At 43.2% G+C, this 72,089-nt stretch overlaps 3 protein-coding genes across 5 annotated transcripts; 2 read left to right on the top strand and 1 right to left on the bottom strand.

Annotated features, from left to right (window-relative positions):
• Positions 1–12,627: 12,627 nt before the first annotated feature.
• LOC130402303 (CTTNBP2 N-terminal-like protein) lies at positions 12,628–26,910 on the top strand. Of its 2 annotated transcripts, none has more exons than XM_056606455.1 (7): positions 12,628–12,765; positions 16,060–16,167; positions 20,894–21,124; positions 21,673–21,780; positions 22,201–22,389; positions 23,215–23,385; positions 24,209–26,910. In XM_056606455.1, the coding sequence occupies exons 1-7, from the start codon at positions 12,727–12,729 to the stop codon at positions 25,145–25,147; spliced, it is 1,785 nt and encodes a 594-aa protein (XP_056462430.1). In that variant the 5' UTR covers positions 12,628–12,726; the 3' UTR covers positions 25,148–26,910. The 2 variants fall into 2 exon arrangements, with proteins under 2 accessions (XP_056462430.1, XP_056462429.1); XM_056606454.1 differs by having other exon boundaries at positions 22,159–22,389.
• A 3,596-nt stretch (positions 26,911–30,506) lies between these two features.
• On the top strand, positions 30,507–42,994 carry LOC130401654 (protein Wnt-2b-like). 2 transcript variants are annotated; one of them, XM_056605565.1, is made up of 5 exons: positions 30,507–31,273; positions 33,657–33,877; positions 35,667–35,944; positions 37,651–37,915; positions 39,547–42,993. In XM_056605565.1, exons 1-5 carry the CDS (start codon positions 31,107–31,109, stop codon positions 39,768–39,770), a joined length of 1,155 nt encoding a protein of 384 aa, XP_056461540.1. In that variant the 5' UTR covers positions 30,507–31,106; the 3' UTR covers positions 39,771–42,993. The 2 variants fall into 2 exon arrangements, with proteins under 2 accessions (XP_056461540.1, XP_056461541.1); XM_056605566.1 differs by lacking the exon at positions 30,507–31,273 and adding an exon at positions 31,284–31,858 and having other exon boundaries at positions 39,547–42,994.
• st7l (suppression of tumorigenicity 7 like) lies at positions 41,545–63,822 on the bottom strand. Its single transcript, XM_056605567.1, has 15 exons — positions 63,627–63,822; positions 63,125–63,207; positions 62,702–62,861; positions 62,088–62,142; positions 61,446–61,561; positions 61,006–61,084; positions 60,671–60,759; positions 60,411–60,511; positions 59,679–59,793; positions 59,511–59,583; positions 59,290–59,392; positions 52,121–52,271; positions 46,722–46,814; positions 46,324–46,463; positions 41,545–44,563 (listed from the first exon to the last, which is right to left on the bottom strand). Exons 1-15 carry the CDS (start codon positions 63,793–63,795, stop codon positions 44,468–44,470), a joined length of 1,623 nt encoding a protein of 540 aa, XP_056461542.1. The 5' UTR covers positions 63,796–63,822; the 3' UTR covers positions 41,545–44,467.
• Between the last annotated feature and the right edge of the window lie 8,267 nt (positions 63,823–72,089).

The raw sequence follows: 72,089 nt of genomic DNA, 5'->3' as shown, positions 1-72,089 counted from the left end.
TCATTTGATTTAAAGTCTACCTCTCCACTGACTGGCCCCTGGCTGTGGCTGGCATCTACATGGGTCAAAGCCAAACGGTCACCAACACTGCTGGTTCTGATTGATTGACCTCCAGCCTGGGAACAAGTCAATGAAGAAACAACACTGAAGGCCATGCTTCAGCTTCCCACAGTTATTCATAGGAGCTTGTTTCCCATTTCCTCCAAGCCTTTTTCAGATGCTGCTGCTGCCCCTGCCATGTAGCCCTGTATTGCCAATTGATCATTTTAATGTAATAAGCTGTAAGTTAGGGTAATTTCCCTATAGCCACCATTAGAGGAAATAGTTCCAACTCTGTGCACGCTTCAAAACTTGGCCATCTGTAAATATGGGAAGCCCTAAAAGGTGTACAAAGTTTCAAAAGTTATTTACAAAGTAGTTTGCTTTTGGTATAAACTGAATGCTACCAAGCGGTTGCGGTCTCTCTATCCATCATCCATCCATCTATTGACAAATTATTCAACAGTTCACCCATCCGTTTATCCATCTATCTTTTCATCCATCATTTTATTTTGCCATCCCCCAGCCTCTGGTTTCAGCAGATTGCATTATTTTGTTGATAACTGTGTTGCAACTAACACAGTTTGGCTTTGTTTCTGCATTGAATTAAATCTGTCTACAAACAAAAAAAAAAAAATCCATCGGCCTCATGGAGAATATTAAGATCTGATTTCAATCCCTATATGAAACGAGTGGTTCCAGTTCATCAATTGGTTATCCACTTGCAAAATGTGTAATATCTATTGGGAGTCTATTGAGCGACTCACTCAGAGATAAAGGAGATGGTTCCCCGGCATTAAGTTGTCAGTCTGCGCATCCCCATTTACCAAAAGATTTAAAGGCAGCAAAGGATGAAAACAGATGAGCAACAGTTAACTCTTATTGTTCTAAAAGCAAAGCACATCTTTTGCCACCCGCGATCAAGCAGCCAAGACAGGGGCAGATCTAGAGATAGAAGACAGAGAAAGCCTGGGTGCAGAGGAGCCACAAAGAGGTCAAGGATCTGCCGGTAAAAGACAGCATTGTAAGAGCAGAGATACAGACTTCTCCTAAAAGGTGTCTGTTACAGAAGATGAACTCCTGCAGGAGCAGTAGGGTAAACAGCGTGTAAACCACAGTGAGGACTATGTAAACACACAGAGATATAGACCAGGGGCCCTATAGCTCGGCAGCAGCACATGATGGAAAAAATGTATTATTTTTTCAAAGTGGTTGTCTGAGAGAGATATACAGTACACTGTACACACATGCACACACACACACACATACACACACAAAACATTGCGTGTAGAATTGTCTTGAATCTTCTGTCCCACTCACAAAAGATGACAGTTGATCCGTGAAACGTACTTACTTTCAGACTGGCCCAATCAGCAAATCAAGCAGAAAAGCGGACGAGGAACACGGTTGAATACAGCCTTGAAGAGACCTGACCAAGGTTGCTTTTCCTTCTGTGGTATTATATTAATAAAGCTCTGAGTAACCAAAAATCCCAAACAATTAGCAGCGGTAATAATCATTGTCCAATACCACAAAAATAACATTGGCCCATAGGCTCTACACATCAAAAAGTAAAAAAAAAAGTTTTTTCAGAGGTAGATTGCAGAATATTTTTTTTTAACTGGAGCCATTTCACTTGTTCAAGTATGAGACTGTTTACATTTTTTAAAACAAAGAAACATTTAAAATAGAGAAAACCTAACGCAATTTCTTTAAAGTAGCTTCATTGAAGTGCATTCGACATAAACACTGTGACGGTTAAACTGTATTCTCCCCCTTCACCTCACTAAAACCTGTCCCATTTATCCAATGTCTTGGATCTTGCGGAAGCACGGAAAGCCTCCTTCCCCACAGCAATTTCCAGTAGCTCATTCTAAAGGGACCCCAGGGTGCTTTCAGTCAATTGTGCAGTTATAATTCTTTCATCATATTCTTCAACTGCCTCTGGGTCTTCTGCCAGTCAGACATGCCCCTATAATCTGCCAGAGGGGGCCTCAGGGGAGTGCGACCTTTGACCACCCGCCCAGGCCACTGGACGACTCCATCACTGGATTATGAGAAGACTCTTGCCCTAACGGATCAACAGGGCGCACACACAGTGCCGTATCTCCGGGGAACATGATAGCTCTAAAAGGTGCCTTAACAATAAAACACCAACAGCGAGTCAGTGTACCAGACCAGATTGTGGTGGTTGGTTGTTCTGGAATTCTGTGTTGGCCAATATTCTACAGTTGGGTGTGGTTACGTTGGTGCAGTGGACAAACACCTGAAAACCTAGCAACACAGTAAATAAATCTGTAGCAAGGTCCATGCTACACGCGACCTAAGTGTCTGCCACACTCCACCTGGGTGACTTTTATTGGACTCCCACAAACAAGGACGCAGGATTGTGTTGTGTTGGAAAACCGGTTTATTGTAAGGTTTGCAGACAATGATGCATGACCTAGTGCTCCATGTTGCCACACAGGAGGTCTCCTTGAGTGTGGGGATGGCTGTATTGACATTTGAACGTTGATTGCTCAATGTACAGTCAAAGTAACAACATGTTCTGGTGCATTTATGTTTGAAGTCTAGGAAATGTAGAATACGAAATGCTGTATTATCTGCAAAGCATGCGTTGATTCAGTGGAATCATATCATAATCATATGGTGTAAAACAATGTATATTGTAGTAAATAAAACTCAATGATGTCAGCATAAAAATAAAATGCTTTTCAAAGCACCTATTTTTTTTTTTTTTGCGTTTATCATACTTCATTGAGAGTGGTCGTTGAGAACTATACAATAGTTAAGAACTGTTATGATAGTTTAAGACATTATATATCTGCATTATAAATGTCTTAACAATTGTACATTTTCAAAGGCCAGAGGGCGTGGAGATTGATCATGGTGTAATTCAAATTAGACTGGATATTGAGAATGATTTGTTATTGTTTACAGATTTAGCCTCACATTATGCAGGTCTGCATTCTACACACGCAGGCATACACACGCAACTCTGTCGCCCCACACACTCCTAATGGATGAACACACACCTCTCTCACAGATTACTATCTCACACCCTCCTCTCACACGCGCACACATTTCTCTCTGTCACACACTCACACACACACTCCTCTCACACACACTTCTCACATACTTCTCTTTCCCTCACACATGTGTCTCTCTCACGCACTCCATCCCTCTCCCTCACACACACTTCTCTCAAACACATTCCTCTGTTTTGCATGTACGCACACACACACACACACACACACACACACACACACACACACACACACACACACACACACACACACACACACACACACACACACACACACACACACACACATACTTCTCTCGCAAAGATAAACAAGAATACCTGAGTGCACTGCACAGCAAACCCAACATAACCTAAATACAATGTCAGAGACAATAGCAACTGATTTGATTTGGCCAGTGTTTGGATCGGAAGTAGAGTCCATGGTGTTCATGAACAGCAGTGCCAAGTATTATTTTATCAATAACCTACGTAATGTTCATTGATGAGAATATAGTGCATTACCGATATTTGCTGAACTTAAAAATTATTAAAATTGCCAGGATATTCTCTTTGGAGAGTAAACCGACTATAGACTTAAAAATAAAGATGTAGCCCATTACTATTCAATCAGGTATTATGTATTTGGCTTACTCTGACTTTCATGACAGTATTCACACTCCCGTAGACATACTCAAAGATTCATCCTATTCCTATTTTTGATTTGTTGTCCTGAAGAAGTCTTGTGATGTGAGACCAACGGGGTAATTGTATTTCCTCCCTAAATCGGCTAGTATGTTCCCCACCTTGCAGCGGTTTTTAAAGTCGGTCATTTGACAGTCGAAAGATGTGAGCTGCTTTCCTCAGATGGGATGTTTTGAAGAATTCAGCGTCTTGTAGTGTGAGCTTGGCATAAAAAAAACATGCTTATCCTCAAAAACATTAATAGCATGGACATGTTCAACAAACTGACTTCCCCTGGGCGACACAAATAATCTCCATTCCTCTAAAGCATTGGTTCTCAAACTTCTTCTACTAGTGTACCCATAAGATACTTTTCCAGCTGAATACTCTCTACACCAGCACAAAACACATAAATAACAAAAAATAACAGAAAAATAAATTGAACATAAATATTGTCTGTGTGTTCTGTTTGACAGTGTCAACATGAATATTTAAAGTGTGCAAATACAATTTAGTGAGAAACATGGGCCTGTTCTTCATGCAACTGTTCGCTAATTTCTCCCCACAAGAGAAGCACGACGCCGGCACAGGGTGAGAGCCTGTAGAGGTGAATCCCATTCCAATATATTATTCCTAAAATGTTGGTGTTTCTGGATGCGCATTCTCTTTCACGGATTCTCCTTTCTCCTTGTTTTCGGATTCACATTTCAACCACTTGTTCACTTTCTAAATGTTCTATGGTCTAGCTCTCAGGATTGAATCGATCGCTATTTTTTTCTTCTTTTTACCCCCTGCACTCCAGTACCCCTGGGGGTACGCGCACCCGCGTTGGAGAACCACTGCTGTAAAGAATCTGTTCATGTCTATACAAACAACAAGACCGGTGCTCAGCAATTGAGCCAAAGAGTGACACTTATCTTACTGGATCAATCAAGTTGCGAAATCACCAACAGGAATTATTGATCGTGCCAATACCTTTGATGGCAAGAAACCCAGTGATAAGCGACTGCTATTTGTTGCTTATTTTAAGGATGTTGTTCGTTTTTTTTAATAAAAATAACTTTTATAGCTCTGCATCTCATTGTCAATATATGAAGGGCCAATTTGTCTCAAACATTCATGAAAGTGATTAGTGTGGTGATGTTTTGGAATAAGATTCAAAATGTTCTTCAAGAAGGCTGCATACACTGAAGTGTCATTGACTGGTACCTGTGCACATATCCCGGATACCTTGTTTATTGTAAAATCACATCTGATACCCAGAGGTATTTGTAATGTTTCAACAACTCCCATTTTTCCTCTTTTCTATTGTATGAGGAAATCTGAGAAAGGATTGGGAACACTGTGAAAAAAAACCCAACTACACTTCTGCCTGATTCTTCAGGAGGCAACAATTTTAAACTTTATCTTAAAGAATCAATCTGAACTCACTTACAAGACCCTCCAAGCTTTCAATAAAACAAAAAAAGATATTGTTATCAACACCAGTACACTGTAATTGTGCTATTATAGAAGAACCCATTTATTTTGACTGATCATTTTACATAAACTACTCAAGTAGAGTTTCCTGTGTAACTTGTAAACATACAGGTTGGACTTCATGTCTAACATGTAAACCTACAGGTTGAATATTCCAAGCTCTTATCCTGAAACATGAGTTATAAAATGTATTTTATTAATTTTCATGAATTCTCGATTGCATAAAGGCTACTTAAGAGTGACCACATAAAATGTGCTGTTCAGGTGAAATTTTAATTTCAAAATATTCTAATATAAGCAACATATTAAGAAAAAGGGGAAAAACCCTAACCCCAACTGTAATATATATGGTCCACTTGGTTGATTGACATACTAAATGTATTGTTATTGTTAATACTAGTTTGTGTGTGGTTCAGTAACCACCATTTGCATCTGTTTGTATCTTTCAATTACAAGATTCAAGTTTTGATATGTTACGCTGCTATGTTATATAAATAGATGATATAGATATGTATAAAACATTAAATCAGGTAGAATCAGGGAAATCTTTTTGATAAACAAGTTATTTTATACAGTTGTAGGCACTCTAGCCCCTTATTGGAATTGAAATACCACACACACACACACACACACACACACACACACACACACACACACACACACACACACACACACACACACACACACACACACACACACACACACACACACACACACACACACACTTACATACATGACAAGGCTTTGAGGCTTTGAAGATATTCAGGATGATGTCCAGGTAAATATTGCGAATTCAATTCAATTGGAGGAACAACATTAAATAATGAAGTCGATTTGGGATATGATTCATTATGTTGTGCCTTCAAACCTGCCGGAAAATATTGAATCACAAAATAAAATAGTGATCGAGAGGGAGAGAGAGATAGAGAGAGAGAGAGAGAGAGAGAGAGAGAGAGAGAGAGAGAGAGAGAGAGAGAGAGAGAGAGAGAGAGAGAGAGAGAGAGAGAGAGAGAGAGAGAGAGAGAGAGAGAGGGAGAGAGAGAGAGAGAGAGAGAGAGAGAGAGAGAGAGAGAATATATGCGCCATCAAGATTAAGGGTGAAGGAAGAAATGAGGGAATAGGAATAAGCTTTAATATTGGAGCAAATGGAGTGGAAGGGAGGGAGAGAGGAAGAAAGAGAGGGAGATAGAAGGCAAGGTGGTGAACTACGTCCGATTAGTTGTGGTTCAGTAACAATAGCGCTTTGACCAGAAAGATGTGATGGTCTGGAGATACGATGGCATTTAAGTGATATTTTCATCAATCTTAAATTATTGAAAAGCACAGGGTGTCCAGGACTTCAATCTGCCAATAAAGTTGAACAAAGACATACAATTTCGATGCAAGGCTTTGGCAACAATATCAGCTATTTTCTATCAAGGTGTAAAACATAGTTTTGGCTATTCGGAAATCTATGAATTACAATCTACAACATCAAAGCCAATTAAGAATATATTGGATAAATCAAGAATAAAAAGAAAAAAACAAACAAACATTAATTTACCCTCACATGAAAACAATTGCTGTATTTATCTTAACTGTCTCATAGCAAAGTTGTTCACCCCTCACATTTCCCCATTGTAGCATATTTTCAGAATGACTTGATGATATCATTACATCCAATTTTCTTTGGCTATTCTTATACCTCATTTATAAAAGGCTCTGTCACTAACCTTATTCTGGGGCTTTAATTTCCAACTCAATTAGATTAGACTAAAGTATGACTGAGTACCTAACGTTTTTTGGGGAGGAAGATTTCAGATTTATTTGTCCAATTTCCTCTCCAGTGGGTAATCGTGGTAAATGTCTGGTCTCACTAAGTGTGCATTGTCCACAGAATTACTATAAAATGTTCCTATTTAGACTGATTTTTTGTTACACCCCTTGCTTCAATTTACGTTTTACTCTGAATCAGATGAAGCGCAATAAACAAAAGACCACCTTGCCATTATCAAAAGTATAATATTAAACAACTTTTTCTCCTCAATGTTTACATTAGAGAGTTTGCAATTTCCATTGAGCTCCCTACGATGCCTGAAAAGGCTGCACTCTCTAGTTATCTTCACCACCACAGTATGTAATTTTGTCCTATTTTCCTTGAATGAAAGGCTCCCTCGACCAAAGCACACCCAGAGCAAGTGAGGCTAACAAACAAACAATCTTCTTCAGCTGGTTTGAGTACTCCTTTGAATCAATCTGTCTGCTGGACGATAATGACAACATTTGTGGTATAAACACAACTTTATATGAGCGGTCGCAGTCTTCCTCTCAAGCTGAAGCAGACTTTATAGATTTATGGCCATTGATCCAGATGACCAGCTCAAAGTTAATTGTTATTTTCTAAGACTTGTTGGTGAAACCTAAACACCAGTTTTTCCAATTAACTGTATCTGTGCCTGAGTGCACAATGATCAATTTCTTTGGCAAAATGTACATTTTCCCAGTTTCTTAAAATTACTGCCTTCTAGTGTTTGGCCTATTCTATTTGACCATGAGCAAACCTAAAGAGAGAACGTTACTAGTTCCTTGAATTAGGGCTGAGTTCTGGTATCGGCCACTAGGAAAAGGAACAGAAAACCCTGCAAGAAAAATATAATAAATATGGTGGATAGGGCGAGATGGTGGTTGGGTTGGGGTGACAGGAGTACCTCTGCAGGGCTGAATCCATAACGCCACTATCTCAAGCTGAGAGAAAAGCACCAGCCCTTTTAACTGAGCCACCAGCAGAATCACACTCTGCCAAGCATGTCCACTGGGATACGCCCACCTGCTCAACCTCCTATTCAACCCAGGAAAGTAAATTACCCACAGCCCGAATATGGGAAAAGGTGCAAATTAATGCATTTATCTGGCATTTAATTTGCAAAGAAAGGTTTGAATTGAAAAAAAAATGAAAAATAAAAAAAGGGGCTTTTATTCAGACAATTACTCTGTGCTATGCAATGTGAATGAAATGCTGCTGAATATTCATGGCTCAGGTTTCAACCAGGGGAAACTGGAGCCATAATTATATTATTCATGGGAGAACTGGGTTCGTTCGACACAGTGTGGAGAGAATGTATTGATACTGTACTAATGTATTTTAACTGGGAAAACTGTTGTGCTTTTAATTGGCCCAAAAAATAAAAATTAACATTCACACCACATATCTTTGAGCGAGGCAGAAACGTGAAATTTGACTTGTTGAAGAGCAATTATAAGATTAAATTATCATTCATATCGTAATTTTGTTTTTCTGTTGCTTTTTCAACCTGGATGTCTGCCTGGGCATGACGGCTTTAATCCGACTGCTGATATGCAGATGCTGGCTGGGTAGCACATCATTGTTTACTGAAACAACGCTTTTCACACAACATGTATCACAATATGTAACACTAAGGCGCAGCTTGACACAATGCAACTGACTATTATTATGGTCCCCTTTTATTTGTGTTGGTCTTATTGATGATTGTGGCATGTTAGTTTGTTTCAAAACACGCTACCCATTTGTTGCAAGATTGATTAGTAATTTGGTTTGGATAATGACAAACCAGTCTATATGTCTACAAGAACAAAATTAACACAATTAAATCATGATCACTTATAGGCAAAGTCTGTTTTGTGCCAGTCTGTGTGTTGGTCTGTGATTCATATTTAGGCTATAATTAAACGGCAACACAATAAACGCAACTACTGCTTTTCATGGTTTTCTGAAGGAGTACCATTTATATATTTGATCATGTTAGAAATATATAAAAATAAAATGCATTGTAACGTAATAATATTTCAATATATAACAAATGTAGCATTTATGATCAATTATTAATGTTATTTTGGACATTAAATAAATATTCTCTGGAAGAAGGATATTCTAGATAGCTATTTGCTATTTTAGATGGCGATTGACAAAGACTTTAGCCATCAGCCAATTCCCTGGCTAACATTGCTGCATCGCTCTGTCTGGCTCCCCCCCATGCCACTAGCTTACCAAACCAGCCTCCCTTTCCCACACTGTGCTGAAGCCAAACCTGTTAAGACCGGGTCCACACCGAAACAATTGTCCTCCAGAGTTATATTTATAAATCGCAAAAACACAAAAAATATCCAAATTGATTGAGGCGGTTTATTCGTCTCATTGAACAGGAGGAATTCACTAGGTCAGCGTGCTGGAGAAGGACAAATACTCAGTTGGAGTTCAAATGTCACCTCTGCGGCCGACAAATCCTATCAAAACAGCTCGGACACTGTCTCCGTTTTCTCCACGCTCCTTTAGACCTGTGATTTGTCATTGGCTCCATTTTGTCTGTAAAATCGACGGGTCAAGTCCAAGTTCGCCGTCGTTTGTCTTCGCTTGTCATCTCATCGGTCTATGACAGCGGTTATATACGATTACTTGCATCCTTGCCGGCGTAACTCACGGAAGAGCAGATTCAACTGAAGATCACATTCAGCCTCACCAACAATATAATCCAACTCCGGTTCAACGCTTCAGGACTTCAACGCCGTTGAGGACACCCAAAACAGGCCTAAACCAAAAGCACCAAACCATTTCCCTTTCTTCAAACAGAAAGGTGGTGGTCTGGATTAAATCCCACTCAGCAAATTCAACCTGTCGATTTGTGATAGCAAATGAGCGCCATGGTTACGGACATAACGGCTCCTCCTTTGGGGACACTCTTGTGATTGTGAACGGTTCATCTGTGCCATTCCAAGGTCGGACATTTTATTTTTCTAATTTGCATTTCACACGACCAATGGCGAAACCAATCAATGTCCTTCCTATGAGGAAACTCCTTCACGGCTCCAACACTACTCACCGTTTGTGATGAGAGCAACAGTGGCAGCAGAAAATGGGGGGGGGGGGGGGAAATGGGGGGTATGTGTCTGTGTGTGTGTGTGTTTGTGTGTGTGTGTGTGTGTGTGTGTGTGTGTGTGTGTGTGTGTGTGTGTGTGTGTGTGTGTGTGTGTGTGCCTGTGTGTGTAAGCAGGCAGACTCACAGACTGACTCGTGGGAGGTTTTCATCCCCCCCAAGCCCCCTACCCTGTGTGCGGGGACTCGGCTCTGGAAAGCGACACATATGGAGCAATAGATGAATAAGTAAAAGTCCACCGAAATGATCTGCATGGGAAGCAGAGGCAACAGATGCTGATAGCTGCCTCAGATTAGGTCCTAGATCAGCATCGGCTCTCCCCCCGAAACCCAGGGATGCTATATTCACCAACTGCTTTTGCATGCACTCCTTATTGCATGTAAGTGTGTGTGTACGTGTTTTTGTGTGTCTCTGTGTGGTTGTGTGTGTGTGTGTGTGTGTGTGTGTGTGTGTGTGTGTGTGTGTGTGTGTGTGTGTGTGTGTGTGTGTGTGTGTGTGTGTGGTGTAGTGGTGACGTTGGTGTGTCATTGACACTTACACTCTGGCTGCTCCTGCTGAGCCGCAGGTGTGAAGGAGAGATGAAATATTCTCTGGTAGCCGCATAATGCCGGGTGCTCACCGCCATGCGTACTAGAGGACCAAGGCAGGGACAGGAACACTAATTGGGTCCCAGTCTGAGAGAGGGGAAGGAGAGAGGATGACACATACACTCACACACAAGGGAAACACATGCAAACACACAGACATGTACACACAGAGAGACGCACACATAGACACACACACCCACAGACACACCCACACGCGCACGCACGCACGCACGCACACACACACACACACACACACACACACACACACACACACACACCTTTGAGCCATTTAAGGGTGTCCAATTAGTCTAACCTGCATGTCAGGTGGGTGAAAACAAGCTTGTGCCCAGAGGAAGAAAACGACACAAGAAAGAGAGTAAAACGTGGTTAAACTCCATCTGGACCACACTGGGAAATCCAACCAAGGTTATTCTATTTGTGAAGCCGCCACAGAAATTGTTCACAAGTGCAATGGGGCATGTGTGTTGGGTATATTTAAAGAATAAGCTCTTAAATAAAAGCAAATTGGCTATATATAAGAGACGATTTCTTCTAGTCCACCGGTTGCGACAGTACAAGTAAGTCCGAAACAAACAACTGTAGTCGGTGAATGGGTCAATTTGGGAAAGGGAAACGTTAATATTTGATAAGTTGGTAATTCTTTTTGAAATTCTGATACTGTAGAATGTTATCTCCTGAGTCTTTCTCCTGAACCTCTTTGTGCGTTTGAAGATATGCATAAGCACTTTAACCCTTTCATGCAGGAAAAACATAGTAAAAAATGAAACAGGTCAAAAATGTTGTACCATCAATCATTTAATAAACATGTATGGTCTCAATAAAACATATGTTTCTTAATTAGGGCCAAATCTGGAGTTACTTGAAACAACAATCAAACTCATTCTGGGGTTGGATGACGCACGCATGTTCCAAGGCCAACGATGGTACCTAGCCTACTCACACACAGGCAGAGGAAAGCAGAGCGGCTTAATTGAAGTTCCTGAAATAGAGACTGTCTATAATAGAGCTGAAGAGGTACCCCCCCCCCCCCCCCCAACCCCCTCCTCTCTCTCTCTCTCTCTCTCTCTCTCTCTCTCTCTCTCTCTCTCTCTCTCTCTCTCTCTCTCTCTCTCTCTCCTCTCTCTCTCTCTCTCTCTCTCTCTCTCTCTCTCTCTCTCTCTCTCTCTCTCTCCCCTCCCTCCCCTTCCTATCAGAGCCAAGGCTATTGCACACTTCCCTGGCTCCTCTCTTACAATTATGAGATTTGGCCCCCCGCCTCTGCTGCTGCTTGGGAAAACGTGGGACCTATTCGTCCGCATAAATGTCAAAACGGAGGATGGCACTCTTTGTTTTCTTGGTAGGCTTTTGAGAAATATTAAGTTTATTCACCTTATGATTTGAAATGAGGTGAATCAAACGATTATATAAGCCCACCACGTTTTCCTTTAAGTTGGCGCAAACAAAGTAAAGTCTCAAATAAACTTGCTTTGACTTGTTTAAACGCTGCCCTCTGTTGGCAGATAACAAGAATTACGACCAAGGATACAAAATATTCTTAATTCCCCGCAAAGTAAACCAGTTTTAGGTGTCTACGCAACAGTAATAAATAACGATTATGAAATGTGTTATTATTAATTTCTTATGTTTTATTCCACATAAATCAGTGTGAATTTAGTTTGAGTTTGTTATAGTGGAATTCTGTAATCTACCGTCCCTTACGAAATAACATACTCCTAGCCCTGTTCATTTATACACTTTTATACTCAGGAAAGTGTTTAACTTTGATAGCAAACAACTATTCGGCACACAAGCGTATTCTTAACAAAGAAATTCCAACAACATCCAAGACAGGACGATCATTCCCCGCCCTGTTTCGTCGGAGAGTGATTTAATTGGCCAGTGCTCTCGAATACATGTCGACTATTGGTTGCTTCGAGTGTCAAAAACAAAGTGAACCAGGACAGTTGTTCCGCTGTGTCGGGACCTAGGAAAATCAAGTGAAAAGTAACTTAGAGGCGAAAAGTTCATGCTGGTGTTTATTAAGACGTCAGAGAGACATATGAAGGTATGCAGATTTTTTTTATTCATATTTGATCACGCACAGTCCTTCTCTAGATCGTACAATATGTAATAAAGTGTAACTTCGACTCTTGCTGCACTCTATGGTCCAAGAGTAGATGCCAAACAAAGCGATCAATACTGGACTCAGCTCCTCCAAGCTCGACTTCCTAACATTGGCCTGTTGTGATCAGACTTCAAATGACAATTCGTTCTCCCATAGATTATTTTTTTTTTACGAATAAAGACTAACGTTAAAGAGTAAAGGTAATCTGATCCTGCGTTGCGCAGTAGGTGATGTATAATGCGTGTATTGGCATTTGGTCCTACGAACTTCATACAGCCGGGTTTATTATTGTTGCTTTTTCCCCTCAACAAGCTTCTCTGAGAATGAGTCCATCCAACAGAGGCAACAATACAGATATTCATCCTCTCTGGGCTATTATTAACATGAGAGGAAGTGCGTCTGTCTCACATATTGAGCGAACCACCCGTGGGTGCCTGACCCGGTAGCATGTGACAAAATCTGACGAAGATGGATATTGTGACTTACCAACTCGTACAATAGGTATTTTTGATAATCAAGACAAATGGGAAGTGACACAAGATAGCAGGCTAGGCTATTTCAGTACTCTTAACTCAATGCACTTTTAATCTGCCTAACTATATGGTATTAACTGCGACTAATAGGCCTACACAGGCTTATTGTTTTAAGTGGGATTTAGTTAATCAACTTTTAGCGTACCACACTTCAGCGACAGTGTAGTTACGCAACAATAATGGCGTAGGAACATTATAAACCTCACATCAACAAGGACGGATGGGATACATCGACAACAACGTTCTACTTTACACAGTGCAACACATGTGCTATTAGTTGGGGGGTAGAAACAGATTTACATTCAACACCGCTTGCATCCTGAGGGGCCATGGAGAGAACAGATGATCTGTGGATGCAGTGAAGATTGCACAGTGCTTTAATGAGTTTGCAATTGGCTGTAGTCACAGGCACATGGCTGACTAGGCTTAAAACAAGCACGGATTATGGAGACGCAGGGCTTTCGTCATCGAATGAGCGCCGAAGGAATGTATGGGAATATTTGGATTTCCCATGCTGTTGCTTGCTGTTTGCTTTAAAAACATTATATTTTGAGGGTTAACATACAACTATATTATATATAGTCTATATATAAAACAATGATCAAGCAAGATGATGATAAATTGTAGCCTGTCCAATAAGGGACAATGGGTTCTTTAAAAACCCATAAAGAAAACACACACACACACACACACACACACACACACACACACACACACACACACACACACACACACACACACACACACACACACACACACACACACACACACACACACACACACACACACACACACACACACACACACACACCCATAGTGATTACAGAGGCCTGTGAAATTAGCAACAAGCCTGTAAAATCTTACCAAGGTTAATGTGTATGCTGTATTTATAATTAGCATTCTACCCGTGTGGTTAACCCACAGACCAAGAGTTCCGGCAAAAAGGCTGTTTACTCTCTCTCTATGGGGCGCTAAGTGTCTCTGTACGGATTAGGCTGTGTGCAGTTTAACTTCAGCCTGGGAACGAGAGCCAGGGATTTCTAAGCGAGAAGCATTTCATGTGGCTCTAATCCAATCTTCCTTACCTGCTTATGCTCCCTGTCCCCAGGTTCCTTTTTTTAAATGTCTTGCCGAAACCATAACAAAACGTAAACGAGAATAAATAGATTTAAACTGCTCAACGGCTGCCGAGTTCAACCGTTCAATCGCCTCTAAGGTTCAGCATCCAGTGGCCACTGGGAATGAAAAACAAAATCCTGGGAATACATTTTTTGCATTCAAATTTTCTCAAGTAAAAAAAAATAAGGTACAGAAGCTTCTCAAGCCCATATGAAAGGGACCGCAGCTTCGTCTGTCATTATGTAACCAATTCCCCCCCCCCCCTCAAGCCGGCCCCCTCCATCTACTGATGAGTCCATGATGTGGAAAGTTGTATTGACCACAGGATGCTTAAAGCATAGCGGGCATCACCAGTGGAACGGAGACTTGTTGCACGCGACACATGAACTAAAAATGATAGAAAGGGGATGAGTCTAATATCTATGCATGGTCAATTTGTGAATGCTTTCTTAAGCAAGCAGTCCTGCACCAATTCGATTGCCTCAGAAATGATCTGTTGACTCACCAGGAGTCAACAGATACATCGTCCTTAACTCCCAGTATCAGGGAGCTTTCAACTTGATACCGTTAACAGCTGGTATATCGTTTCAACGAGTGCCCGACATTTGTTGATGTGCAGTCATCATCTGGTTGTCCGCTGGAGGTCTGGAAAGTGCCCTATTTGCGTTCCAACTGCCCTTTTCTATGAAGGAGGGTGGCAGGGACTGTGCACTCCACAAACGACCGTACCATATGTTTAGAAAAATGTCATGTTACATAAGGCCAACCCAGAGACCACATCTGTCACGGTGGGAGCTGTGGTGCTCTCAGTTCACGCACAGCGGCGAAGAGCAACGGCAGAACGTTTGGAATAGGACATCTTGTGTGTGCATCTATATTGTAATTGAATTTGTTCTCAAGAATCACAGGATGAGTCAGTGGCTAAATGGCACACACACACACACACACACACACGTACACGCACACGCACACACACACACACACACACACACACACACACACACACACACACACACACACACACACACACACACACACACACACACAAACATCTAGCCTCGCTGGATGACTCCCTCCTCTGACGTACGTCAGAGATGAATAATGTTTATGTAGGCCTCTACGGTGACCGTAAGAGCACATAATGTGTTTTTGTTAAGGAGGGGGACTTTGGTTTTTAGGTAATATCATTAGATGGCCGTCGTGTGTTAGGCCATGCATTACGTCATTCTTGAATTACATTACAATGAATACGTCCCGGTGGCAGAATTTTTTAATTTAGTACGTGCTTGATGCCTACTATAATCTTTACTGTAATGGGCATTGGTCTGGTATGTGTGTGTGTCTGTGATTCCAGCTTGTGAATGTTCTCCTGATTAAAAGCAGAGAAGTCCAATGTGTTTAAAATTATTAGCAACCCAAACCCAATTATCGCTTTGGACTGCTGAAAGTCAGACAAACATCAGACATCCCTTTCCATCGTCCATCAGCATAATAACACAACCAAATCATAAGGATATCAACCAGGGTTTGCATCTACAGAACATGAATTTAAACATGGTATTACTCTTCTCTCCTTGTGAAGGAGCCCATGCTGAACATGGAGACATTGAGCAAACCAGAGCTGTTGACTCTCTTCAGCATCCTGGAGGGAGAGCTGGAGGCCCGAGACCTGGTGATCGATGCCCTCAAGGTAAATACAGCCACACTGGATGTGTTTATGTATACACCATACATCAATTATCATAGTAGACCCATCCAGGGGAACAAAGTCATAGAGACATCAGACCAAATAAGACCTTAATTTGTACAGAGTTGTTGGGTTTGGAATGGATGTTAATACATGTTACTGTTACTGTTGCTCCACCATGTTTGGTGGGGCGTCGTAGTCAGTAGATATGTGCTTTTCTTCATACTGGATTGCTCTGCAGAGAAGAATGTTTAAAAATAGTTTTTTTTATATGATTATTTTGATAAATCAAATTGTTATAGTTTTTTCCCTTGTACTCCCTTAGTCCGATAGCATCTTGGAGGATTGGCAGGAGCGAGGATGGGCAATAATTCAAAAACTTTCTAATAACACAGGGATAAATAAGATAGAAGGAAAAGTAATTATTAAAATGTCATTCTTGGAAACGTGCAATATGCGGTTTGGAATATTTCGAATATTTGAATAGCCTGTCCTAACGTTGGATATACTTTAATGTAGCACACCTCAGTTGCCTTCTTCGAAACAACATTTGTTGGCTATTGTTTCTCACACACACACACACACACACACACACACACACACACACACACACACACACACACACACACACACACACACACACACACACACACACACACACACACACACACACACACACACACACACACACACACACACACACACATTCAACAATTAACTTAATCATCATGCTGATATAATGGCGATAGTTCACTGCGATTCGGAAGGCTGAGAATTTTTGGAACTTGGCCTTCATCATCCTTTCTTATGAAAATTGAGCCGTTTAACAAGAAAATAGCTGGTGCCAGTAAGTTACCAGAGCTGAGGGAGGGGCGGGGGTGGCTGGGAGGAGAGAAATGGAGCAACCACCCTCTGTGTAAAATAGCCCCTGCTTCTGCTGCCTGGATGTTTGTGTATTGTGTCTAGAGTCTAGACCGCATTCCTGCATCTCTCTGGAGGGGCATCTGGCCATCTAAGGCAAGAGGAGCTGGGAGTCTTCTGACTCAATAATGTGAGCATGGGGGAGCAGGAAAATGAACGCAGGCCTTAACTGGAGCTGCAGGGGCGTTTTGGCTGCTCCGCTGCTTTCATCGCTCCCCTGGCCTGCCCTGCACCCCTGGGGAGGGGTGTTGGAAATCAATGGCACAGTGTTCACCTGCCTTCTGATCAGGGCGCCAGTCTGGAACTTGTTGTTGTTGTTGTTGTTGTTGTCGGCAGTGGCTTGTTTGTATTTTAATCGCGAGCCCTAGTCTGGAAAGGGGGGAAAACAGGGTTGTTCACAGGAGCTGGGTGTCAATGAACATCGGAGTGGGAAAGCTTTATCATTTTAACTCCACGCATATTGTGAAGGATATAAACGGTTTAGCTTGGCTCTTGTTCAAGACAGTAATCCCTTTCAGTGATTTTATACGTTTCCTTCTCCGGTGAACACTGGAAAGACTGTGGCGTTGCAAGGGCCCATGTATGGAATGTTAAGCACAGCCACAAATCGCCTTAGTCAAGTGTTTATTTGTAGTTTTCCTTTTTTTGATTTCAACCAACTCTCCCTCTTAAAGGGATTAATGATCCTTTCCTAAGTTCTTCTCTTGAAATACACAAACATTGAAAAACGATCTTTTAAGAATAAAAGTCTTTAGAATCTAATAGTACTCATTATTTTATTTAGATTGTGTGAAGTCTATGGTGTCCACGTTTTAAGGTTTCGTGAGCTGCTCTGTGTCATATAAAGGCAGTGGTTGTCGCTGGCTTCTTTTATAATGTCTTCATATTAAAGCTGTGAGACTATCAGTGGTATTCAAACCATCCACTGCATTTTTCCGCGAGTGATTCACGAGCACAGCTGCTCACTTCTCTGTGGCTGTGGCTTTTCACAGAAAGGAAGCCAGTCTCTGGCGAAGCACAAACTCACGCAGTCATCAAGCCTACTGGCCTTCATTTGGAGAGGACTTCACAGGCTACTACTTTTTTAGTTCAAAGGGGACCGGGCAGGAAATATTTAAATGAACCCTTAAGCGGATCAGGTTTTTTTTTCAGATTGTCAGGGTGTGGGCGTAGGGCAGAATAGGCCAAATTAAGGCATCCTTAAAAAATGTGTCATGCTGTATTTTTCTTCTAGCTACACAGCAACATATTCAAATTGGGTTGAGTTTATCGCCATAGATAGTGCTATGCTTTCCCAGTCCATCAGTCCATTCATAAATAAGGCAGGTGTAAAGGCATTCAAATGAACGATAAGGAGTATTTATTTTGCCCACAGGAATAGTTTTTCTGTCGTTTATAATTAGGCTATAATAATTGCTACTCGGGTCTTATTACAGATGCAGGGACTCACTATTTTGTTCCATGCAGTGCAGTATCAATGTCACATTGAAATGTCGAGAGCATTTATCCTAGTCTTAATAATAAATGACTTTGCATAGAGAGCGCTTATTAAAGCCAATGTGTCTCTAAATTGTTCCATGAAATCCAGTTTTGATTGGTTTGTGTGGTATGCATTACTCTACCCGGTACTTTTCCCATATTTTTAAACAATGCCACAGAGCAATTACAACACAGGGTGGGGATTTGGTCTATCAGTCATAATCCCTCTGGCTTCTGTTGATGATGCCTGGGCTGAAGGCACTATAGCGTCTGCCTTTAAAAAGATCTATACAAGTCCCCCTCAATCAATGTGGTGCACTGTAACTTAAAAAGAACAGAACATGAAGGACACAACCTCTGTCTCTTGATCACCACATGGACATTTACACGCACACACACACACACACACACACACACACACACACACACACACACACACACACACACACACACACACACACACACACACACACACACACACACACACACACACACACACACACACACACACACACACACAGACACACACACAGGATGAGCTTGGGTGAACTTTAACACTCATCGGTAGACGCACAAGGAATGCGTTTCCTGTCATCTCCTCTCCCTCGCCCCGTCTTCTGAGCGGTGCTGGAGGAGGAGGAGTAGGACGAGGATGAAGAGGCAGGACAAACAAGACTGCCTTTGTGTGTCGCGCACGAACAAGTCTGTATGTGTAGCGAAAGGCCTGCGTGGGGGCGTGGGTGGTGGTGGTTAGGGGAAAGCGGGTGAGAAAGACGGACTGTTGGGACACAGCGTGTGTGTTTGTATGTGTCGGTGTGCGTGCAACAGGGTTCCTGTTCACCGGACAAAAAAAGGGAATAAAAAGTCAAGGGTGGTTTTTTGGATGAAAATGAACCCTCTGCTTCCCCTGTCACCTGAGCACCAAACTTCTATTTGCCATCATAACATTGTTTTTTTTGTTCTCCTCTTGGTTACAATATGGTAATGCTTTTATTGTTGTTTTGGTATTGAGATAGCAATAGGACTACTGATTTGTTAACACACTGTTAAAGTCTGATTTTGCAACTCAAATTAAGTTGCCTATTTCAGGACTATTTACTAGCCCAGTTGATTTATCTGAATCCTGCACTGCATTTTCTACTCACGTCCTTTGTTCTGAACGGCCATGAAACTGACATGGCAGCCATGCGTATTATGATATGCACTGAGGTGAGGGTGCGTGCTAGTCATCATTCTGCTTGTTAATGTCATTCCTTTAAACTAAAGTCATCCTGTCTAAGCTGCTTCCGTGTGTGAACCGTGCTCGAATTATATCATATCACAGGTACGGCACTCTAGAAATAACACTTGATAAACATGTGCTAATGCTTTGAGGTAACGACTGAAGCCCACATTCTCGTGGTGTTGTTGTGTTATCTCAGTAAGCCATGTGACCGTCTCCATGAGTAGCATGGGAAGAAGGGCCTGCTATCAGTTTGAGATGTTCGTGCCAAACGTTGTCAAGGGAAATAACCCAGGCCATTGTTAAAAAAAAACATATGATCATGATGAAGCAGATCCAGTTTCCCCTCTGAATGAGCTGGGTGTAATATAACAGTTTGAGAATGTACAGAATGGACGCTCTCCGGGAGTGGAGCCCAGATAAAGAGAAGGGAACATGGGCTGCATTCCTCCCCGTGCTTCCAGACTCTCTCCTTCTCTGTCTCCGTCTCCGTCTCTCTAGGATCTCCTCGTTATCAGTCATCAGGAGCTCTGCCGCCGGCGTCCCTCACACGAACCTATCCTCTCTAATCTCTTGATCCTCTCTCTCTCTCTCCTGTTGAAAACCTCCACCTCCACCTCAGCCCCCCACCACCAGCCCCCAGCCCCCAGCCCCCTGCCCCCAGCTCCTCTGTAGCCCTGCCACACTGCACACAGCACAGGCTTTGTGGTGGCCGGCCCCCTTAGGCCTGCTGCTGCTACTGCTGCTGCTCCGTGTGGAGGGGCATGGCACTGCTCTCCCTCCCACTGCTATGGTGCATCAAACAGGGTCTGTAAGGGGAACGACTCCTGACAGAGCCAGACACAGACTTCAGATCAGTCTGGTGTTCCTCATTGTTTGCATTTTTCATCTACCCTTCTTTCTATTTTCTTCTCTTCTTTCTTTAACGGAACCATCTTAGTAATGTCTCTTCCCAGCCTGTAAATATCTTACTCTGGAGTGTAGCAGTCAATGTGAATCTGATAAGCTTCAACACCATCTAAGTAAAAAAAGGTACTATAGATAATATCCTTGGTCCGTAATGATGTTGAAGCGTTTTCCGGGCTTTTCTCTCCCCTCCCACTCCAGGCCCAGCGCAGGGAGCTCTATGTCCGGGAGCGCTACGGGAAGTACAGCCTCAGCGATCCCTTCCTGGCCCTGCAGAGGGACAGCGAGGCCGTGGGCGACCAGAAGAGGCACCTCATGGGCCACTCCACCTCCAACCCCCTGGTGGTCCTCAAACTGGTGGTCAACCACTGCAGGAAGATGCAGGACAAGATGTTGGCCCAGCTGGCCGCGGCCGAGAGCAGGCACAGAAGGGTGAGTCTGTGTTTGTGTGTGTGCGTGTGTATGTGTGTGTGTGTGTGTGTTTGTTCCGCTGGTTTTTAGGCTGAGGTGCCCAGTGAAGGTATTTTTCCATTCAATGGGCTATATTTTATAAGGGCCCACCCATGCAGATGAAGCGGGGTATTGAAAAATAAATACATCTTAGATCTGGTTTACACTGGTTTAGCATGCCTTGCGCGTATGTCAAATCAAGTTAAATAAACAGTGTGCCATCGAGCGATATTGAGCTCATGAGCATAAACCATAATGTGCATAGCATGCATGCAATACCATGCAACTTTGCCTGCGTACCACGCAACATTGCAAAAGGAGGAATTCAAGCCAACATCAAAGCTGTTTTTGTTAGTCAAGACGATTGGATGGAATCTGTGCTTGTTGGACTAAATTGCCACCAGCATCCTTGTTTACCGAAATTGCATCGCTTCAAACAAACCAAAATTGCCTTTAAGAACCCATGAAAAAGAGTCTCGGGGAGGTCTTACCATTCATGCCCCTGTGTGTCCCCCTTGTGGTATTATCAGGTCATTGCAGACCTGGAAGAGGAGAAGAGGAGGCACGCTGAGGACACGGCCGAAGGAGATGACGTCACCTATATCCTGGAGAAGGAGAGGGAGCGCTTACAGCAACAGGTGCTCCATTTAGAAAAATCTGATCGATGCATCACCTTGGAAACAAATCGCCCATGAAAGAGCAACAAGGCATAATTGATTCAGACACACAGCCATCTGCCGCATCACTCTTTAGACTAGGTTGACTGAACGTCACCCTAATGGATGTAACATAATTTTTTATTTTTTTTTTCACTCCTCTCCTATATTCACACACACACACACACACACACACACACACACACACACACACACACACACACACACACACACACACACACACACACACACACGCACACGTATGCATATTGCTTGCCAAATGACGTATCGTGGGCTCTATAATAGCTCTACCGTGATGCCGTGTCACAGGAAACTGAACCCCACTCAACCCCTGTGCAGAGAGAGACCGACTGGCCACACTCCCCTGCTGTTTGTGTGCAGCTGGAGTTCGAGCGGAGCCAGGCGCGGCGGTCGGAGAAGGACCAGCGGCGGCTGGCCGAGCAGCTGGACGAGGAGCGGGCCCAGAGCAAGCAGGTGACCTCGGCCCTGGCCAAGGAGTGCAAGTGGGCCGGAGCCCGGGCCCTCGAGGAGGGCCACCGCCTGGCCGAGGCCGGCCGCAAGCTGGAGAAGGTAAGCAGCGTCGTGCGTTAAGGCCCTCCATCGTGCCCGGCGGGGACATCTCATTCACATGGAGACCGCCCGCTCGTCTAGACTTTGGTCGTTAGGGCGTGCAAGATAAGATGGAGCTTTGTTATTGCCAGACGGGGAATTTTGGAACTCCCGGCCAGAACGATTTGTGGTCAAAGCACAACGTCAAGATGCCAAGATGTCAAGAGCAACTCATTAATGATATTTATGTAATTTAATGAGATCGATATAAAACTCATTATCCGTTCAGATGAAAACATCTACTGATTGAATAATAAGTACGTAAATAGTCAGTTCTTTATCGGATGTGGATGTCAGTGTGGCGCCTTGCTGCGTGATAAACCCGTTTTGTCACGAGCAGGCAAGGATCAGAATAGTGTGTCTTGATACCGTTGACGCTGATGTGATGTTAAGCTAACATCTATAAACCGGACACTAAAGTGGGATTTTAATGTTGGGGGAGGAGATACATAGATGTATAATGCACGTTATCAAGTGATGCACAAATGAGGCGCTGGGTTCTGAACCCACCTTGTGTTGGAGGTCCAAAACCCAACCCGCTGGGTCGGCTTTGTGCGGCGGCTATGACACGACATGTGACCACTCTGATAAACACACTCGACTGAACACTGCAGCCCCGCCAGCGCCACACCTCCCTGACCGCATTCCTTAGGTCATTCATTATCATACGTTTCAAGGCCTGTTTTTTAGGTGGTATATCTCACTACCGCTGTGCATCTCGCGTACAACATGAAACATGTTATTATGATCGCTGTATTAAAAATGCCTTGGACCCTCTGGCCCCAGGAGAAGGAGGTGTCACAGGCCCTGCAGCAGGAGCTGGAGGCGGAGAGGAGGAGAGCGCTGAGGATGGAGGCCAGGGTGGAGGAGCAGCTGGCCGAGTTCGACACGGAGCGAGAGCAGCTCCGCTCGCGGCTGAAGAAGGAGGAAGCTCACTGTTGCCTTTTGCAGCGAGAGGTACGAAGCCGCCGTTCACCACGCCATCGCTGCTGGTGTGTCCATTACGCAGTATCACATTACAGTGAGTGCTGCTGTGCGGATCATCCGCACGGCTGAGATCCGGTCGTAGTTACGGGGGCGCAAGCCCAATGCTGAATTTCCTGCACACTTTCCTGCCTCTTTCTACAGGCCTATCCGTTAATGCAGGCCAGCTAGTGGGTCTACTTTTGTATCACGTACCATCATTTGTATGATTCCATTTACTGTGCATTTACGGTGCTGTGGACAGGCCTGTCTTGATTCCTATGGGTTCACAGCTTACGCTCGTTAATTGTATTAACGGTAATTAGAAACACCTGTAAAGCGGAGTAATTCATGTATGGTTAAAAGTCCAAGTGTTGATATGCTCTTTAACAGCACTTATGGAATGCCTCTTGTCCAATAAAAATGAGTTGGTTGGAACTGTAAAGGTAAACAACAGCTTGAACCTGGAAAGGTTATTCCAGTCCATTTGTTTCGTGTTGTTGGTTGTAAAAGGATCTATTGTGTCAAGTATTGGGGAGTCTCATAGTTAAACCTAATAGCTGTAATTAGGGGGGGGGGGGGGGGGGGGGGGGGGGGGGGGACGTGGGCGGGGGGGAGCAGCATATTTAAGAAAGGAAAATGTACGACTGCTTGGCAGTGGAGTCCCAGACTTCGGCCCAATCCCATTTCTACCCCTTACCCCTTCCCCTTACCCCTTCAAAACAAGGAGGAGGGGTAAGGGGAAGGGGTAAGGGGTAGAAATGGGATTGGGCCTTTCTGTTTCCTCCAGCCTGACTCTGGTTTTCCCTCCTTTCAGCTGGAAGTACTGAGGAGGAGGACGGAGGGGACGGCTTTAGGAGGAGAACCGAGGGCGGAGTGCGTGGGATCCACGGAGAGAAAAGAGCAACGTGCTACGAGCGAACCTCTGGCAAACAGTCAAACAGAGCAAGCAGCAGCCGAGCGCTTTAAAGGAGAAGGAAAGACTAACGTCCCCTCGTTCCTGCCAGAAGTCCACGGTCACCCCCCCGACCAGGAAGCAGACGGCGCGCCTCTCAGCCCTAGCGGCGTCGTCCCAGTCCTGTTGGAGGCCCAGAGCTCCGCGGCCTCCTCCTCCTGCGATCCCGAGAACAGCGGCTCCTCCCCTCCCCCCACCCAGCGCCCCAGCCCCGGCAGCCCGGGCAGCTTCCAGTCCTCGTACCAGGCGGGCATCCACCAGCGCTTCCACGCCGCGCGCCATAAGTTCCAGGGCACCGTGGATCCCGACCTCCCTGCTTCTGCGTCTCCTGCGTCTCCGGTGCAGGCCGGCCAACCGGCGCCGCCGCCGCCCTCAGCGAAGGACCCCGCCCCCCCGACCCCGATTGTCTCTCCGGAGGCCACCCCGGTCAAGCAGCTGGCCCGCAGCACCGTCACCCAGGTGCTGTCCCGGTTCACCACCGCTCAGCAGGGGGCCTCGGCGAAGCCCACCGCGCCCAACAACTCGCCCTTTGGCACGGACTACCGCAACCTGTCGGCGCCTCTGTCGCCGGTCATCGGGAGGGCCCAGGGGGTCCGATCGCCGACCATCCCGAGGGCGGAGAGGGGCAACCCTCCGCCCATCCCTCCTAAGAAGCCGGGCCTGGCCCAGGCCCCAGCCTCGCCTTCCCTGGGCGCCAGGTCGGCGGCTCTTTACTCGGAAAGCCCCATCGCGGCGAGCTGCGGCCTCACCTCCAGCCAGGAGGGAGTGAAGGAGCTGGACAGAGTGGTGTCTTCTAACTGAACCGAGCGGAGCGGCTAGCTGAACCGGTTCACCCAAACGCAGCGGCTGCTGGCTCAACGGGCTTCTGAAAGTACAGCTGTTATAGCTAAATTAGATGACCAATCATTTCACGTCTCTTTGCTGTGCCGCAGGATCACATGATGCCATGATGGAATTTGTGGCTTCAGCCTTGATGATCAAGGAAATAACTCAGATAAATCCATGTAATTATATTTATTTTATTTTTATAATCAAATGCACTATTACGAGTATGAGGGGTACTTTTCATATTATTTCCCATATATTCCAATATGCTGGTCACGCTATGTTTTTAAATGTATATTAAACACATTTCTGGCATTAAAGTGGCAATCTCAAAGATTTTCTTTTAAATAATGTCACTATATATCGCCGCTTCAGGAAAAAGGATGGTGACTGAGAAAAGCCCTTGCATTTGCAGTATATGAATGTTAGGAACTGGGTGCCGGTCACAACATCGTTGGGATCTACGGGAACAATTCCTGCTTATCACCAAGGGTTTGCCAAAGAGAATTAAACAAATCTTGAAGATTGCCACTTTATTAATTCATTTGAGGGGGTTACGATCATCAGTTGGCCTAGAAGTTGTTTTATTTTTATGTTTAAATTACTATCCTAAGCAATATGAAAATGGACAATATCATCTAAAAACGAATGTATATTGACCAGATTAAATGTACACTTTTTTTTGTATATATAGATTAAACATTGAGTAGTCACATATCTGTACTTAATACATTCAGTTGAGTTCTTGTTATTATTACTCCAAATTAAAATGCTTACATTTCAAAGACCTGTATTTTATGATAAAATGCATTAAACTACGTGACGTAACCACATTATTTTATAGTTCAAGTACAATTCAATGTTTATCATCTGTTATTTTCAAGTGAAAAAAAAAGATGAATAAAAACTCTGTGAACCATGAATAATGGTTCACAGAGAGTGCTTTAGGGAAAGAGTGCCAAGTGCAGAGATCACCTGAGAGTTATTCATGAAAACAAAAAGACCAAAAAATGAAAGAACACTGGTCGAGCACAATTCATGAATTGGGACTGGTGGTGAGTCTAATAAAGCATACGAGAAGACGTCAAGGGGCCTGACAACAATGAACATGGGATTAGTGCAAGTGACATTTTACATGTAGAAAGAATTTCATAACATCACTGGCTAGTGAAAAGGTCAATTGGTTGAAACATAAGAGGACTAAGCAGCCAATTCATGCAAGCATTCCTAAGCACATTGTAAGATTTGGTTTTAAATCAAAGCTTTTCCACATCTCCCCTCAACACCAAGATGTAGTGCATTGAATAATTCCGTTTGCAGGATCAACCAAAGTGCAGGACCTCTGCAGTTAACACCGACCAACCTACATCCCACTGAGTTAAACCCATGGACCTATTAAACCAGCAACCAACTGGTAACTACATGCCGCTCCAAAGGAAAGGCTCCATCATTTGTGTAATAGGCAATTAACTGCCAATACAAAAGTCCCAATAACCGTAACAAGAGAGCGGTCTGTTACAAAAAAAAATCGTACTTGTATTTTGACCAGGGCTCTTGCAATGTATGTACAACAAGTGTCCTCTAGAGGTCAGTGTGTTATATAAATGCAGGTAGTCAGACATAAACAAATAATGTGTTTAAAATGTAGTAGCAAATCTTAAGGTATTTATTGTGCATGTTGCCTATTTGCAGACAGTTTCATTTTATCCCTTTTCAAAACAAAGGATTAATAAAGCTATTCTAATAACTATTTTCCATGTCACATGCCTCATCATAAATACAAGATTAGTAGTTTATGAATTACGATCTCAGTAAATGATTCATCACATGGACACACACACACACACACACACACACACACACACACGTGCGCACACACACACGCGCGCACACACCCACACACACACACACACACACACACACACACACACACACACACACACACACACACACACACACACACACACACACACACACACACACACACACACACACACACACACACAGTTGCCAGGTGGTCTGTTTTGGAGGACAGCCAAGAGCACCTGACTGTTTTTAGAGCTCACTTTGACTGCTAGGAAGAGAAGTAGCCGTTTAGTGTTCACCTTCTCTGCTCTATTAACCTGATTAACATTCCACCCCACATTGGAAATAAAGGATCACAATTGAAGCAAAGTTGTAACCAAATCGGTCCAGGGCAAGTTACCAAATACCAGCTACTACCGATTAAAATGTAGTTCTTTCAACGCTATTTAGAGTCTCCTAATTTTTCTACATTGCATGAAATTAATTTAGCTGACGTTTTTTGTCCAAAGCATCGAAAAACTCTTCCCAATCACTTGTTTTAGGAAACTATCAACACTATAATTTACATTTGTCAGAAAAGCTGAGCCTTCTAAGTCTATTTACACACAGCGTGAAGGGGTAAGTAGTCTGGTAAAGTGGGTTTGGGGATTAATCAAGAGTCATTCCAAGGTCGCCAAAGCCATGTTTAAGGTTGTGCAATGCAGGGATCATAATTTTGGTTCTGTAGAAGGGACAAAACCTGTCGCGATTTATGAATCGTAATAAGGTACCCATTCAACTAATAACAATTAAACTGCAGAAATTAACATGGTAACAATTAACATGGTGTAAATTAAAATGGCAATTAACCTAAAATACTATTGTCACCCTCTCAAACCAACATCTGCTTTTCTTTATGATGAATAGAAAAGTTATTAAAAACAAAGTAACACACCAGATAGCTCACTAGACTCTTTGGGTGATCCAGTCTAACGTGCTTCACATATTACTTGGCGGTTGTCTTCTTGTGTCCTAATCTTACTGTACTGTCTCTCTCTCTCCCACCGACAAACATACATGCATACGCCTCATTGCACACGCAAATGTACACACACACAATGACATCATAAACTTCTTAACCCCTGCCTCCCCTTCTCCATTTCCAAACTTAGCCTTGACCATAAGATGGTCCCTGAATAGGACACTGGATGTTTAGTACAGAGTTCCATAAATATCACAGCTGGAGCTTCCTTGTGCCAGAGAGAGAGAGAGCGAGAGCGAGAGCGAGAGAGAGAGAGAGAGAGAGAGAGAGAGAGAGAGAGAGAGAGAGAGAGAGAGAGAGAGAGAGAGAGAGAGAGAGAGAGAGAGAGAGAGAGAGAGAGAGAGAGAGAGATGACTGCTGTTAACACTGCCATCACCTGCTGTCTCACAAGCAATTTGTTATAGAGTTGTCACCGTAGTATCCATTGCTTGTCCCGTGGTAAACAAAGACAGGGTCAAATGTAATGAGGATCTGAGGGGCTCCATATCCAAAGATGACATAACTAAAGGACAAGCAGACCTGCTCTCTGAAACATTAGCAACCTGCCCAGCCAAGATAGCCTGGCAGGTAAAATGCTGGCACTATGATAAGAAGTACACCTCATACAGGGCATAAAGAGTACCAATTTGTTACCCAAAACAGTCTTATAGATGTAAGATATAGGTAACCACGCACACACACACTTTTTTGGGCAGATCAATTTTACTTGACCATTATTTAGGTGTGCGTGACTAATGATATGGATTTGTACTTTAAAATCAAATTTCATTTTCATTTTCACTGTTTTGGTGGGAAAAGGAGTTGGTTTCTTCTCACAAGTGAAGCACAAAGGGTTGTGTGTGTGTGTGTGTGTGTGTGTGTGTGTGTGTGTGTGTGTGTGTGTGTGTGTGTGTGTGTGTGTGTGTGTGTGTGTGTGTGTGTGTGTGTGTGTTAGACACTGTTTAGCTATCCAGGTTAGTGCTAGAACTCTCCGTCAGACAGGAAACTTGTTTCCACATGAGCAGAGGACGGCCAAAAGGCCTGTGTCTGGCAGAAAACGAACTGAGAAGAATCAGAGTCCATCAACAAATGTATGTTTCCATGGATGTTCTTTCTCAATGAGCAGTGAAAACATGAACTATTATGGACTCTTCATAGATGAAGCAATCCTTAGCGATCCTCATCCTCAGACTTACAGTGAATTTACATAAGAAACATAACAGCATCTAACATTGAACAACATAGCTCATACCTAGCTCAATGAGGCATAATGCAGTTCGACCAAAACTATGGCTTTGATGTTCTGATCAATATATACACCTTGGTTTAATGCTGAAACACAACAAATAAATACTAAAAGGGCCCATATGCTATCACCAGGTGTGAGTGTTATTAGGCTTTTTACAAGCTTTTTCGAAATCTGCCCTGTGCCTTGGTGACATCACAAGTGGTAGCGTGCACTTAGATGTATGATGATAGATACGCCTACCAGTTGCTGGTTGTCCACTCATAGCTGGTAGACTGATCTATCTATCACACATCTAGGGGGATACTCCAACATGTGATGTCACCAATTCACAGGGCAGGGCAACAAGGGACTAATAGCAATCGTTAATCACCCAGACACCTTGTAGTCAAATAGCGGGCCCTTTAAAGTCATCAGATGTCTCAGATGAAGGTTTTAGACGTTCATAAACCCACGTTGAAATTCAAAGGATACAATTGAAGGATAGGTCCAAACATAAACCCAAAAACATATTTAATTAAAGGAAAGGTCCAAACTTCTAAAAAAAACACAACATAACCACCTGCGGCTTCCAATTGCTCCCCATTCCCAACACAATCCCATTAGACATGACCTGAAACAAAGAACATTGCTATTTAACACCAGACCAAACATAAAGTGTCTGACGTTACACAGGTCTACACTGTGGACATTAGGGATCGAAACCAGAATTTTTCAGATAAGAGTTGGAACACCCAAAGTCCCGAGTCCATCCTCACTATCATTAAAACATCATCACAGTGTCATCATTTGTTAACAGGAATATTTTGGATTATTTGATTTACTACAAAGTCTCCATAGCATGGCTTTACTCTTGACTCATCTTAAATACTTTTAATCTGACTCAAACAGAGACCTCAGGGCCACACTTCCATGAAGCCTTAAACCAATAAGGGAGTTTATCATACGAAAGTCTGACATTTGTGTTCATTAGCTTAATTTAGTCAATTGGTTACAAAGACAATTAAACTGTGTTGCATTTCCCTCAGTTATACATGAAGTTATACTGCTAGACATCTGGGTTATAGCAAATGGTTATAGAATTATCAAATTGTCAATTGATATGCTAAATGTAGCATGGTAAAATAAATCGATGTGTATGTGTGTGTGTGTGTGTGTGTGTGTGTGTGTGTGTGTGTGTGTGTGTGTGTGTGTGTGTGTGTGTGTGTGTGTGAACGTGCATGTCGTGTGTGCGTGTTCGTGCGCGCGCCTTAACTTTCTGTCTCCAATGAACTCCATGCTAAAGCGACAAGGACAGCGGACAAGTGGATGTTCCACAGAAGTCAAGACAGATAGCTTATTTCTAGCGCTATGCCCTCATAACATAACAAGACCTACTTTCTATCTGTCTAAATATATACACAAGCAGCGTCTATAAGTCAGCGTGGCACTATTTGTAATTGCCTGACACGGGGGGCACGGACAGCTCACGCGCTCCAGCGCCGCACGCGTCCGGCGCATCTTCATTCTCGAAGTGGAAAGGTGCGCGGCTGTGCACCGCATCTCTGGATACCGACGCGCCTCGCAACCGGCCACAGTTACCTGACAGCTAATATTTTGGTTTACCCACCTTTATTTTGGCGTTTATTTCAACGACTGATGTGTTATTGTTTTATTTTTTCTAAATAATATTAACTTATTCAACTGAACATCGAAGACATGGAAAAAGTCGTCGGACGCCTAGCTTAAGTTTGTGGATAAACGTTAAATGGAGAATACCCTACGCTCAAACTTAAGACCAAACTTCCTTTTGTTTTTATCTTTTATCTTCAATGGACAGCAGAGAAACACCAGACACGCATCATGGCTGACACACGCCGTTGCCAATAAATAGGGGGAGAAAAATGTTGTGTCTGGGAAATGCTCACAGAAATGGAACAATGGGGATCAGGAGTGGAACACGCAGCGGGACAATTATCCGGCACCGGCAGTCCAAACGCACGTCCAGGATATGCTTCACATTTACTTTACTCCTGCTTATGTTTACACCGAGGGTGGATTCATCGTGGTGGTGAGTGTGATTTAGATTGTGTTTGTGGATGCTGAGATTGTTTTAAGTTAAATCATCGCAACATTCTTGTTCATTATTCTATCGTCCAAATGGGCTCAAAAAGCGAATGAAAACGTTTTGTTGTGTTAAGACGTTTGGGCTAAAGTCATGCGATGAAAAGTTTGGTAAACATTGAATTTAATGCGTTTGTATATTTTAAAGCATGATCATTACAATAGGGAGCATTCCATTGATAGGATTTCCCATTCTGAATGTTTGTTTGCGAGAAGACGAAACCAATTCACATTTAGCCTACCCTACCTACATCATGACAAGTCAATTGTTTCGGTTTGTTCGACACTGCCTAAAAAAATCATCCGAAAATTACAAGAAATGGCAATTTATCTGTCAAAGGATTTAATAGGTAAGCAATCTATACTGCCATTTTTTGAATATATGAACGCCCAATTGCAGGCATTTTCAGGCCTATAAGGATGAAGATAAATGGCAAGAGGGAACATTCCTCTATCATCCATCTTGTTTGGAGTAATTGGCAGGTGCAGGCACCGATGCATGAATGAGTGTTCCTTGATGATTTCTCTCGAGGTATTTGGGGATCCGACGAGCACACCAGTACACCCAACACACCAGAGCAGACACACACACACACACACACACACACACACACACACACACACACACACACACACACGCACACACAGGCACGCACACACACACACACACACACACACACACACACACACACACACACACACACACACACACACACACACACACACACACACACACACACACACACACACACACACACACACACACACACACACACACACATAGAATCTGCTTTATAAATCCTATTTGCCTTTAAGGTCTTCTCCTTCATCTTCTTCAGTAATAATTTATTTCATAATAACTACTTCATAACTACTATTAATAGTTTAAATGTAATAGTCTAAGCCATATATAGCACATTGTTTGGTATTCTCCAGTCCATTCCTATGCTATTTAAGGACAAATGTGATAATGAATCCACATGGACTCATTTACTGATCCAATGACTACTCATTTGCAGCAATTGCAACATTTTGATGAGCAGCACAGGACCATCACCCCCCCCCCCCCCCCCCACCCACACAAACAAAAGTCCACTCTTTTGTCTCTATCTCATGTTTTATCACTTGCATGTGACTGTGACTGTGTGTCTGTGTGTGTGTGTGTGTGTGTGTGTGTGTGTGTGTGTGTGTGTGTGTGTGTGTATCTTCGTGTGTGTGTGTGTGTGTTTGTGTGTGAGCGCGCGTGTGTTCTACCAGCCAGCACAGGAGTCTTTTGGCACAGCCTCTGTGTACAACACACAATAAACACTGGCCGTTCCTCTGCTCTGCTTTACTGCTCACTGGACTCAGTGGTGTCAGCGTAAGAATGGGGTGGTGGTGGTGGGGGGGGGCGGGGGGGCACTGGCACAGCCATAACAGGAGTGGAAATAGCTGTGTCTGCGGTGTGTGTGTGTGTGTGTGTGTGCGTGTGTTTGTGTGTGTGTGGGTGCTGCTCTCTCGGTGGCCATGGACGACATGGCGGTGGCGGCTGTGATTAGGGGCCCGTGATGATATCAGGATAGAGGGTGCAGGTGTGTGACAGGGGGGGTGAGTGAGTAAGTGAGCGTGAACGGAATAAAGAGATGTACCGGGGAAGGTGGGTTACCACGGGTTTGCACTTTAGATAAAGCTAGCCTCTCTTCCCCTCACTTGGCCCTCTTCACCGTTATCAATTGGAATGTTTTTGTAAGTATTTAGTGATTTAGATAATGCCTTGATTCTCAGCGAGGGATTCCTTTGTAGATACATGTCATTCAGGAGCAGGTAGAGTTCCATTAGGTCATAGTGCTCAAGGGTGTCTTCATGCAGACATGGGCATGGGGGTTTCGAACCGAGAACCATTGGGCCCGGAGACAAACACCCAAACCATGATGCTACTGTAACAATATCAATCTCATCAAGTTGGAATAGAAGTGGCAAGGGATCTATCTTTATGCATCCAATAGATCCTATGGCATGACACGCCTTTTCCTGAAACAGATCCAAAAAATCCACCCCTCCATCGATTTCAACCTATGGGCGTCACCAGGAAACCCAGGGACAATGACGTCTGTCCCTTGTACAAACGTCCAGCCCTGTCAAAACGTACACCCTGCGGCCCGTTGTTAGTTTATCAAGCGATGTGTGTGTGTGTGGGTGTGTGTGTGTGTGTGTGTGTGTGTGTGTGTGTGTGTGTGTGTGTGTGTGTGTGTGTGTGTGTGTGTGTGTGTGTGTGTGTGTGTGTGTGTGTGTGTGTGTGTGTGTGTGTGTGTGTGTGTGACGGGATGCTAACGGTCTGCCTCGCGGTGCAGGTACATCGGAGCACTGGGCGCCAGGGTGATCTGCGACAACATTCCAGGCCTGGTCAACAAGCAGCGCCAGCTGTGCCAGCGTCACCCGGACCTGATGCAGTCCATTGGCGATGGGGCCAAGGAGTGGATCCGGGAGTGCCAGCACCAGTTCAGACAGCACCGCTGGAACTGCAGCACCCTGGAGCGAGACCACACCGTGTTCGGCCGCGTCATGCTGCGAAGTGAGTCCATGTGTTGTGCATGCTTGCCATCGCTTGTTTGTGTCAGTGAGTGAGTGAGTGAGTGAGTGAGTGAGTGAGTGAGTGAGTGAGTGAGGGAGGGAGGGAGGGAGTGAGTGAGTGAGTGAGTGAGTGAGTGAGTGAGTGAGTGAGTGAGTGAGTGAGTGAGGGAGTGAGTGAGGGAGGGAGTGAGGGAGGGAGTGAGTGAGTGAGTGAGGGAGTGAGTGAGTGAGCGACGGAGTGAGCGAGCGAGTGAGTGAGTGTGTCTGGGGCGTTGTCATCAGTTTTTAATTAGAAGCTGTTTATTAACCTCCTCAGTATTCTCCTGAAGGAGTTGGAAGAACCCTTAAAGAGTGTGTCTGCATGATAGGCCTGCATGCCATGAAATACTTATTCAAAGAGTAAACTGCTTTTGCAATGCTTTGTATGCATACCTTCCAACATGCTCTGGCCCAAGCGCATGTGGGACTGCTGGCTTCAGCCTTCTCCACAGAGGGACTCCAGAGTGTGAGGTGATTAACCTCAGAAACCTCAGAGTTCACGTAGGGAACAAAAGGGGAGTGGCATCGATTTCTCGAAAACCCTCAAGTCAAGCCAAGTCAATTATGCTTTGTATAGCCCTTCATCACAGTTACAGTCTTAAAGGGCATCACAGGCAATATGTTTACGACACCCCCTCACCGTAGCTCCCTAAAGGGAAAGTAAACCTCGTGAAATGATCAAGGAAGAAAGCTTGAGAAGGAATGAAGAGCGAGGATGCCTCCTCCCGGGGAGGGTTAGCGGGGTGCAATGGGCACCATCATTGCAAGAGAGTGAAGACCATCTCTCATCAGCACGCCAGGGCGGCCACACAGGGAGGGCAAGCTATCGACAAACCCCATGCCCTGCTCTAAGCTATACAAACCCTCTGTGGCCCCGGAGCGACGGCTGGGGACCACGAGGTGACAGCGGAGGAAAGCGCTGTGGTTTCACCTTCCCCGGGAACAAGAAGGGCAGATTGGGAAAGTGGACGTTCTCCGAAAACAAGTAGCAGATCGAGAGATCCACACGGATGATGTATAAACAGTAATAGGAGATGTAAATATTTGGGTAGATGTTTCTGGCAGCCAGACAAAGCCTCACTCCCTGACATATCGCCCATGTTCTGCTCCATTGCGTGAGCAGGACTGAGGAGCAGCGAGGTTGGGTGGGAAAGCCAGACCAAATAACCCCCCCCCCCCCCCCCACCATCCCCCCCGTCTCCTCCTGCTCTCTCTCGCCCCCTCCTCCACCCGGCATCACCCTATTACCCCCTTCCAAAAGAGAAAGAAAAGAGCTCCCCTCAAAAGAAAAACACAGCAGTGTGTCTGAGAAGCGGCCGTCTCTGGGGGTCAGGACGAGGTGGAAGTGAGCAGAGCACAACGGAGAGCTTTCCAAATTGACTCCACGTTACTTCAGTCGGTCCATCGGTCATACGCAGACTGTTTTTCATGCTGCCACTGCCAGAAGGATTCCACTGCTTTAAATAGCAGCATTCTATCGGCCAGACAGATTATTATCAAATACATTTATATGGTGCCTATCTTGAAATTCAACAATTGCGTTGCATGCATGGAGAATTTAAGTGTCATAAACGTCTGTGACTTTAAATATCCTTTTTGTTGTTTCACACAAAAAGTCTGGGTGCAATATCTAAAAGCGCCAGATGAGGAACGAGCATCTGCTATCACCCTTCATCAAAAATAACTTATAACACCTTTCGCTGTTTAGACTTCACGCAAGTTTTTTCTTTCCCTGTTCTGCGTCCATGCAGGCAGCCGGGAGGCAGCGTTTGTGTACGCAATCTCTTCGGCCGGCGTGGTGTACGCCATCACCAAGGCCTGCAGCCAGGGTGAGCTGAAGATCTGCGGCTGTGATGGCCAGAAGCGCGGCAGAGCCAGCGACGAGAAGGGAGACTTCGACTGGGGCGGCTGCAGCGATAACATCAACTACGGCATCAAGTTCGCCAAGGACTTTGTGGATGCCCGGGAGAGGATGGTGAAGGACGCGCGGGCACTCATGAACCTGCACAACAACCGCTGTGGTCGCATGGTGAGATGGGGATCCTTGCAGTCTGGACATGCTTTAATTGTTGGGCAACTGCTTCCCAGCATTGTTTTAATCCTATCGTCTGTGCTATCGATGTAAGCATTGATTGTGCTGCGCTGAATAAGTCTGCCACCAAATCATTCGATTCCACATGGAGACATTGGTTTGAAGAGGAACAAAAAGTATTCTTTCAGCATACAGTACAGGCATTGAGAGGTGGGGGGGGGGGGGGGGGGGGTTAAAACTTTAATCTCAAAATTCCATATCTCTCACCTACATTTTCATGGTCGCCTTTTGAGGTAGTGTTTTCAGTATTTGGATAGAAATTGAAGTTTCTATTACATGGAACTTGCTGATTGTATGTACAGCAAGGTTACTCTCCGGTTTGGCAAACAGGATTTCCACGGGCTTGGCTTCCATGCTATGGACCCATTGATGTGTTTTTGTATTAGTGTTTAGTGGGTGGAGGGTGTTTTCGTTACAGTTTAATGCGAGGTAGTGGCCATGAGAGGTTGTGAGGCGGGTCATCTTCCACGTTCACTTGGATTGGTTACACCCTTGTTCACATGCTTTCTGTCTGGTGCCTGATGTTTTGATGGCAATGGATACTCGATAATCACTGCAAGATGAAAGCAAGCATCACACCAATGGAACACAGTTGGTAACGAGTCGGGGCTAATTCGTTGCACATGCTTCTGCGGTGCGCCAGATCGTATCCGCCGTCTCCTTCGTTTAATAACTTATTGATTAGTGCAGAGCCCGGATATTCTTATATTTTTTCATTAGGTAAGTAGTCAAATCTCAATGCAGGATTTGAATGCATCTTTTTTGTTTTCCGAATTTCCCCCAAAAAACATAAGATTTGCAACTCAGGTAGAAGGGTAGGTTACAAATCGTCCCCAGGATTTGATTTCCCATGTTGGCGTTCCCACTAGTCAGTTGTGGCCGTAAAAATAAGAGGTTGTGGCATGCTTCTCAAAGGTTTAACAAGGGTTTTAACAATGAAAAAATGTAGCAGCTATTTCTGGGTTTAAACAAGACAAAAATATCCCAAAAAAGCTCTGCATACTAATTGCCATGTATGCCATGGTTTTTGCTGTAATGGCCCTCCGTCCCCCTCAATAACTCCTGTGTGCTTTTTCTTCGGTTGAATAGCACTAGTCCTGCCGTGCAATTTCATAAAAACTTTGCACAATGTTCAAACCACCTGTTTGCTTTGGGATGATTGGAAGTAGGCCTAATCTCCTACTATAGAACCCGTGTGTCATCGGAAAACTTCAGGCATCATTGAAGCTCAGCCGTTACCAAATTGGACAAGGACGGATGAGTGGATCCAAAGCCGCTGATATCCACCTAACGTGATATCTAGTTGCTTTTTGCGTTATTAGAGTAACACATTTTTCAGTGTGAATTTATGATCCTAAAACAGTGGTCTCAACCAGCTCTGATTCAGGCAGGGAAAGACAACCAATATGAAATTGGAATTTCTAAAAAGAACATACGCATATTCAAATTTTGCCCTGGAAAACCTTTATCTGGAACCATTATCCCAAGGTTGAACGGATATAAACTAGCCAGCCCTATTATCGACCCAGCAGTGCACGTGGGCTTACCCTTTTGCACGCTAAGGGAAGATCCCTCCAGACAGCATGCCACAGGGGGAAGCATCATTGGTTTAACCCCTGTGTCCCTTTTGACCTTTGCTCCAGGCGGTGAAGCGCTTCATGAAGCTGGAGTGTAAGTGTCACGGGGTGAGCGGCTCCTGCGCCGTGAGGACCTGCTGGCTGGCCCTGTCCGACTTCAGGCGCACCGGGGACTACCTGCGCAAGAAGTACAACACGGCCATCGAGGTGACCATGAACCAGGACGGGACGGGCTTCACCGTGGCCGACCAGGACTTCAAGGGAAGCACCAAGAACGAGTTGGTGTACGTGGAGAACTCCCCCGACTACTGCCTCACCGATCGCTCAGCAGGTGGGGGTTGGCGTTTTCTTTGCAGACTTTTATGAGTGTGTGTGTTTGAGTGAAATTTGACCTATGCCGAAGTGGTTTTAAGCCACGCGTGAACTGCGTTAAACCGCGGTGAACCAAAAATGACGTAGTCACAGCTCACATGCGGTTCATGTGGTGATTTGACACGCGTTGCACACCTCTGAAAACGTGACGCTCCGGGCTTTATGTACACTTTCTCGAGTGCAGCTTTACAGCTCCCCAGGGTCACCTGTTATTTTTCGAACAAACTTTCTTCAGCACTAACTTCCACTCCAGCCTGCAACTCTAATAACGTCACAAACATTACTAGCCGTCCTCTAACATACTCCAGTTGTTATATTTCACCGATTTTCCCAGGCAAACATCTGCAATAATAAACTGAATCTTCATTAAAAAGAAGTATGTGAAATATGAGGTTTCTCACCAGACATGAGAAGAGACGACATGAATTGCTGCAGCCCTGTGTCAGTTTCACAAAATCTATGATAACCACAGACGTGTTTGCTGAAGGTTGCATTCCTCCACGGCTTAAAGTTCAATTAGCTGACCTCTTTCATTTTCTCTCTATGTGTTTGTTTTCCCTTGGAAGACTTTGTCTCAGCGTCTCTTCCCACTCCTTTAGGAGAACACCGAGGAGGTTAATATACAGCTTCTAATTAATAACCGAGGACACCGCCCCGACAAGGATAAAACATATTGTGATCTAGGGCTTCTTTGCTTTTCAGCTAGATGAGCAGATTGTCTGTGCGGAAAGCGATGAAGTGAAAGAGACACTTGAAAGATAGCTTGGGCTCTCCCCATCCCCGCCCTCCCTGTCCAAACCCTAACCCTACAGAGGTGACCTTAAAATGGACGGATGACCCTGCTAGCCGGTAATCTCCATTGTATTGGAATTCACACCCTAAGGATACATGCAGGCTTATTTCTGAAACCCTTCCTTTGGTAACGTTTGAGCTCTCCCCTCTTAACACCCGAGGGGGAATATCTGGCTTCACAAGCTTTGCTTCTCATCAAGGATCGCCTTGTTATTAGACAGGACATGTTATCTTAGGCTTGATCTTCAGCGTGCTTAATTAACACGCACTGCTCTAAATTTGGGGCGGGCCTGATTACTTTGTTTGATGTCCTTAATGACTTTAAGTGCAGTCAGTCTCTCACCTTTTCTCGGCGTCAACGTTGAGACAGGAGGTGACGAGAAAGTGAGTTTAGGGTAACTATTTTGAGGGATTAAAGGTTAAACACTTTGTCATGCAGTTGGATGAGCGTTTGTAAGTATACACATCTGGTTGATGGGTTAGAAAGAAGTCATAATACTCCAAATGAACACTAATAAGAATCACATAATGGCCAAAGCTCATCCCTGTGATTACTAAACATCCCAAAAAGGAACATCAACTTTAAATTTGAACACAAACATGCAAACACACCACAAGCAATAAATACACAATTTAACTTTGAAACACCAAAACTAAAATACCTGCACAGAGGATGGAAGGTCTTTTCTTTTGTACTTTTTGCATTTTGCAGAATGAAACGAATGGCCTGAGCAGTCAGTCCTTCATCTGTTGGAGGAGGGGCTAAAGACTCCCATTTTTTCCCCCCCTTTACAACAGGTTCTTTGGGCACAGCTGGTCGCGAGTGTGACAAGTCATCCAGAGGCCCAGACAGCTGTGAGGTCATGTGTTGCGGCCGCGGGTATGACACCATGCGTGTCCAACGCGTCACCAAATGCGAGTGCAAGTTTAAGTGGTGCTGCGCCGTGGAGTGCCAGGACTGTGAGGACACGGTGGACGTACACACATGCAAGCCTCACAAGAGACCCGATTGGTTGGATTGAACCCGAGGTTGGCCGAGATGGACCAATCCTTCAGTTAAACTATCCACCTGTGGATGGTTGCCAATATAAAATCGATGACTGCGAGTTTCTTCCTAAATGATCCACCCTCTTCACTTCATTCAATGCCTCTGATATTTAAACATTGAGAATTACTTTCTGAAGAAAAGACCTTTAAGAACATAAATGCTTTGTTTCATTGAACACAAACCTGAGAAGGACCCGGTCGATTAATGCGTGCTCCTTACGTGTTCTTCTGTAACTATATTGTCCTTTCTAAAGATTGAACATTATTTACATTGCTGTATCCTAACCTCGTCTGAGGTGAGCATTTTTGGTGAGGTACTTTTTTCAGTGTTATACTATTGTGATGTAGCTTATTATGCTTTACTGAGTTAATTTGATCACTTTTAAAGTTTGGAGAGAAGATACACTATTTGGGACCTACTACTAGCAAAATGCTTGATTCAGGAGTAAGCAAACTGTGACTAAACTTACACACCGAGACCACAGACATATGGTGTCTGTAGCTAAAATACAGCCACATACCTTGTTGAAACAAACATTTCTATATTGTGACCCAAATATAACATGACTTAATGAACTTTTGTTTATAATAACAATATGTGCAGTTCCAATGTCCAGTATCAGTCCCTGTTGTTGATGTACATTCTCCCAAATGTATGCTTCTTAATGTCTTTTATTTAACGTCATACATTGATCATACTAAAGCTGCTATGGGATGTCCCGGTGTCCTCATGTCATGATAAGATTAATACATCTGCAATATTCTGCAAGAGAGTGTTCTTTATGTAATGCAGACCACCTGCAGCCATGGCTAGCCCCTGAAGGTCAAAGTACTTCCTGTGACCAAGCCAAGACCCAGCACATTTGAGGAATAGACAACACAATTGTTTTAACTGAGCCTCATTCAGGCAGACAGATACATGTGGTTAAATGCAAGTCAATATTCTCCAAGGGCTTTCCATATGTAACGAAAGGAAAGGTGAAACAAAACGACATAAATTAACGTACAAAATGTGATAGTGTGTAATTTAGTATAAGTCAACATATGGGGCATTGTTTTTGAACTCAAATATCCCAGAATTCAAAATGTTCTTCCATTCAGGAACAGAATTAGGAAGTGAAACAAAATAAGAATTCCTGATCAGGCAAGGTTTACATATAGGTTTGCATTTGTATAATCAGACTGCTTGGGCTCAAATCGTGAGAGCCAAGTTAAGGTCTGTTGTGGTTTGATAGAGCAGTGTAAAAAATGGAGGGTCTCAGAGTGGTTAATACCCAGGGTGTTACTGACACCACCAACAGAGACCTACATTAGAGGCTCCAAGCTAAGCCATGTTTATCTGCCCCAGACAGACATAATATATAATACATGGCCACATAGACATAATAGGGTATGTTCTTTTTTTTCTTTTTCGGTGAGTGGAAGACATGCAAGGTTATGCAAGCCCATTTTGGTCCAGCGTGAGATAATCCTACACTATTTTTTAATTCAGCAGCGGATTTTTAGAAAAAAAAACCTGACTACACCAAGAAATCCTTCCAAAGTTAAATGATGGTGTTATTTTCTGTATACCACTACAGTCGCTGTATTCATCTCATTTATTTCACGCAGGGCATGTTTTACATAAAATGATTAGCTAACCCCAGCTACTTCATGTGGATTAGTTACGCCTAGCTGCTCTCTCCCGGAGGCATGCGCTTTGTCCGCAGCGATGTTTGATCCAGTGGAAGTGTGTAAAAATAACAGGAGTGGCATGGTTGGCATTCTATTCCATCATAGTGATATCAAACAGGCATCTCAATGTGACAACATTTCTGAGCTAAAATAGGTCCGCGGGGAGCAGAACAGACACCGCGGACCAAAGGGATGTTTAACATGCAAGTGCATGAGAAGAGGGATGGAGAAGATGCCTGTGGATACAAGTGTCGTGTTGAAAAAGGTCCAAAACACCCTACACCATTTCCCACATTTTTCTCTTCCGTCCAGCTGGTCTGATGCGGGGCCACCGCCGCACAAACCTTAATGTGTGATTATTATCTATTGCACATAGCATGATGAGAAATTGGATATGTGTATTTTTAGCACATTTTAATTATCTCAGTTTATTCCAAGTACTGGACAAAAAATTGAAAATCTCTGGCAAACATTGTAGTTTTACTGCTTTATTTGGCCCTAAAGTCAGTTATATCGGCCCTAAACGCCAAGCCTATCAAGACTTTAAGGATGATGTGGAATTGGTCTTGAGCGTAGCATGTGCATGCGTTTCCTGGCCAAATGATCTCATATATATAATTTCCCGATTTATTTTGTTAATATGCTGCGAGAGAACCAAGTATGTATCTGCGAAGAGAAAAGGAAACGCATTTACAAACTGCTGCCTGTAAAATAACACATCAACAACCTTTGAGAGTGGTTTTGGCTTAAAAGGTTGTTCATTTGCAATGTACAATATACACACACTAGTGCATGTTCAATCAAGAGCATACAACTCCATTGTTAAGACAGTAAACAAATGAATGCGTCACTATAATAGGAGTGAAATCTGTCGTAGGCTAGTGCTCAGGTCCGGTGATTGCAGGAAGACCAAGTAGGGAAGGGGGCAAGGCAATGATGAGACCGAAAGCATCACTTGTAGAGGCTAATTTTCTAAAAAGCCATAACCAACAGAGATCCTGGGAGACAATCGTCACACATATCTCCTGTCATCTCTGGGCTTACGGTAAAAGAACATCATTTCAGCGGTGGTGTTTCCAAGCTATTTGTCATGCCGCCCACCTAGACTAGCAGCTATCGTAGATCTCCATTAGCCTCACTGCAGGGCACTTTAACAGCATACTGACTGTTTGAGGGAAACTCTAGCCTTCGCAGTTTCAGAACACTACAATATAAGCTTTAGAATAACCTCTTTAAAGAAAGGGAAAGCGCACACTTTGACATACTTAACAAACAAAACCCAAACCAAATCACTTCACACCTCCACAAAAACAACAATCACTTCCATTACATTCAAGGACCAATTTATTGTGCGTTTTTCATCACATGGTAGCTATAATAGATCATTGTTCTCCATCGTTCCCCTGTCCTCAGCATGCTGTGCTACTTCTTCCACAGAAACACAAGAATAAACATTACACATTCACATATTGTTGGCCAGAGAATGGAGCAAAAAAAAAACCCTCTTGAGGATTTAGGGCTTCGATTTGGACAGTCAAAAAAACAACCCTTCTTTGCACCTTTGAGTATAAAATAAATATACATAATAAATAATGCATGAGTCCATTGCTGTCCGATGGGTGGTGCAGCTCCACTGAAAAGAGACCACCAAATAAACAAAAAGAAACACAGCCAATACATTGTATTACTAATGCAATCAATGTTTAGTACTGTCATCAGTGGAAGAACATTAAAACACACTAGAAATGCCCTTGCAGTTATTGCTCCTACATGACGCGCCTTTTGCGCACTTTGTGTTGCACTTCTAGAAGCACTACTGCTGTTATTTTGTGTGTCTTATATTGTGATGCTTCAGCACCGGCGACGTTGTCTGGTTATCCCCCCCCCCCCTCCCGCCTCGAACCCCCCACCCCTGGTTCGTATAATACTGCAGTGTCATGCCTTAGCAACAACTGTTGGAACCACCGAGGTGTTGTATATATTGCAGGCACTCAAAGGCAGTAAATCACAGCTCTGTTATTAGGAAGTCTAACAAACGTTCCAGTCAATCCCAGTTGTGGAGATTTAGGGCAGACACGGCATTCACAATGAGCCCTGCGGCAGTCAATCCCATTAGAACCAATATTGGTAACCTATCGGTTCTGTCCGATTGACGTCCTAGCTGCTGAGGAGGAGAGTATGGCGGCATAGAGCCGCAGATGTGACTGCCGTATTCTGGGTCTTTCCGTGACGGGATATCCAGCGTGGTATCCGTTAGTGTGTTAAAGGCCCTTATTTCATTGTCTCCAATATGTTAAAAGACAACCAAGTCTGTGCGTCTGAACCAGAAATGGAGTTAAAACACTTTGAAGTGTCAGTTTAACACCAGAAGTTAGCTTTTTAAAGATGAGTCATCTCACGAAACAAACTGTAAACTGTGACACGAGAGCATCTTAAAAGAAATAAAATTAAAAAAAAAGGAACGTAATGGAAAAGAAAACAAGCATAAAAGTCAGACGTTGTGAAACACGATGATGGTTTTGAATGTTAACAAAGCGTCAAATGAAGAATCGGAAATATTTGCAAACAGTTTGGAGTTGATAGATGTTTCTTAATACTAGTTCATGTTTTGATGAACATCTCCTACATTGTTAGCCCAAACCTATGAACGAAAACAAAAACGAAAAGAAAACAGAAAAAAAAGAAAATCGTACAATCTGAAATCCCTTTTCTTTTCCTGAAAATGATCCTTATTTAAAGTTGTTCAACTGTTGGGGAGGACTAAATGCTCCCCATGTTAACAGTCCTCGGGGCTGTGTTGACACAACCTCTGCCAACGTAATCAGTAACAACGCGACAAGTGGACAGCACTGCTGAAGACAGGAGAGCAAACATTTTTTTTCAAGCCTCGGAGTGCTGATGGTCGCTCATCTATGTGTGTGTGTCTATGTCTCTGTGTATGGGTTTATGTCTGCGTGTGTGTTTGTCTGTGTGTGTGCTCTTAACAGCATTTTGGGGGTCAAATTCGAGTCAGTTGATGCCAAAAACTGGACGGCATGAAGCTTTCCATCTTGTCTGCGAAGAACCCCAGGGGAGCGAAAAGGGTGCTGAAGAACTGCGGAGAGAAAAACACAGTGGTCAGGGAATCTCAGGCTCTGAAAAAACACCATCTACCCTAGGGGGGTCAGCGGTCATTCCAATGCATTTTCCTAGACTTTCATTCTTTTAAATTTCCCCAAGTGTTGTTGACGTAGAGTCAGTAAATGAGGTGGTGGAGCACACAGAGTGGATGCCGAGACCCCCCCCCCCCCCACCCTCCCTTAGGGGCCTCGTGCTCTCCTGCAAAACAACTCTGAGTTGGCCAGCTATCATAGTACTTGTGAACACACACACACACACACACACACACACACACACACACACACACACACACACACACACACACACACACACACACACACACACACACACACACACACACACACACACACACACACAAATATTTCCTTTCAGTGTAAACAGGGTATTAATGCAACCATGAGAAAGAACATTTCAGGAAACCGAAATGACGCTGACTGTCTTGATGGATAAAACCTGTGGCTGGAGATGGTTAATAACTAAATGATTGGTTAGGGTTAGATCAAGTTATAATAGAAAGGATTTACAAAGAGGTGTCACATGCACCTGCATCCACGGCGTGCAGCTGCATTCAAGCTTTCCAATTCCACATTCAACTCTAATCCAGGCTTGCAAACACACACACACCCTCGTATACGACTGGATCTGGGGACCTCAGAACCCATCATCTTAACCCGATAAACAAACGACCACAATGAGGACAAACTCCACGTCTTCGAGAGGTAAATAAAGCAGGCAGAGGGCTCCTAGAGCAGCCACGCCTGCCTGCCTGCCTGCCTGTTCCACTGCTTTCCCTCAGAAAGTGGAGAGCGCCTCCCCGCTAACCCCCCCCCCCCCCCTCCTCCCTGGACAGCGTTGGCCCGCTCTCTCCCTCTCTCTGAGCATTACACAAACCAGGCTCGCTCGGCCCACTGTAAAAACCCTATTTACGCACGGCCTTTCCCATAACAGAATAGGATGAACACTCAGCTCGTGTGCGTTTCGCTGTGGCTACGAGACAGAGTAAAGGAAGAGCCTAATAAACAGGAGAGGTCATAAACAAAGAATTAGTCAAAGGGTCAGTCAAAAATGTGGCTGCATGGGCTGTATTTCTTTTTTATAAACAGTAAAAAAAAAAAAAAAGAAACAAATCTGTGTTTAGCAATATTGATAAGGCTGTTAATGCATTGTGGTAACCCATGGTTGAGTTGGACTGCATCTTTTTTTCAGAGGGAAACTGACTTCACAGGCCTACGACTCCCATGAGCCTCTTGGGTCATTGACAGTGATAAAAGACAGAAGTTAACACAAGGGTTAAAGTGTTTAGGTTTCACTAGATTAATAACCGTCATGCAAAACAATGATAGCCTTTAGCCCATAAAAAGATAATCTTAAGAGTAACAACAGTGCTGACCTTCCAGGGTAAATAGAAGTATTATTAAACTTAAGCAGGACATTTTACAAAAAAAAACCAAAGAGCAGCAGATAGAAACAGCAATGTGTGAAAATAAATGAAATGATATTCAATGGCGCCCAAGAGTCAACGGGGCTATGAATAGCGACTATGAAAAGAAAAACAAAGCTACTGGTGCCATGTGAGCTATATGTCATCAGCCATCAACAACACGCTTGCATCTGGGGACCAGATGGGCCACTGACGTCCTGCCATCCTGTTCACATTAGAGTACAAGAAGAAGACCAGGAACACAACCTCCATCAAAGGAGAGGAGACTCGGGAACAGCAGCCACTTTACTTACCGCTTTGGCGAAGACGCCCATGAGCTCGGGGAACTGGTGTGTGAGCATGGCCAGCATGGCAGTGAAGGAGCAGAGGCCTGCTGTGAACAGGATGAAGAAGGGAAGCTCTTTCTTTGGATACACGGAGACCTCGTGGAACGCTGGAGGAGAGAGGGCGTCACGTCAACAACGTAGAATGTCAAAGCTATTGTAAAACGAAACCGAATGAGAAGAACAGCAGCATAGTGAACTCTGTCTCAGGAGGAACGGAGACGTTCTGCAACCTCCACACATGGCAATTCTACTGGGAACTGTGTTGGCGACAGAGGGGGTCGAAATAGGGTCTAGTTTGTGCAGGAGTTCCTTGGTGACGAACACCTGAACGTGTGATTTGACAGCGGGTAAGAGGTGGTACTCACATGGTAGCAGTTCTCTATCTGCCGTCTCCGTGCATCCTGGGTAGGGATAAAACAAGTGACCCTTCTCCAGGGGGTAGGGAATTATCCGGAAGGCTGGAGAGAGAAGAGGGTACAAAGCTTTAAAATTTAGCAAAGCAAGGACTGTGAACTAGGGGAGCAGCGAAAGGGTTATTTTAGGCCTACACCAGATTTTCCTTTGACGATCCAATACAAATTTCACAGTTAAATATATGCTTTATATATATATTTTAAACTGGGAGACCCAATAAGATACTTTATAATGGAAGACAATCAAGATAATTCTATAATGATAGCAATTGCGGATAAATGCTGCGGTTCTTGTGTCTTGTGATTTTGGGTCAATCAATGAAGTTGGAAGGGGCAATGCGGCCATTTTTGACTCCAGCCCATGCAACGGTTCATCAACGCAAGCATATACTTTTCATTCATTATTGATTTGGATTTATTTGAGGCGTTGGAAACATTGTTGATTGCATGAATGGGACGAATGAAATCGAGCCAAATCTAAGATAGCAAGTATGCAAAGGAAGCGTATACAGTTTCACGTAGATTAACATAGCCCGCCCATGCCAGAACTGTGAAATTAAAACGGACTGTGTTAGCGCAACACACAGACTCTTGGTGAAATCCGTGCCCATGAAAGGAGCGCTGTCAACAAGCTCAGCCCTGGGGTCCAGCTTCACGGACAGACAGCGCGGTTATAAAGTCTAGGTTTTAAGAAAGCCTTGTTTTGCTTCACATTGTTGGAACTACCGGTATGTGGACATGCGAGTACTGGGGCAGCAATCAGCTACGCAACACTTTGGTTATGCCGTTTAGAGACATATTTATGTTGGACAATGCTCCCGCTCATCTTCAATTAAAGCCCCAGAGTAGCCAGTTGGTCTGAAATGGAGCAGAAGGAATTAGCTGGGAGCAGACTGGTCCTGTGAGGTAAATTATAGATACTTCAATAGTAACTAGAAAATACATTTCCTGCAAAAAAATGTGGTGAGTGCTGTATTGCAAAGTGAGGTTTAAAATATTTTTTAATAAAGCCACATAGATTAAAGGCACCCAGTGCAACTTTCGAGGCTTAAAAATAAACATTCAATTTCTAGTCTTTTTTACACGTAGTAAGTTTCAATAACTCCATACCATTACATACCGACATTCAAGCAGCAAAGATGAGACGTCGTTGTGTGGTGAGAACTGATAGAAAATCGATAACAACAACAATTTTTTGTAACCTACAATAAATAAAGCAGGCTTCCAGTCAATGGAAAAATGGCTTCTCCCCACCGGCGATTGTTGTTGTTTACGATTTTCTATCAGTTCTCACCACACAGCGACGTCTCATCTTTGCTCCTTGAATGTCGATATGTAATGGTATGGAGTTATTGAAACTTACTACGTGTAAAAAAGACAACATGAACATTCAAAGAAATTGAATGTTTATTTTTCATTGAATGTTTACATAAAGTTGCACTGGGTGCCTTTAAGACACAGAGAAACATTAAATGGCTTAAATCACGTGAAGGGTTTTGAACAAAAGTTCAAAAGTCTAAATGGAGTAAACAATGTAAACATGAACACCATTTAAGAAAATGTAAATTGTTGGAAACAATTGTGTGTGTGTGTGTGTGTGTGCGCGCGCGCGTCAGAGTTTCCGTTGTCCGGTAATTACCGGTCATTGACCTAAAAAAAATTAGCAGGACCGAAAATTCTAAATGTCTCCGGTCAAAATAACCAATGGAAATAATTCTCTCTGCACAATTTGAATTGTGTTTAAATATGCAACAGTGGTCATTTGTTTAGCCAATTCATGTAAAACAATGAAGGTTTTGATCGACCCGACCCGCGGACCGGGCCGGGCCGATATTTCCCACCACTATCCCGGTCGGGCCGGGCCTTTGATCGAGCGTATGTGTTTTTTTTTTATCATTGCTTTATTGGCCTAATCTAAGGAGAAATCTATGCCATAAACAGAAATATTATAGGCCTTTATTACACGGGTCTTCTCAATGCCGTGGAACGCTCCGTTCACTTGCATGGGTAGTAAGTAGTCCGGTAACTTGTCAACCCCAGCGTCTTCGGTTGCTAAGCGACGTCAACGTCTTTGGTGGACTATTTCACTGCTGATCAACACTACGAATGTTGGTAACGAATAAATTGTAAAAAGACAAACCATGTGAAGTTATTTTTCGTTTTGGCAAGTAGCCGTGTAATTGCTTCGGCTTCAATTATTATTATTATTATTATTATTATTATTATTATTATTCTTCTTATTATTATTATTATTATTCCTTACATATATATTTAGCAGAGTAGGCCTAAGTAACAAATGTGTACAAAGTTACACATGTATCAAAAAAAATGCAGCCCAATAGAGCGGGAAAAACAGCCCAATCTGGCAACACTGCCTGAACGTCTTCCAAAAGTAGCCAAATCTGGCGGGAAAAACTGCCCAATCTGGCAACACTGCTGAACTTTCCTCACGCTCCAGCGTCAACGTAAATCAATGAGACCAACTGAAAACGAAGCCGGTATGAAACTAAAACTGTGATTCTGAATAAAGTTTAAATGATATCAAAATTCGGGTTGAAAAATCTAAACGGTTGAAAAATTATTGAGTTACGATGTCTTAAAGGCACCCAGTGCAACTTTCGAGGCTTAAAAATAAACATTCAATTTCTAGTCTTTTTTACACGTAGTAAGTTTCAATAACTCCATACCATTACATACCGACATTCAAGCAGCAAAGATGAGACGTCGTTGTGTGGTGAGAACTGATAGAAAATCAATAACAACAACAATGCCGCCATTTTCTTTATTTTTTGTAACCTACAATAAATAAAGCAGGCTTCCAGTCAATGGAAAAATGGCTTCTCCCCACCGGCGATTGTTGTTGTTTACAATTTTCTATCAGTTCTCACCACACAGCGACGTCTCATCTTTGCTCCTTGAATTTCGATATGTAATGGTATGGTGTTATTGAAACTTACTACGTGTAAAAAAGACTAGAAATTTAATGTTTATTTTTCATTGAATGTTTACATAAAGTTGCACTGGGTGCCTTTAAGTAGTAAAATCATGAATCATGAAAACAGCTGAAAACAAAGCCGGTATGAAACTAAACTGTGATTCTGAAGAAAGCTTAAATGATATCGAAATTCCGTTTAGATATTATTGAAGATACAAGTGTTTAGATTTGTTAAAGGTCCCATGACATGAAAATCTCACTTTGGGAGGTTTTCTAACATAAATATGGGTTCCCCTAGCCTGCCTATGGTCCCCCAGTGGCTAAAACTTGCGTTTGGTGTAAAACTAGCACTAGCTGTTCTGCTCGCCTTCGAAAAAACGGAGGCTCAAGCGCGCTGATTTGGAATGTCTGTGCTCATGACGTCATCAAGAATCTCAGCTCCTCCCCTTACTCTGCCTGGCCCGCCCAGAGACGTTGGCCCGCCAATGAGACTCGACCGTGCGAGTGCCACATGTGTGTGTGTGTGAATACACACACTGTAACGCAAGTGTTTCTTGTCGGTTCTTTGACGTGTCTTGTATTTCCACAACGAGACTGTCGTGGGGGTTATCTGAGCCATGGTTGAGAAGGAATTGGGGGAAAGGAACTTTGGTTTGACTCGCTGAAGTACATGAACTGCGACATGCCGCCGGTTGCCGCGAGGCACCATCGCCCGGCAGCGGGCAGCCGGCAGCAGGCAGCGCGCGGTTCAGTCGACTTCAGGTTGATGTGAAAGTGGAAGAACCAGAGACGTCGCAGAACCCGACAAAGTCGTTTGTGATTCATAATATCGTCTGGAGGCGCACACAATATGTTATATGATATAGATATCTATGTATTATATGATATTATTTAGATATAGAGCTCCAGGACTGTAACGCAAGTGTTGTACACTTCCTTGTTATTTGGATAACCGTTCTGCTGTTGGTGTGATGACACGTCAAAGAACCGACAAGAAACACTTGCGTTACAGTGTGTGTATTCACATTGATGTGGACGTTGAAGAACCAGGAACGTCGGAGAACCCAACGCGGTCGTTTGAGATTCATAATATCGGCTGCTCAGGGCCACACCCCCACCCTCCTCCTTGACACGCCCACCGAAACAGCGCATTTGGGGGAAGCTCAATGTGAGACTGGCTCGGAGTGGCTGTAACTCTGCACCACGGCTGAATTTAGGGAACGTCCTTGAATACTGTGTTAGTTGCCCACTAATACCTATATTAAAGAATACATAAAATAGCATGTCATGGGACCTTTAAATGGTTTGAACGAAGATAAACGGTTGAAAGTTGATTTAGTTACGTCTTAAAATGTTGAAGTACCAGAGGCTCCGCTCCGCCATCCTCCCTCGGACTCCCTTGTTAAAAATAAAATTATTAGTATTTGTAGAATATCTTAAAAAGTATAAAATATTTAAAAATCTGAAAAGACGCGTGCGATTGCAAGCTATTCTGAATATTTTAAAATTTGAATGGAGTCTATAGGTCATTGGTTCGCGGCCCACAGAAACATTCCTGGCGGCCCGCAATGACATACAGATGTAAGTCCAAAATCTTCTTCTTTTTTTATTATTATTATTATTACTATTTTTTATTATATATCAATATTCATTTAAACAAAAATAAATACATATAAAGAGGAAAGTCTACTCTCTCTAGCTTTCAATTAAATCCTGTTACATTTGTTAGTTTTTAATTCGACTGTACATTACTTTGAAAGGATGAACCTCAGTTTCGTGATTTAGACCCCACTCGACCTCAATCCCATTGGTCCACGGTGCAATGTTTTTTTTCACCACTGGGATGCTGACGGCGTTTGCCGTCTAATCTTTTTTCCTTTGGCGGCCCTCAGTCAAATTGTGGGTTCCAAAATTGGCCCTCAGCTGTCAAAACTTTGAGAACCCCTGCTCTAGGTGATAATTGAGGAAGGAGATAGGTCCCAAAGTTTGTAGAGAATAATAAAGAAAGAAAGAATAAATAGAACAATAGTTGAGCGCTGCATGTAGCACTCACCTAACACAGGGATGCTTCTATCCCTACTAGTTGCTACTCAGATCGAAACATATACAATTAAATAAAAGACAAGGAGAGTGAAGCCCGTTCTTTCAGAAAGACGCAGGTTGGTTATTGCACGCTATAACCGAGATTGAGTGTCTGGGAGGAATGCGTTGAATGCACGCCGAACATTAAATTGTCTCAGTGACTGAACATAATAACTGCGCGTCTTGTGCCACTTGAAATAACACATAAAATAACAACCCTTAACTTGCATAAATAAATCTCAAATAACTGAAGAAGGTGAGACATTTCAGTCAACAACTGAAACCCCTGCGCCGGATGGCTCACTGCGTGGCTGTGCTGGCGAGCTGTACGTACTTCCCTCCCAGGTGCAGTGCAGCAGGTTTAAGGCCCCCTCTGCTCTCTTCCAGTGCTGCAGGTGGAAGAAGGCGTACGCCACCGCCTCACTGTCTCCCCTCTTGAGGATGTGTTCTGGTGGCAGGATCAGACTCTTCATCTCCAACAGGTACTGCAACACAGCAAAAGACCACGCAAACATATAGGATGAGCCTATAGCAACCGGTAGGGTGTCTGTATTGAAATCGGGTTCTCCATGCACATAGACGTATAATAAACTATTTGTATAGCACGTTTACAAAGTGCTTTAACAGACACAATGCAGACAATTAGGAGCAAAAAAAATGAAAGTTATAATATGTTAAATTGACACAGACCGTTTCAAATGGGTAATTTGAGTCTAAATCGCAATATTAGTCGGCCTGACCTCTCCTCCTCAAACCAGAAGATCAGACGGGTTACCAGGTTGAGGCCACTGAACCAACACGAGCACAAGACGAGCCTAGATTATGATGATTGGAGAGGAGGTCCAAAAAAAAAATGTTTTTGACAATGACAAGCGCAGACAAGTACGCTGATCACTGTAGGTTGATCAGCTAATGAATAGGTTAGCAAATTATAAACCAACTCATGCATCATCAGTCTTGAAATCAAACTGGGCTCCAAGCAGTCTCCATCTTTCAAATCCATCTCCAAGATTTACCTGTGTTTGGTCATTCCAAACACTTCTGGTCTGGTAGAATTAGTCCAATCTCAGGTCGATTTTTTTTCTTTATCTTAGTTAATTGTTAATACTTCCATGGCTGCGGTACGCCCAGAAGACCGTTTTTCAATGTGGGAATAGAACCCCTTACCCTGGCAGTGTTAATGCCATGTTCCACCGATTGAGCCACATAGGTCAGACACAAGCTTTGAATCTAGTAACCAAAAGTAAAAGAACACCGTACACCATAAATATTTGGTTGGTTATCTGTACACCAAACAAACAGCAGTGCTAGAATATGCTTATTCAAATTCAATAAAAATCGATCTATGCATAATCAATGTGTTTCTGCATTCAGTTTCTCAACTGTGTCCTATTGAACAAGCAAATTGTCAGCACTATACTTGATGGAATATACAGCGCACGCAATAATGTCATACCCGACCGCGCAATAAAAAGGTTACCAAAAACATAATTGGGTGTTCTGGTAGGCTGCTCCCCAGGACTGTACCATGACTAGTATGTCGCAGTGGTTAGATCCAACGTAATTATTAAGGAGTGCGGGTGGCATTGTGAAAAGGACATGGTCAGCCAGCCATGGGGTTGTCAAACAATCACCACCCTGGTAGGACCTCAACTATTCCTACCGGCTCCAGGAAATCTAACCTCACTGTTGGTGGAGCTGCAGAGATCAATGCAGTATCATAGGTCACTACTTAGTTTGAATCACCTCGCCTCTCTCCCCCCGTTTCCAAGTTGATACCTCATCCATTACATCCTGTTGTGCAATTCCCACTTGCTAACTGTCAACAGACACAAAAATATTTCCCTCATGTGAGGTACTTGTTGTGCAATTGTTCAATGTGGGAGGGAAAAGCTTTCCAAAGCTCTCTCGTGTGTTATTGTTACACTACACCCCCTCCCTGCTGTGTAGGTCTGGCCCGTCGAGCCGCTCGGTCCACCCACCGTGCTGATGAATGCCCCCGTAACGGAGAGCTGCGATGTATAGAATGTGAACCGAGTGCCATCCGCGTCTTGGAAAAATGGCCATCTTGGCTAAGAATAAGAGCATGCTTGGATGCGATACATTGGAATGCATCCCTCCATTCTCTGTGTGTTCTCAAACGCCCAGTGCCGGACTGAACGCGTGGTAGCCTCTCAACTGCTTCCCGGTCTCCTGAGGCGGCCGCTCTATGTGTGGTATGTCTGTGTGGCCCAGTGTGGCCAGGTTCTGTGTTTAACTAATCCAGCGTGTGGGGCCGAGGCCCCCGCTGGGCCAAATTCCCAGGCAGACAGCACCGCAGCGCTCTGGCTCTCAGACTGACACTTTGCGAAGGTTACCCCACAGATAATCCTCTCTAATCCCCTCCATGGTCACAGGCCCCCGCCGGCCCGCCAGCCAGCCAAAAAGTCGGTCAGCCGGTCGGCAAGTGAGCCGTTACAGTGCTGTGATCACAGACAGACAACCAGCCAGACAAGTCAGTCAAGCAGCCTGTTTTAAACCCCGCTCATCCTAATTCCTTTCCTCCTTGGTCCTTTTTGACACGCCAGGTAACCGTGATCCTGAACCTCTCGTGACTGCCACGGAAGACAGGCCAATCCCAGCATGCCCCTGCCCCGCTCCGCTGCCCTATCCCAGGCCCCGGCCTCTGAGACGCGCTCACACCCTGGAACACCTTCAGTCATGTCCAGTGTGCCAAGCCACTGGACTAGTCAACCCTTTGCTCCATTCATGGTTTTATTTACTTGGTTCAAGATTGACTGCATTACTGTACTTGTTCTATATTAATCACATCCCGTTGTCATACTTGTCTAATAATTATACCCCATGTATTTTATTATTTATTGTAAATAAATATCAATTTAGTATATGCTACAAGTGAACCTCCTAAAATGGAGCAAATTTGATTGGTTAGCTATCTCGGGATATTGGGCAATATCCCATGAGGGAGATCTCAAACTCGGGATATTGTTTTCATCGCAAAATGTCTCGCTTTGTTCGCTAATAAAAACAAGTGTATACCGGCAAAAAGTGTTATCTTGTTTATTTTTGGAGTATTCACGTGTAGTATATACAACAACAACTATTCCCCTCTGTGCATAATTGTTAAATATCATTGGTTTTGAACCCCTGGCAATGTTAATGCCATGTTCCAGCAATAAGGTTACACAGAGCCGCCTTTTAAATACTGCAGACTAACATTAAAAAAGGTTGCACATCTTAAATAATATTGGTTACATTTGGGGGTTATTTGCACACCGTGCCAACCGAGATAGACCATATAGCTGAGACTGGTGCAGATCCAGTTGCTTGAGAAAACCACTGTTGAATATAAACAAACGCTGTTGCTGCTACTCCTTTATCAAACGGCGGAATAGCAGCCACAGCAACAGTTTGTCGGTATCCAATCTACACGTGGTTCCTCCCTCATTACAGACGTGCATAGGTCTGAAGCTTCGCCTGTGAGGGGCGACCATTATGTCTCTTGACCCCTTGTCTGGTTTGCTTCAAGGCGAAAACAGTTTGGAGCGGGGGGGGCGGCGCAGGGCAGCTGTCCTCCGTGGCACGCTAGACCTGGCGACACCTCCTCGGCAGTCAGATCCTCCTCCCACCGTCCCGGCCCTCCTTCCTGCTCGGTACACCGTACCTCCCTGTGCTCTGCTGCCTCTTTGATGAAAGGATTGTGTTTCATGTGTTCCTCTTTTATCCTGGGCCAGTCATAAGCCCAGGGCATAACTCACGAGAGGCCGTCTCGTTCTAATCATGCGACGGTGACATAAGCCCCCCGTCGTGTTCAAAAGAGCCTGACTGGCCAACCCCCTCCACCCACAGTCCACAAACACAATCACACACAAGCACACCGTAGGACTATACCCACAGTCCACAAACACAATCACACACAAGCACACCGTAGGACTATACCCACAGTCCACAAACACAATCACACACAAGCACACCGTAGGACTATACCCACAGTACACAAACACAATCACACACACAAGCACACCGTAGGACTATACCCGCAGTACAAACAATGCAATTGTCACAAGTGTACAATGAGGACAGCGGGTTTGGTGAGGGAGAAGAAGGTAGACGGAAATTTATCTCAAAACAGCTTGCAGAGAGACGACCAAATATGCACTTCTGGGAAGAACCACCAAATACTACTGAGGGTTATGTCCATGAAAACTGGAAGAAGGAAAAGAATCTGCAGGATAACGCCAGCAACACTTAATAAGGAAATAGGAGGGAATACCCTCTCTTATCTCATCTCAGAGTCAAACCTCATCCATCTAAATTTAGACCTAAAGACATGGTGCGCCTCAATTTAAAGACATGGTGCGACTCAATTTACGAACGAAAAAGCCAATTTGAGATGTGAACCAGACCACGGGGCCCGGCTCCTTCGCCATGATAGGCTACCCCCCGAATAGGAACTGTCAAGGCAAATGGGGTGAGATGAGAAACCGCTCCCTGCAATGGAGCAAACTAGCGGGCTAGATGGGCCCGTGTCACCCCGATGCCCAGAGGAACGCGGGCCAAAAGGACTCCATGCAAATGCAAAGCAGATTGAAGAGGCCCCACACCCCTTGATCGGCCAAGCACGCATCCGGCCTACTGTCAGACCCCTAACCACGGAGTGCTGGACTGCCTGATTGGAATGGACAGAAAGATGGGGAGGGAGGCAGGGAGGGAGGGGGAGAGAGGGGGAGGTAAACGATCGGAGAAGGGAGGGATGAAAGAAAAGAAAAAAAAGAATAGAAGAGGGCGAAAAGGAAGGATGACAAGGTGAAAGATACAAGAGGGCGAGGTGAGCAACGACAGGGCATCGGGTTTGACTGAGTCGTGTGTGCGTACAGTACGTGCACACGTGTGTGTCTGTGCTCCGGTAGGTGTCTAGGGTTTAGCAACGGTTCAAGAGAGCCGGTGTGTGACGTCAAAAAAAGGGTGCTGTTTAAGGCCCCACGTTCCCGGTGTATAACCTGTCTTGTGGCCACAGCCCACTGCATCGCAGCCCTCTTTGTTGGCCTCTCGGTGGAAGTCACACACCCTTGAGAAACCTGCTCATGTGAAAAATGACTCTGGGAAACAAGGATACGTGAACAAGTATGTGAGTGGTTCAGCCCATTCCATAACTGGATATTTGCGCCAGAAGCCATATAAAAAATTAACAACTGAAGAATTTACTGATATGAATCACAAGTATGAAGAATAGTTAAACAGTTCCAGTCTGACGCTTGGCTAACTTCACCGAAGTATGACTGAGCATATTCATATATTATTCAGAGGTTCTCAGAAACCACCTAAATCACAGGTGACTGATTTAGACACACCCGACAACACAAAATACACAAACTCCATCACAGTTCCACTTTGAATCTGAGCATTATCTTCACAACATCTAGCGTGATGCATTGATTTAGGTTGTCAGTGGTAATATCCCCAAACTCTGATTCTCCAGATCTGATTAAATTCCATGGTGTTCACGGTGGACAGGTTGCATGTGGTTTAACAATCTCTCAATCTCAACAACACAATTATGACAAATATACCATTTCATGGTGGCCTGACATTTTACAGCTTAATTTATCGCAATATGACAGCTTTAATGCTCCAGCATTTGAAAGTAAAACACGTCAAGGTTATAGCAAAATGGGATCTCTGAGGAATTCCAAACATCCAGACCTGAATATGGATGCTTTTATTTTCAAGAACTGTTTTGCTTGGCAGCACAAATAGCTGCAAGAGCAGCTGCCTTTGCCTCCACTTGTCTACGTCTCATTATTAGTTCAGTAAATAAACCAGGCGCCAAACAACGCGGCCTTACAGCTACTGCTGGAGAACTTTTTTATGACATCCCCTGAGCCTAACTATGCACACTTACTAGAGCTCCTACGCAAACAACAACAATACAGCAACCCAATAAATGTCACATCATCCGTTTATTAGTCTGTTTAAGTGCCCTTCGGTTACTTTGGCATCGTGACAGTAGCCGGGCGGTTTCAATGCAAGAGCGGCAGGTGAACTATCCCGGAGAGACAGCAGAAGATAAAAGTCAGATTAGTCTATTGTACGAGGCAAGTGTAAGGTGTCCTTTGACTCTGAAACCGCAGAGCCCAGGTGGTGTGGGGAAATGTGCCCTTTTTATTTGTGTAGTCTGTCCATGATAACATGTCAACACTCGGTGTGTGTGTGTGTGTGTGTGTGTGTGTGTGTGTGTGTGTGTGTGTGTGTGTGTGTGTGTGTGTGTGTGTGTGTGTGTGTGTGTGTGTGTGTGTGTGTGTGTGTGAGGTGATAAAAGAGAAGCAGGGAGGGGGAGAGGGGTAGAGGGAGACAAGAGAGATGCCCAAGGCAGGGTTGTGGTGATGGGGTGGGGTTGGAGTAAGGTGGGTGACAGTTGGAAAGACATGGAGGATGAGGGCTCTTCACTTCAAAGAACCCATCAAAGAGCTTCCCCCCCAGTCTGTGGCCCCCACAAGCTACACACACTCTCTCTCTCTCTTTTTAAAGAGAGGCACGAGAGATGAAACACAGACACACAACAAAGGATAAATGAAGACAAAACTGTGCTGCGGTAGATAGGAGTGTGTGTGTGTGTGTGTGTGTGTGTGTGTGTGTGTGTGTGTGTGTGTGTGTGTGTGTGTGTGTGTGTGTGTGTGTGTGTGTGTGTGTGTGTGTGTGTGTGTGTGTGTGTGTGTGTGTGTGACCCAAGCCTAATCCCTGTGGGAAGAGATGTAGAGGGCAGCAGAAACATCCAGGGTATTGTTGGAAGTGTGTGCTGTGTATTTTGCATCACAACCACATGCTACATTGATATGTGCTGAAGCGATGGGGCCAATCTGTATATTGAATGATGATATTCTTCACTCATATGAGTAATGATTTAGTCATTGATTTTAGACGTTATTATTCAGGAAACAATGCTGTGATCACTTATATACAAGAAAATAAATTGGAAACAAAGCCATACAAGCCCAAATCATTTTACACAAATGAAAAACAACCAATCCTAAAATCAACCTGACAATGACCTGGAAAGATCTAAATCCCAATTGAAAATAGGCACAACATTGCAATTACCAACAAGGACCTTTAGTGACACCTGCTGGTAAAACATAATAAACATGATACCAGACAACCAGCTCTCCTGGCTTAAAAGCAGTACAGACAAAGGCTGTTTCCATACAGTCAGGATGTTGTGTATCCAGCATGCAGATTGACTAAGATGTACTGGTCCTCACCAGTTGTTTGAGTGTGTGTTCGTGTGGGGGGGGGGGGGGGGGGGGGGTCCGTCTGTGTTTTTATTAGTCTATTGAGTGTTTGAGGTTTTATTGAGTGTGTGTGCGTTTTTTATTTAGTCTGTGTGTTTGTGTTTTATTGAGTGTGTGTGTGTATTAGTTTTTTTAATGAGTCTGTGTGTGTGTGTGTGTGTGTGTGTGTGCGCCCGTGCGCTTACGTGTGAATGTGTGTTTGTTGTTGCCTGACCTTTGGCACGTGTGGATTGAACTCCACAGCTCTGTGTATGGCCTCTACAGCATTCATCTCTGCTGTGCTGAGCCCTCGCCGAGACGCTGCCTCTGGAGAGAATCTGGATACACACACACACACACACACACACCTTAGTAAACAGACAATAGGTTAAGTATATCGCTATGGGCAAATGATGTTGTTCCAGTATAAACTGCATACAAAAAACACAATCGTACTTATCTGAAACAGCCCGTGCTTTCAGAAGTGCAGATGTGTAGCATATCGTTGCTGATTTTGGCAAGCTGATATCTATTCAGGAGAAGAAATTAAAACACTTCAATAAAAACAAAGATGGACAATCATGTCTCTTCAATGCAGCTATATTGTTGATCTTGCACACACACCATCGTATTTGGCGAGCACTGCTTGCACATCAGCATATGCCTGCAGCTCTAGGAGGGCCTCCAAGAGGTTTTCGTGTATGTTTAACATTCCCAACAATGGGAATTCTTTCATTAACTGTGAAGAGAGCAAATGAAAAACAGAGTGAGAAACACGCTTTTGGCGAAGGTAACAGTGGAACACTCCACAGCTTGCCCCACATACAATCTCAATTAAGACATGAAGAAATCCGTCAGACAGTTCATCATGAAGAGTGGAGCAGCGTTAGCTAAGGAGGTGGAGCAGATTGACTGGCAACTATGGGGGAGGGTCACGGTATCCTGGTGCCAAACACTTAACCCACTTAACCCTTCTCTGCATAGTGTGTGTGTGTGTGTGTGTGTGTGTGTGTGTGTGTGTGTGTGTGTGTGTGTGTGTGTGTGTGTTCATTAATTGTGAAGTCCATTGAGTGTCGAAGGAAAGCAACTATGCAGAAACTCAGCCCATTTAAGAGTGGCAACCGAGGCTTTTATCTAAAAATGTTAAAGCCATTGATTACAACATCAGCATGTTGTTGTTTTTAACTGGTCTTTAATCTTACGTCCTGGAGTACATCCAACACATTAAGAAAACGTCACCTTTGCCCGCTGCTTTCAGAGGCCACGGTGAAAGAATGAATGAACGCATGAATGAATGAATAATTCAATAAATAGACCCAGCAAGCCATATGAACTTTCAGCACAGGGATCACTCACATCTCGCATCATTTTAACTGCTTCTTTAATTCGGCCGAGCTTGCGTGCACACATGGCCAGTCTCCGCTTTATGTACACCAGCAGGTTGACATCTTTTCCTGCTGTGTGAAACAAGCAGGAGGTTAATGAATGACATAAAAAAATGGTGTAGACGGACAGTGATTTCGTGTTGCGTTTCTCCTTTGTCCAGGGCACGGAGACCAGTACGATGATGAATCTGTGTGTTTTGAATGTAAGGAAGTGAAAATGATGGTTCCTACCACTTTTAAGTGCTTGTTTGAAGAGACGCTCTGCCTCTGTGATAGTGGTGGCCTCCTCTTCCGCAAGAAGCACATAGGCTGCGGCACACCTGCACCAGCGCACGCACAGACACGATCAACATGTTTTTTATTAATTTATACCAAATATTTTAGTTATTTTGATTCAATGAAGATAATACATTTATTCAGGTTAATTTCTTCTCATGGCTTTACAAATGCCATGATAGTGATATTCATGCAGAGTTCTTCTTTTGACTTGAATTTGCTTAAATAAGTTTAAAAAAAGATAAATATACCGTCCAACTATAAGAATGAATGAGTGGCACAGAACTTACTCATGGTTCATCTCTATGGCCTGGTAGGCTGCTCTGATCCTGGCCTGCGGGTTTCTCTCTCTCCAGGCTTTCTGCATCACTGGAACAATCAAACACGTATTAAAAGATGCGTCTCCGCAGCCTCTGAAAACATCCCTCAAACGTAAGCAAACACTAAATTCAAAAAGCCCTCCATCTAAGGAAACACAGGCTTTGTATCTGGCTCTTGCTTGTTCATATTTCTCATGTACGCGCATTGATGCTGGGGTATGTCACATCCTACAACATAAGTACGCTTTGTAGTGCCAAGTGTCTCCACTTAGCCTTGACTCGATCAAAAATCACTCCAAAGCTATGTTTGCTACTCTGCCCTTGATTTGTCAAAACATTTGTTATAGTCAGGGAATAACAGGAATAATTAATTCATAATAATAATAATAATAGTAATAATAATAATTTACCAGCGTCTTCCGGTCTTAACTGCTGAGTGTCCCCTGTGAAGAAGGTTTGGTGGTCTTGTGCAGATAGGTTCATGTCATAATACGTTAAAGGCTCCTTCCCAGTAACCCAGGTGTACCTGCCAAGCAAAGAAAAACAATATTTCACTGGCTGTGCGTGCATGCATGTGAAAATGCCGCGATATACTCATTCAAAATGCACCATGGAGCACAATGGCCCGGTACCTTTAGAGTAATTTTGAAATATGTCCCAACGTCTCGACTGCACCAGTGCCATCATGGTTGTGTTTAATGGGCGTTACGACAACCTTTTCAATCGCCTCGGACATGCAGCCATTATAATCAATGAAAGGTGCTCCTCCTTAGTACAAAGCGAAATAATCGCAGTTTAATTCTCGATTGTAAAAGCTAGCTTCTACTAACCACTTTCCCTCATTTCATGACATTATTCTTAGTACACGGATGCTCTTCCATCTAACTGCTCCCTGTAGAGCACGTGTAGCGTCTAGTGGACGTGACATTGATGATGCTCCAGTGGGGCCCTGTGGTAGGACGTCTCATGTGCCATCTTACAAGTTAATTAACATGCAGTTTGCTTTCAATGTAGCTAGCTTAATTTATATGTTTTGTTTCCAAGCAACCTACCTGCTGTACTCTGCTCCTCTGAACAAATTCAGGGGGTTTCTCCAGACCTTACACTCTGTAAAAGCAAAGGACACAATAGAAGACGCAAGATTAATTGCAATAATTTCTCACCGTTTGATATCGTGTTTGAAACATTAGACAGGGTCATGATTATCATGTGAACCAGAACAGCTTGGATAAGGAATCCTGAATGAAGTTATATTAGCACCAGGGTCCAAAATGAACCCCTACCACCAACAAATGGCAGATACCTTTGACTATTTGGCCGGTCAAACAAATCTCACGGTTACATTCTTTAAGAAATGGCTGGTCGATTTATCCACCCTGGCAGGTAAAAAGAAACAATTCTAAAAGTTAACGTTGGACCCTATCACAATCATTTAATAAAGAAAACGTTTTTGATTATATAGGCCAGTTTCATAGTCATTAATCAAGACTATAAAATATGTCCATAACATGAAGCAGTTTCTTATTGTTTTGATAGAGTGCTGCTAAAAGACCAAAATAAATATTATTACCTAACCCTAACCACTGAAGATGGTGCAGCAGGTGTAATTTCCTACATCGTTTAGAGACAATCAGAACAACCACAGCCCAATGTCTTCAATGTGTACCTGAAACGCTGGGTCTGGGCTCTGCATCTCCATTTACTGAGGAGAACAGACCACTGGTGGAGCTGCTCTCCACACCACCAAGAAGAGGACGCAGATGGCTGACTGACACCTGCTCAATGAATGAGGTGCCATATTTACGGAAATACCACCACTCAAATATCTGTTGAGAGGAAAGACGGGGAGATAGTCATGATTTGTCTGATGGTGCGTCAACAATATCCTACAAAGAACACTGTGTACAATCACCTACTGAGCAACAGGCTGATTATTAGCCAATAGAAGTAAAACGTGCCCATTATGGTGCACAGTACGTGGTCAATTCTTTGTGGTGTTCCTTATTATCCCTTAAACCATAGTATGGCATGATAAAGAAGCTAGAATAATAGTTGTACACTCAGATCAAGTAAGACGATGAGAACTCACCAATATGAGTCCAGAGATGAGAGAAGACGTTCCAGTAAGTGCCACATAGAATTTAGGTGTCAATGTATTTAGGAACACAGAGGCTGAAATAACAACAAAGTGGGCACATTTAGCGCAAAATCCTTTGATTTCAAACAAGCAAAACATTTCAAACTGCATATGACTTCATAACATGCGTTTTTCACCATTTCTATCCTGTCTCTTCTGCAGTGTAAAAAATATGCGAATGTAAATGTATGAAGAATAGATGCACGGCAACATTAGCACAATAGGAGACTAATTAGCGTCCACACTGCATATTGCAAGCAAGTTAAGGATGCTATTGTACACTAGTATAGAGGGTCTAATTTAAACGTGAGGCGAGTTTCGTTTTTCATTTTTTTTTTTCTTTGAATGTACTTTTCTGCAAAGACTGCAAAGAAAGGAATTGCTACCGCGAGCTGTCAACTAGTATTTCAGGTCCTCTGCTAACAATGGCTAGCTAACCGATGCATTCATTTACCTGAGGTAAAGCTTTCCTGGAGTTTCAAGGGACTCCGGAGAACGTATATCATGATCAGCACCATACCGAACCAAATGAAACATATGTAGGTCCATGACCATGAGAGCCAAGATTTTAATTTCTCCGTAAATCCAACAGATTGAGGATTATTGCCAGTGCTGTCCTCCATGTTTTTCCGGATGTCTGTAAACAGAGGAATCACGTGACTATGCTTTGAATGAACTTTTATTTTGAAGCATGTCCTCCTCCATGTACCCGAAAACCAATCTCAGGAACAGAAACAGAAAGATGTTTTGTGCTTTTAACAAAAAATTAACAAATAAACAATCGAATATTTGGCAACGTTAAGAACATCGCATTACTCGTATATAGCATAAACTGCTTTCAACAAGGATGTTTAGTTATCAGGTACACTTGTCAACCAAGGAATTATCATGAAACGTCATTCATATATTATAGGCTACGACGCATATATTCGTCGTATATATTTAGTTAAAATTACTACATGACCTAAATACTCATGATTAATATCCAATGATTTTATTTCAAATAAATTCATTCCAAATTTCAAAAACAAGATAACTGGAACAGCGCATTTTATCCTGGTGCTAACCAAGTAGGGTCGTTTTCTTTATTAATTATGACAATCCCTCCTCTAATATAATTGAATCCACAAATGTAGTTCAGTCCATGAATATATAAGTGATGTGCTACTACTGATGACCAATGAGTGGAGCTCTTCCCTTGTGGATCTTTGTAAATGTTGTCGCGTGGGCCATATTGTAGAAGCGTCGTTTTTGTTAACATTTTTGCTGGTGCCTCTTTCTTTGTTGCAATATTTTGATCCGTGCACGTCCCCTCACATCATATCACACTGTGCACACTATGTATAATCTCATGATTCATATTTTCAGATCTAGATTAGCTGTAGGGGATGAAGACTGTTTGGTTATTGTATTTTAATGAAATGTATTTTTAACCCTTATATTACAAAATTCAAATCAGAGTGTATTAAATGTAATTAAGAACAGTCTTGTATAGACAACAGTGATTCTAGAGTAGTATAAGTGGTATGGACGTCAAGTGTGGCATACACAGTAATGCATGTTTAAAAACCCGAGATAATTTCCACTTTGTGTGATTGGATCAGAATTCCAAACAGAGCAGAAGAAATGGGGTTTATTGGAGCGCATTCTATTTTGATGTTGGGTCCGCTGAGTGACAGAGAGCCAGATTTGGTCCTGCCTCCTACATGCCCCTGGGTGTTTTTTTGCCTGATGTTGATGGACAGGCACACGCAGGGTTAAAGGGCTGTCATATGAATCAGGTACAATCACTTCAGAGGTGAAAACATGCATGATGCCGGTGACAGGGAAGACCGAAAGAAAAATCGGCAAGAGTGAATTGAACGAGTGGTGGTCGAGGCCTTGCCGGAAACAGAAAGTCCAATAAAGAGTCCAAAGTTACTGAATCTGTAGTTCCTCCATGTTTACCCTGTTTACATGGCGGTACCTGCTAAGGTATTCAGCCCAAGGTTATACCAACAAGGCATTGCATCAGCTATGTCATTTACACATCTGTTGATTGGAATAATTCCCTCTTGCATTCACTGTCATAAATGTCTGCTCTAGGATGGGTTAAGAAAATTAACTATTCGACTATGAATGAAAACAGAAATACCGAGGGGGTTGCTATGTCCCCCCCCCCCCCCCCCCCCTAAAAGGTGACATGACTAGATCCAGGAAAGGTCAAAAGATTGTCCAAGCAGACAGAAGGGATTTCGCTCAGTGCTCCGCAGTCACCTGTGTGCGCTTCGGGTTCATTTACAATTTCATGTCTGCTATCTAGCCAGCCCTTCTGGACTGGACTTCATGTTCTGTTTGTGTCTGCTTTTCTTCTTCTAATTCCCTCCCCACAAAGCTTTTAAGGGGCTTCTAATCATACATAATTGAACAGTGTTTTCACTTAAACGCACCGCATTTCTCACCCCTCATTATTACTTAAGTGAGTCTTTTTTTTATGTAAGCAGCTTCGGTTGGACAATTCCACTGCTCTTTCATACAGCTCGTGTGCTCTTCCTCAAAGCACGAAGGAAGAGTGAGGGAAAGGAAGAAACAGACAGACAAATGCAAACCAAGATGGTTTTTTTTGGTATTGTTTGAGTTTCAATCGTTGTTTAAGCCTTCCCTATCGATGATGATTGTAGGGATTAAGTTGTGATTCATAAGTGCTGTCTGCTTGGTTTAACACGCACTAGACATTGCGTGGTGCTCTACTGTGACCGACTCCATAACTGTGCGTGCTATCTGACTGGCATTCTGCCAGCCGTGCATTTGCTGGTCTGTGCTGATGGAAACTTGAGGAAACTGGTTATTGTCTCCCACGCTGAGTTTTCACAGACTTTACATTACTTTGGTCTAAGAGGTTAGCTCTGGTGGGGGGGGGGGGGGGCTCCCCCACCTTGACAAATCATTTCTCTAAAAAACCCTTGGTTTGAATTCTAGCGTTGCATTTCTCAGGCTTTTTGTCCATACATGCGATGCATGACAATTGACCCTAACTGAAAGGTTAAGAGGAGTCATGGCATAAAGGAGAGATGGTTGCTTCCACTATGAAAGCAGTTTCACATTGACCGCATCGCACCTCTCCTCCACCTCCCCAGTGATCTGCTTAGGGTTCTGTTTTCCCAGTAAATGAAACTGTGAAGGGTGGTTACAACGCCAATGACACTAATGACACATAGCTCCATCCTATACAACATGTTGTTCTCCCGTAATATTATCCTTATTTGGTCATCCTCTTGTGTTGTTCATACCCTAGTTATATGCAGAATATCTCTCTCTCTCTCTCTCTCTCTCTCTCTCTCTCTCTCTCTCTCTCTCTCTCTCTCTCTCTCTCTCTCTCTCTCTCTCTCTCTCTGTCCTGTAAGAAATTACTTGCATAACATTAGCCTAGCTGTTTACCTATCAACCTGGCTACCTGCATCTAGCTTACTCTGACTGGTTTCTAAAAATGTCCTATCTTTTCTTTAATTCAGTGATTTTCAATTGGTTTTCAAATTAATCATCACCTTAATTTTCATCATCATCATGTTCATCATGGAAGAACTGTGCTAAACATGGAATGAAATCAGAGAGCAAAGACTGCAGAGTGGTGTACTACAGCCTCTCGGTTTCTCCCCTTTAGACTTGTGGACAGTAGGCTCTTGATTGTACACAACTCCAGCCAACTGTAGGTATAAATGGAAGTGGCAGAGATGAATAAAACATTATATTATTGCACTCCCCCCCACCACTACCACTGTGCAGCAAGAAACTCATGTTTACTGACAATAACATTTGAGGTGAACGAGTAGCGAGAGAGAGCACACACAAAAGAGAACACCCAAGAGCCAACTGCATGTGCGGCTTGTTTCTCAAACTTCAAATATGCAGATTTCTAAACGAGGTCATTCAGTGAGTCATCACAAACAAAGTCACACATCTCCTCATCTGCAACATCAAGGTTGCATGACCTGAAAACAAAGGAACATTGATTTATAATATTAGTAAGGTAAATTTGTTTGATTCTGTTAGAGAACGCGTTCGACGTCATCACCCCTTTAGAGATTGTGTTAAAGTTCATATTTCCTAAGTTTGCCAGTGAATTATCCATGAGCTGTGCACCGGCAATAACTAGAGGTACATAAAGAAACACAATGTATGCATCACAAATTCCTACTTATCAGCTTTTTTTCCGAACCACAGAAATGTATCTGCAGAGCAGACTTGAACTCAAGGAAGTTTTGGGTTTATGGGGTTTCATGCTTTAAGCTACGGTCTGGACCTTGCTACACTTTATATTTGCCTTATTTTGATTCCACATTTTAAAATCCATTGACCTTGAAGATGTCTATTCAGAGCCATAATCATTAGTCTCTAAACTGTATTTAAAAGCTTTGGCTTACACTCTGGCTGCTTACCTCTACCACTGCAGCGTCGGTCGTTCCTACCGCCTAACCCACAAGTCTTTTTTGCTTGTTCGAGGGCCCTGTGCAGGATTTCATCCGTTCCATTTAAGGTCAGCCCGTGGGTTTCTCACGCTAGTACAAAATACATTGAATATGTTATCAGTAGGAATATGTCAGAAAAGATGCAGTTGTTTAGTTTGATCGAAATGTATGAATAAACACATGAATTCATTCTAAAATAAATGTTTTCATGACCTATAGCATCTACACACAGTACTGAGGCCTACATATATGGGTTTTCAGTATGTGAATGCGATTCTCTTGTGGTTATGAAATGTGCGTTTAGTCGAACAAAACTTTGGCATTAATTTGGTAAGGATTACATTCATTAAAATATTCAATGCTCATCTAAATGAATCAATATAGATTGCACTCAGGAAGATATTTCATGTTTTATATAAACCTTTGTGAGATGGTAGATGGTGTAATGGAACCAAATACAAAATACACCAGTATTTATTTTTATTTTCTATTTGTATTCATTAGATTTGGTTTGCATCTATAGCACATCCATAAGATCAACTACTTCAGTGATCTTATACCGAAAGAGGACTTTTATATCGGAGTCTCACAGAGAACAGGATATAACAAAGTTATAATAGGTTAAAAAAAAACACGACTCAGAAACCACATGTTGAAAGGTCTAGCTGCACGTGACACCACCACTGTGGTGGTTTCAGTGCTCAATCACATGTAACAGTCTTTGAGAACATTTATGGTTGTTGAGAGTCAGGTAACCTTTATGCAGAGGATTTCATGGATGACTCATAAGAAAACCGTAGAAGTCCCTCTTCTTTTGATTTGAAATGTCCAACCAAAGATAGCACAGAGATGGAGATAATATCGGCATTCCAAGAAGTTTCAATACTTAAATATTTCTATTCTACCTTTCTTGAGCTCTTACGTGTTAAATGATTTAGAATCAACTAGAGTATTTACAGAATACCTAAAAGCTGCTTTTCTTTTTATTTGTGAAGAAAAATAGCCAAGTATGAATTGAGAGAATGTAGACTAGCAGATACTGATGGCAGTAAACCAACAGAAGAAAAGCCCAGCTAATTCTGCTGCCATGTGTTTGACCTTTCAAGAGAACCCGCGAGTGTCAGGCGGAGAACACACCACCGATTAACAAGACCTACTCTGTGATGTCGACTTCATGGCTCATCAACGTTACCTGGCCACTGGTATTTCATGTTGAATGCTGAGTCAGACCTCCACAGCAACCACAATCAAACCGACAGCGAAGAGATAAAGGTTATCTCTCATAAAGCCTGGTGTCTTTTAAGACGTAAAGAACAACAACTATTTTTTAAGAAGGTCCTAAAAAGTGCTGAACGTTAAATGATGAAAATGTACAGTAATTTATTGGTGTTTGTTGTAATATTTATACTGTATGATTACTATATTGTACAAGTAATTAGGTCTAGGTCAAATGCTGGACTGAGATCCAAAGATTAACAATCATGTTATTCCACAAAAAAACCTTTTGACCAAAGCTTTTATATTATATCAAATATAAATTTGACCCTCACATTTGTTATCAGGCCTCTATATTTATTAGTATTAATTGGCAGCGCAGATGCAATGCATATTTAGTAGAATCAATTCAAAATGTCAGGATATGCGCATAGATGATTGCTGTCTGCCTGGTCATCGTGAGTAGCAGTCAACCGTGCAGCAATACACTGACCCATTGATCTAATCATAATGGACAACAACAGACATCATGATTGGCCTGGCATGGTCTCCACAACTACCCCTGAAAACACATTTGGAGAATGTGACCGCATAGCGTATAGACTACTTACGGCATTGATCGACTTCATTTGAGCTGCTCAGAGATATAAGCCCCCTAAAAAACAAGACATTTAAGACTAGAAAAAAAAAATGTTAAAAAAAAGAAAGCCTGAAGGACACAGAGTAGTTTATTTCTTTGAAGTGTTTTTTTTTTCCTCTGCACACTTTGCGATTCTGTGTGTGTTTCCATATTCCTTGCAATATGTGCAAACGGGTTTCTTCTCCTCACCACAATCAACTAGAAATGGAAGCAATGTTTCGTATAATCCCCAAATCCATCCAACTCTCACATCCTATCATGCAAATTTTCTGCAGTTTGAAGAGAACACAGTTTTCCTTAACCATATGTCTGAGCTGTTTAAAGGTGCAACAGTGTATTATGCATGCATTGCAACAGCTTATGATAAAAAGGTATTACATTAGTGCTGGACATTATTGCACTGCTATATTTTTCTGCACACAAGATTTTCAAGAAAGTGACATCAAAAGCAGAAAAAAAGAAAGCAGATTTACATGAGATTGCCTGCCATGACACAGTTTTGTCAGGCCTTCAATTAAACTATTTATTAAACTAACATCATCAAGACCTGTAAAACATAATATTTCACAGCCTCACACCTCGAGCAATGTTCAATCATGCCACTATTAGGTCTGTCAAATTGATTCAAAACAAGGCTTGATCTGTAGTGCAACAGCTGCTTCATTTTCTCAAAAGGAATGAGTGGTCATGTACTCTAGGCATATGAAATCATTTTCAAAACACATTATTAATGCACGAAGATTAATTGAGCCAAAACAGAAGAAGGAAAATGTGGAATAGCGTTCAGAAGTCAATAAAAAACCTGTTCAGCACAGACAATTTATCAAACTAGCTTTGGGATACAAAAAAGCTTGTTATAATAAGATGTTATAAAACAAAGCAGTACCATCATTGCACACTTTTTTATATTTTAACTGCAAAGCAACCATCAAGATATGTCTGCACTGCACAACATATTTTTCTTTTAATATTTTGGTGACAATACAACAATGACAACACCCGGAAATCCTTTCTAATCCACCTATTGTGGTCAGAGGCAAGGACATATGCTCATTATTCAAACAGTATCCTGCACAGCTTCTGGTTATGATGTGAAATAATACTTCTGTTTTTTCATGTTAACTCTGACACTCCTTAACTTTCTATTCTTCTTAGCCTGGGTCTGGTGGTGGGGCGGGGGTGTAAGTGACAAAGAACCGCCGTGTATTGTTGGTGTTAAACTGAAACATGCAGAGCATTCATTTAGACTTCACAAGAACAACTGTGCATGGTACACTAGTAGACTCTTTGTTTTGTGTGTGTGTGTGTGTGTGTGTGTGTGTGTGTGTGTGTGTGTGTGTGTGTGTGTGTGTGTGTGTGTGTGTGTGTGTGTGTGTGTGTGTGTTTGTGTGTGTGGACCCAGCTCAAAGATTCTCTGAATACCTCTTTCAGTATAATTTTTACACTTCACTTTTACAATTTTCCCAATATTAACTTTTGTAACATGTGTACAAAATAGTAAATAAGAGAAAAACACGGCACTCATTGTTTTACATTAGCATTTCCTTTCGAACGATAACGGCACTCGGTTTTTGTGTGTTTTTGTCCTTCACTGGTTCACCAGTCTTCAACAACATCAACAACTCAACGGGTTGAGGTAACTGTTTATACTAAGGCGAGTGAGTACAGCAGTAGGAAGCAGGCAGCAGGCTGTGTGAGTATGTTTGTTTGTGATTTTGTATGTGTGTGTGTGTGTGCCTACGTGCTTGGGTGCACACACGTGTGTGTGTGTGTATTTGTACTCATGCGTGTATGTGTTTGTGAGTATGTTTGCAATAGCGAAAAAAAGAGAAACAGAGAGTCAAAGTGTGTGTGTGTGTGTGTGTGTGTGTGTGTGTGTGTGTGTGTGTGTGTGTGTGTGTATGTGTGTGTGTGTGTGTGTGTGTGTGTGTGTGTTAGTGCGTGTCACAATGTAAGCCATGACACTCATTCAATCTGCAGCTCGGCGTGATTGGCACATATTAACTGGCTTTTGCTCTTAATCCCATTGTGTTTCCTGAGATTAAATTTGAACATTAATAAATGTTTTTATGACTAATTAATGTTTTGTACCTACCCGGGAATCATCCTCATCCTACAGTAATTCTAATTGGTCTAATTAATCATGCAAAAAGATAATTAGCATAGCTTGATGAGCGGCAGAGCTACTCCCGTTCCCATGGGGATTTGGAGGGCTTTTGTTTCTTGATACAAACTGAACATTTGTCAAGGGTGGCTGTCGCTGGATGCTTTGGTACGCAGCACAGCATAATGCTGGAGATTGTGTTCTGCAAAGGACGGTCTTAATGAGACTGACAGCCATATTCATGCCAAAGGCAGATGTGCATTGTCTGCAAATGATTATGACTCCTGCTCTGGCACTTGCTGCTTTGGATTCCCACACAGCCTTGTGTTAAAGCGCTTAAGATATCCTTCTTTAGACGATGAAGGCCAACCAATCCTACAACAGTCATAGGATAGGTTTTCAATGGTACTGATTGATTTTGAAAGCATGCAATTGCGGCTCGTTTGGGTAGTCTAGCATGCGCAATATGTTTGCTAAATTTCCTCACACTTAGGTAAAATGCCTCATGACATT

The sequence above is a fragment of the Gadus chalcogrammus genome, chromosome 13 (genome assembly GCF_026213295.1).
Source record: "Gadus chalcogrammus isolate NIFS_2021 chromosome 13, NIFS_Gcha_1.0, whole genome shotgun sequence".
NCBI lineage: Eukaryota > Metazoa > Chordata > Actinopteri > Gadiformes > Gadidae > Gadus > Gadus chalcogrammus.
Note: the sequence above shows the minus strand (reverse complement) of the source record. Positions and strands in the feature narration are given on the sequence as shown.

Coding starts and splice junctions, on each gene's coding strand:
- LOC130401654 (XM_056605565.1), top strand. CDS start 31,107: ATGTTGTGTCTGGGAAATGCTCACAGAAATGGAACAATGGGGATCAGG. Junction 35,945..37,650: donor ACAACCGCTGTGGTCGCATG/GTGAGATGGGGA, acceptor CCTTTGCTCCAG/GCGGTGAAGCGCTTCATGAA. Junction 37,916..39,546: donor CCTCACCGATCGCTCAGCAG/GTGGGGGTTGGC, acceptor CCTTTACAACAG/GTTCTTTGGGCACAGCTGGT.
- LOC130402303 (XM_056606454.1), top strand. CDS start 12,727: ATGCTGGTGTTTATTAAGACGTCAGAGAGACATATGAAG. Junction 21,125..21,672: donor CCGAGAGCAGGCACAGAAGG/GTGAGTCTGTGT, acceptor TGGTATTATCAG/GTCATTGCAGACCTGGAAGA. Junction 22,390..23,214: donor CCGGCCGCAAGCTGGAGAAG/GTAAGCAGCGTC, acceptor CTCTGGCCCCAG/GAGAAGGAGGTGTCACAGGC.
- st7l (XM_056605567.1), bottom strand. CDS start 63,795: ATGGAGGACAGCACTGGCAATAATCCTCAATCTGTTGGATTTACGGAG. Junction 63,208..63,626: donor CCAGGAAAGCTTTACCTCAG/GTAAATGAATGC, acceptor TTGTTATTTCAG/CCTCTGTGTTCCTAAATACA. Junction 61,085..61,445: donor GTTAAGACCGGAAGACGCTG/GTAAATTATTAT, acceptor TGATTGTTCCAG/TGATGCAGAAAGCCTGGAGA.